At 49.0% G+C, this 61,997-nt stretch overlaps 2 protein-coding genes across 4 annotated transcripts; one reads left to right on the plus strand and one right to left on the minus strand.

Annotated features, from left to right (window-relative positions):
• Positions 1-3,154: 3,154 nt before the first annotated feature.
• LOC140134545 (heat shock cognate 71 kDa protein-like) lies at positions 3,155-19,918 on the minus strand. The gene is made up of 9 exons (XM_072154936.1): positions 19,821-19,918; positions 11,372-11,583; positions 11,092-11,297; positions 10,434-10,586; positions 9,682-10,237; positions 8,153-8,355; positions 7,753-7,951; positions 5,527-5,759; positions 3,155-4,781 (listed from the first exon to the last, which is right to left on the minus strand). Exons 2-9 carry the CDS (start codon positions 11,574-11,576, stop codon positions 4,593-4,595), a joined length of 1,944 nt encoding a protein of 647 aa, XP_072011037.1. The 5' UTR covers positions 11,577-11,583; positions 19,821-19,918; the 3' UTR covers positions 3,155-4,592.
• An 80-nt stretch (positions 19,919-19,998) lies between these two features.
• Positions 19,999-54,098, plus strand: LOC140134546 (interferon-inducible GTPase 5-like). Of its 3 annotated transcripts, none has more exons than XM_072154940.1 (2): positions 19,999-20,194; positions 52,744-54,098. In XM_072154940.1, exon 2 carries the CDS (start codon positions 52,758-52,760, stop codon positions 53,952-53,954), a length of 1,197 nt encoding a protein of 398 aa, XP_072011041.1. In that variant the 5' UTR covers positions 19,999-20,194; positions 52,744-52,757; the 3' UTR covers positions 53,955-54,098. The 3 variants fall into 3 exon arrangements, with proteins under 3 accessions (XP_072011041.1, XP_072011039.1, XP_072011040.1); XM_072154938.1 differs by lacking the exon at positions 19,999-20,194 and adding an exon at positions 26,316-26,503; XM_072154939.1 differs by lacking the exon at positions 19,999-20,194 and adding an exon at positions 46,194-46,984.
• The last annotated feature ends 7,899 nt before the right edge of the window (positions 54,099-61,997 follow it).

Raw genomic sequence — 61,997 nt, forward strand, 5'->3', positions numbered from 1 at the left:
CTTTTTCTTCTTGGTGCTTGTAAGTGCGTGTTTTGCGAAACAATTCAAAATGTTACATCATGCGCGTTGTTCGAATCCATTGACGGCCCGCCCCGCCATTTGTGTCGTGTGCAAGCCAAAATACGATTGCGTGGTCCAAAATCCAAACCTTGCAAATTGTTTATTGTTTTTGGATTAGTAAATATATTGGACTTTCCCTTTAATTTCTGTGCACAGGAGGCCGCAGCTGATGTGTCACCCTGTATATATGTGTAACATGCAGTGTACATGGAGATGTGTGATTATCGCTGCCGTGAATCACTGGGAGAAAATATTTGTCTTTGCTCCAATCCTCGTAAAGATCTGCAGAGCCGAAACCAGGTCAACTTCAGTGTAGCTCATCTGCGAGGACACCCCTGGGGTTTCATGGTGACTGATCCATTAAATACATTATTACCACTGTAACCTCATTCCAGGCGGAGGATTTGGGATCAGTCCCTCCTTCTGCAGTGACATCATTCTTTGCCTTCTGCAACTAAATCAGACTTTTTGTTTGGAAAATTCGTCCCATCGCTCAGAACACCACAGGTGAAGGAGATTGACCCTAAGTGAAGGATCCATTTAGATTATATAGTTGCCCCCTTTAAAGGGATATTTGTGTAATTTCACCTTTATGACAGAGGTCATCCATCAGATGATCAGATCCGATGGGTGGAGGTCCATCACATTCTCCAGAACACCAGAACTTCACAGTTGAAGGTCAACTCTGGAGATAACCTCTTTAATACCTTCAAAGCTTCATAACTTTATCCATATCTGATCACCTCCAAAACCTAAAGTGGAGATTTGGAGCCAACTAGGAAAGTTTTTACTACTACATCTCATGCTGGCTTTAAAGAGGTCAGGATTAGTCTGCAGCTATTGCTAATCCTGGAAAATCTTGGGCAATCGTCAGACATTGGGGCACATTTACTAATGGTCCACGGACCGCGATTCCGTTGCGTTTTCCCGAATATTTCAGTTTTGTGCCGTTTTGCGGCAAATTGCCCCGTATTTTTGGGCATGCAATCGGATTGTGGCGCAACGGCTTGCGCGTGACAGAACTCGGGGCTGTGGCCGTCAGAAAACTCAACGGATTCGGACAAACCGCGGAATTTAAAAAACTAAATGTGTTGCAAGATCAAGCACTCACATGCACCGGGAAGAAGCAGGTGAACTCCGGCAGACCTCGGCGCAGCGAGGAACACAGACGCACGATGTTAGTGAATCGCGCTGGACCCGAATCCTCGTCGGACAATGCACCACGGGATCACGACGGGACAGGGTAAGAAAAATCTGCCCCATTGACTTTAATAGAAAGATCCAAGTATGAGAAGCACAACTACAGAGAAAGTCCATACGGATGCAATGAACACCTTGGTTGGAACACCCCAGATTGGGGTGACCATTGGTTCACTCAAGTGAAAATAGTTACCGTGTAATTTGGCCTTGTTACATTTCTGCTCATTCTAGGTTTAGGAGTCCAGTGGACGGTCCAACTCAGTTATTGAAAACTTTCTCTATATATAACTATACAATCAGAAGTTTCTAGATACTTTTCAATATTCCTGTTGTTCGTAGTCCCGTGATACATTCTGTAAAATAGATTTGGCTTGTGGGACTATGGCAATGGCCTCCTCGATACAGATCAAGTCTTGTGACTAGGGATTAGGGGATCCTAACCGCAATTAATTTAAGCCAGAAGTTTAGTTTTTGGGCTTACCCCTGGCTGGGGTCATAAGTAGTGATTGGAGGACCTATTAAGGATTGAATTCACAGAGTTCAGCAGAACTTCAAACAAAAGTTCAAGTTATCAACGATCGCTGGTGCTACAGGCAGGTGTTTGGGTACCCAAACTCAGCTTTTGTTCAAAGTTCAGCCAAACCTGAATGGGTCCACTCATTGGGGCACATTTACTTACCCGGTCCAGTCGCGATCTCGCTGCGCGTTGTCTGACGTGGATTCGGGTCTGCCGGGATTCACTAAGATCGTGCGCCCGGGTTCCTGCAGGTGTCGCTGCTGCGCCGAGGTCCGCCGGAGTTCACCTTCTTCCCGATGCATGTGAGTGCTTGATCTTGCGACACAAATCGTTTTTTAAATTCTGAGGTTTTTCCGAATCCACCGGGTTGTCCGACGGCCATGCCCCCCGATTACTGTTGCGTGAAAGCCGGCATTGATGCGCCACAATCCTATCTCGTGCAGCAAAAACCCGGGGCAATTCGCCGCAATTCAGAAATATTTGGGAAAACCTGATGGAATCGCGGCCGCAGGACCCTTAGTAAATGTGCCCCATTGTGTTCTACTCATTGACTATTTCAATAAATATTTTCAAAAAAATCTTTGGTCTTCAGTCCAGAAACATTTACACTTTTTGAGACTCCAATGCACAGTATAGACTTCCTATTGAAGCCTCCACGGAACCTGAATCTATTCTAGAGGGGATCTTTTTTAAAAAAAACCCTTCTCAACCATTCAAGTGGTAGCACCATCTTAAACGTATGAAGCTACTTTCACTGTCATCTTCGCTAGAAACGTAGATGCCACTAAGTCTGACTCTAATATTCAATACTTTATTAAACAAAGCTTAAACCATAAAAATAGGGTTGGTTTATGTCTGGGAAGTCTCTTTCTTATGATCTGTTTAAGTTATTCTGGATAAAGGGGTTCAAAGCTTAAGAAGGGCTCAATCGGTTTGGTGCCTCTCCATTGTTACCTTCTAGAAAGATCTTCCATAAATGAGTCAACCTCTAGACTGAGCTTGGGCGATGGAGCTGCTTTCATTCTGGAAAATACAACTGATAGACTCTATGTAAGTCTTAAGATGTTGTTGGCCACAATAAGATTCACCACTGTTAACTTTGATGTAGGGTTAATTGTCAAGAGCAGGAAGTTTAAAAAGTTGATCCTAAAGGAGTGGATGAACCATCTGAGAAATTTATAGTAAGTTAAAAGGTGCTCGATCTGCAGATTTGGAGGCCATGGAGGACTTGGCCAAAGCCAATGATCCACAAATTCTTACCACCTCCTTCTTACTTATTCCTACCCTCATCTTTTTTAAGAATCCTTGTGGTTTCACAGGTATGACCATTTCCATGTTTACAATACAAGAAGGAGAGAAAGGACACAACCTGCCCAGTATTTATACATCATTTTTATTACTACTGTGGCTGATGATTAATTTGGCACAGTGATTACGATCCGACTGGTAAAAGCATCAGAGAGACACAATACAAATGCTACCAACCAGAGCAGAACAAGGAGGATAGAGAAGAGCTAAGAAAATGAGGTTAAAGATAAGTGACAGGGGTTGGCAGGAGCCATTCTTAGTACAAAATCCTTAAAGGCACCTGTAGGCATCTGAGAAGTGAGAGTCCGGGGATTGGTTAGGTAGATGGTACAGTGCAAGTGTGCAAGTAGATCTTCAGGGGTGTGACACTAGTGTAAGGAGAAGATGACTCTAATCAGTGAAAACTTGTGTAAGAAGAAACTAGCAACCAATGATTCTACGAGGTGGCTTTCCAATGGTTCCATGTTTACAACTCTAGTGATTCTCCCCTTTAAATAGGGGGGGGGATGTTCAAAAATTCCAGAATCTTGTTGTTTCTAAGCTGTGGATGTCACGACATGTCCAGGGTTGTAGTCTTACAGCAGTTGGAAAACTTTTGAGGCATTCTAATGAGTAAGCTAAGAAAACACATTGCTTGAATGGAAACCTTGGAAGACGCGTCCTTCTAAAAACTAGAATCTATGGTTCATTTATGTATGAACCAAACGACTTTCCATGGTGTAAAATCAACAATAGGCAAAGATTATGGTGGAACAACAATTAAGCAGGATGCAAAATGGTACCTAGATATTGCATATAGAAGCTTTGTCATCTCCAATGGTACACAGAGACATCTTGAGCGACTCTAAGAGTCAAGAGTTCTCTAAGGAGCGAACTAAGATCAGGTAGCCTTTGAGGAGGTAAACAAGACCAAGAGTTTCAGAAAAACAGAACAAAAAAACCAGAAGATCTCCAAGTAGGTCAACATTTAGTACTTTCTTCGTAAGAAACCTAATTAAAGAATTTGCATTTGCCGTTCCAATTCACCCAAGGAGCTCCGTCTGGGTGAAGTGGAGTAGATCAAGGTCCATGTTTTGGTTTACCCTAGTCTGTATGACCAATTGTAGCTGCATCTTTGAGATTTTATGAATAGTATCTTTGGCTAAAAAAAATCTGGAACCTTCTTAAAATATGTATAAGAGAAGTTCTACAGGGCTGAGCTTCTCTTTGATGCCCAATCAAATATTGCAACATCCAAAATGCAAGGAATGGAAAAGGCTTGTATCATCAGACACCAGACAATTGGATCAGGGACCATAACACATTGGAAGGTGCTGGGTATAAAAGAGATTTGAGTGTAGACAGTACAAACACTGCGTTAAATGGAGGGTGGCTGAAGGCTACACCGGCCATACAAAAGATCTAATAGTCTCCATGGCTATAAGATAAAGCAGAATCTAGATTATGATGACTAATTACTCAGGACTGTGCCATGAAACTTGCTTTACAATGGATTGGGTGGTGGAATTTAATCTACTTCTTCAATGGTGGGTCCAGAAGAGCCACCTGCTCCACTGCCACCAGCTCCGGGAAAACCACCAGGCATCCCACCAGGCATTCCAGCTCCACCAGCTCCTTGGTATAACTTAGTGATGATCGGGTTGCAGAGGTTCTGGAGCTCCTTCTGTTGATGTTCATATTCTTCTTTTTCTGCCATCTAAAAACATATGGATACAAATGGAAAAACCCATCAATTGGTAATAGATGTCTATTGGTCTCCTTAAGGTGGATGTTACCCATGAGCTCTAGGCCAGGAGGAAGGAGAGGTGGGTCATGAGTGTATGTCACCTTTTCCATTGACTTCTATGGCAATCACACAATTATGTCTTTCAGAGAGGAGACCTGAACCTATCCTATGGACAGAGGTGGATTTGGCCTTTCTAGGTCTTCAAGAAAAGTGATGTCTTGAAGAAGAAGTCTATTGCATCTAAGTGACATCATTGTAAAGCCCCCCTCGTGTTCTGGGCCCCAAATAATTGGTGGGTTGCTTTATGGGTTATCCATACCCATCTATGGACATGCCAGATATTCCCTTCAATACATCTAGATCTTCATATATGAATAGTGAAGACCTCCATGAAGAAGTTTACATGGTTCACAGACCAAGACTTGATTGCACTTAATTAATGCCCTTAATTTTCTTAAAATGTTACTGATTGAATATTTTACGCCCTAGAACATGTTAAGATCACTTGGCCTTCTATGATTTCGGTGTCATATGGATATTAGGCAGACCGGGCAGATGCCCAATAAGATCTTGGCAGATATAGGCAATAAAATATTAATTGACTCATAAATGATATTAATAGTTTCATAGGGGATTTTTTTTAGCTTCACTTTGGCAATGCCCTATAAAAAATGCTCCAGTCACTTAGAATCCGATTACAAGGAGGAATGCTTACCTGGTTCCTATCCAACCAGGCGATGACCTCATTGCACTTGTCGAGGATCTTCTGTTTGTCCTCTGGGCTTAGTTTGTCTTTCAGCTTCTCATCTTCAGCCGTGCTCTTCATGTTAAAGGCCAGAGACTCCAGGGAATTTTTGGCAGTAATCTTTTCTCTTTGAGCTTCATCTTCGGCTTTATATCTGTCAGCCTCTTGTACCATGCGCTCTATCTCCTCCTTGCTCAGACGGCCTATGATACAAATTGTCATTGGTGTCAAATACCTGAACAGGCAGTACAAGGATCTCTCCAAAGATCTTTTTATACCTAGGCCTGTGACCAGGACAAGGAGGCATCCTCTACGCCAGGAGGAGAGGTGGTTCTACCATCACCATATACTGTGAGCATCCTCTACACCTAGAGGAGATGCGGGTGGCTCTACCATCACCATAGACAGGGGACATCCTCTACACCTAGAGGCAATATGGCCGGCTCTACCATCACCACAGACAGGGGACATCCTCTACACCTAGAGGCAATGCGGCCGGCTCTACCATCACCATAGACAGGGGGCGTCCTCTACACCTAGAGGAGAGGAGGTTCTACCATCACTATGGGCAAGGGGCATCCTCTACACCTAGAGGAGAGGAGGTTCTACCATTGCCATAGAAAGGGGGCATCCTCTACACCTAGAGGAGGTTCTACCATCACCATAGACAAGGGGCATCCTCTACACCTAAAGGAGAGGTGGCTCTACCATCACCATAGACAGGGGGCATCCTCTACACCTAGAGGGGGGAGGTTCTACCATCACCATGGGCAAGGGGCATCCTCTACTCCTAGAGGAGAGGAGGTTCTACCATTGCCATAGAAAGGGGGCATCCTCTACACCTAGAGGAGAGGAGGTTCTACCATCACCATAGACAGGGGGCATTCTCTACACCTAGAGGAGAGGAGGTTCTACCATCACCATAGACAGGGGGCATCCTCTACACCTAGAGGAGAGGAGGTTCTGCCATCACCATAGACAGGGGGCATCCTCTACATCTAGAGGAGAGGAGGTTCTACCATCACCATAGACAGGGGACATCCTCTACACCTAGAGGAGAGGAGCTTTTATCATCACCATAAACAGGGGGCATCCTCTACACCTAGAGGAGAGGAGGTTCTACCATCACCATAGACAGGTGGCATCCTCTACACCTAGAGGAGAGGCGATTCTACCATCACCATAGACAGGGGACATCCTCTACACCTAGAGGAGAGGAGGGTTTACCATCACCATAGACAGGGGGCATCCTCTACACCTAGAAGAGAGGAGGTTCTACCATCACCATAGACAGGGGGCATCCCCTACACCTAGAGGAGAGGAGGTTCTACCATCAGCATAGACAGGGGGCATCCTCTACGCCTAGAGGAGAGGCGGCTCTACCATCACCATAGACAAAGGTTCTTTACTGTAAGAGCAGTGAGACTATAGAACTCTCTGCCGCAGGAGGTGGTTATGGAGGACTCTATGTACATGTTCTGGAGAGGCCTGGATGCCTTTCTGGAGAGCTAAATATATCACGGGTTATGGGAAAAAACATTTGTTTAATTCTTAAAGGTTGGACTTGCATCTTTCTCCAGCCTTATATACTATGATACTATGGAATACAAGGACATATAAGAGCTCAGTTTGATCATAGGAGCAGGAAAAGATACATCACTATGTCTTGTGTTGAACAGGGGTTTCAGCAATACCAAAAATAGTCCCAAATATCCCCCCATATTAGGTTGTTTTAAGTTGTTCCTCTGGGATTTTCTAACACAGCCAACCCAAGGATCTTTTGGTGGGCCAGTATAGCACTAAATATGCACAACAATATTCTCAAAGGCATAGTTATCGAAAAGTCTGGTAACCGTCCAAAAAGTTATGGGTAAATATTGCAATTATCATAATAACCTCTAGGTGCCAGATATGACCCTTCTCACTTTACAGCCTGCTGTAAAACAGAAACTTACACTTTCTTTTTCAAACTTTAACCCAAGACAAATTACTGTTTATCAACCAAGTAAACCTTATAGGTAAATGTGAATCCAGAAACAAACATTATTACTAATTTTATGTCTCAAACACCTATATCATGTCAAACACCCAACCCAATTCAAATGGTGCTTTAGCACTAAGGCGTGGTAACAAAGGAAGACCTCAAGACAAGGGATCCAAGAGAAGCTGGCCAAAGTAGTGCTCATCACCACTCACCCTTGTCGTTGGTTATGGTGATCTTATTTTCCTTGCCGGTACTCTTGTCTACAGCAGACACATTCATAATACCATTGGCATCGATATCAAAGGTCACCTCAATTTGGGGAACGCCACGAGGAGCAGGTGGAATTCCAGTTAACTCAAATTTCCCAAGTAGGTTGTTGTCCTTGGTCATCGCTCTTTCCCCCTCAAACACCTGTCGACAAGATACATTATATTAATAGATTTTGTTAAATTAACTTAGTCAATAAGAAGTTGTGTTGGCCGTAGGGGTAACTTTGCAGCAAGAGCGAGTATGAACATTGGATGTTAACAACTTCACAAATGTTCCACCGCTTGAGTCTTATAGCTATACAGTCCTGCAGGCGGCTGCACTAGATAGGTCAGGACTCATTACCTGGATGAGGACACCAGGCTGGTTGTCAGAGTAGGTGGTAAAGGTCTGGGTCTGCTTGGTGGGTATGGTGGTGTTACGTTTGATGAGCACGGTCATGACACCTCCAGCAGTCTCAATGCCAAGGGACAAGGGTGTTACATCCAACAACAGTAGATCTTGAACGTTCTCAGACTTGTCACCGGATAAGATTGCAGCCTGGACAGCTGGGAACAAACAACAGATTCAAGAGTTACTATCATCCTAAATAAATGTAGAAAATATGGTACCTCAAAAAGTTGACACTGAGTAATGGAATTGAACACTTATTTTTAGGTTTCTTATTGAGGTTCTCAATAACCTTCTTGTCGAAGAACAAGTAAGGATTGACTCAATTATTATTGGACGAATCCAGTGCACATGACTATCAACCATGATTCCTCCGAGGCTTGACGTTCTTATAAGGAAGCTATATCATCCTCTCACGTGAGCTACCCTCGTGCTCTTTTTCTACTCTTTGCTCTGGGCCACATTCCTTTTACAATTTGGCTGTTGCCATAACAAACCCTTTGCACATAATTGTTCCTGTGATTTTGCCTTTATTAAACCATAACCAAAACAAGTCAACATAAAACCTTGAACAACCTTGAAAACTCATGTTGGGTACTAATTCTGAGCTAAACTATGTCTATGTCTTCACTGATTACATTCAGGATTGGACTGTTCTGCTTGGCCTTCAAGGTTCCAGTAAGCCTTCAATGTGTCCTCCAGGTCCTGTAGAAGACATCAACAAATTGACAGGATGTTCTTCATGGTGAACATGTCCATTATGGATAGAGGGTAGGCCATTATTACACAATATGTCAGTCCAGTGCTTGCTCCTACCCTTATAATTGGTCACAAATGAACCGGTACCAATCCATTGATCTCTTGCTTACTATGTTATCACTCTGGCTTTATATCTCACAGCAAAGCGGACAAAATCCCAGTCCAAATTAAACAGTATTTGCACCTACAAGGCCCCTTCATCATTTTCTTGCTCCGTCCAGATGAATAAGATGTTACTGGTAAGTGATTGCCTACAAAACTACCTCCAAATTTGGTTCTCTTTTTGTGGTCCTTATTATTGGGATTACTGGAGAATTCCCCGTTGGAAAAGAACAACCCTGATACATTGGGAAAAAAAATTCTGAATGCTTATTGGTGCGAATGCTAAGACAAGTAACAAAGGCACCCAACTAAAGTACTTATCTTCTAATCAGAACAGTAATCAGAACCCTTTGGTCAGAAGAACAGGAGAGTGAAAGACCTCAGGACTCCACTTTAAATGTAAAGTCAGTGGCATTCATGACCAGTGTTTAAGTTATTTTTTTAGGTATGGACAAAATAATACTCTCACTGCCCCGTAGAGGTTGAAGGATTGATGGTCACGTAAATACACAAGGGGGGCTAGTCCTGGGAGTTCCAAAGTGTCAACAATATAACACTTAAGGTGGGCTACAGTTGAGTTGAATAGACTGTATAAGTCATGCCATCTAGAGTGTACATCTCACCTGCTCCATAGGCCACAGCCTCATCCGGGTTAATGCTCTTGTTTAGTTCTCTTCCATTGAAGAAGTCCTGCAGAAGTTTTTGGATTTTCGGAATGCGTGTAGATCCTCCAACAAGAACAATATCATGAATCTGGGCCTTGTCCAGCTTGGCATCCCTCAGAGCTTTCTCAACCGGCTCCAGAGTACCACGGAAGAGGTCAGCATTCAGTTCTTCAAATCGAGCACGAGTTAGAGAAGTGTAAAAGTCAATTCCCTCAAACAGAGAGTCAATCTCAATACTGGCCTGGGTGCTGGAGGACAGGGTGCGCTTGGCACGTTCACAGGCAGTACGCAGGCGACGTATGGCGCGCTTATTCTCTATGATGTCTTTCTTGTGTTTACGCTTGAATTCTCCTACAAAGTGGTTCACCATACGGTTGTCAAAGTCCTCACCACCCAAGTGGGTGTCACCAGCTGTAGACTTAACTTCAAAAATGCCATCTTCAATGGTAAGTATAGATACATCAAAGGTTCCACCACCCAGGTCAAAGATGAGGACGTTTCTCTCACCACCGACCTAAAAAAAAAGTAGAAATCACTTAATTCTATCTAAACGTAGAAAAGAAAGGGGGTATTTAGATTTAGTATAGTATTTAGCCTCCTGTGAAAAAAGGGGCAATTGAGGCAGGTAAGATGTTGACATTTTTAATGATATTTTTCAGTAGTTCAAAATTTTGGAAACAATTTGTTAAAATTCTTTAGTTATCTGTTACCTTTTTGTCTAAGCCGTAAGCAATGGCAGCCGCGGTCGGTTCATTGATGATTCGTAAGACGTTGAGTCCAGAGATGGTTCCGGCATCTTTGGTGGCCTGTCTCTGGGAATCATTGAAGTAGGCCGGTACGGTAACTACTGCGTTATTAATTGTCTATGAATTACAGAAGATGTTAATAGATGTATGCGATACAATGCAAAGACACAACTCAAAATCTCAAATTGGCAGAGTCGGAATGGAAAAAGTTGGACCCCACAAAACCTTGCTAATAATAATGGGGCTCATTACAAAAGTGCAGGTCAACCCTCGATATCTCCCTCAAGTCTTTCTCCTTTTCACTCCTTCGTTGTTAGTAAAGAGATCACTCACGTTATAGCTACCTACAAGATATGATGATGGGCTCCAAAATAGAGACAATTTTTGCCTCTAGAAGCATTGTTACACCCATGCTCAATACTGAGAACCTTACTCATGCTCCTCGATCATTAACTAGGCATCATACATTTTTTGTACAATTATTTGAAAACCATGATGGTCAACGTCATTAAATCTCAGATTCTCAACCTTCAGCACCACCTACTCTATCTTTGATGACCAACTCTACAGATATTGACAGTATAGGCCCATCCATTGGTCACCCAAGGTCAGAAGGCCTCACCTTTCCAAGGTAGGCTTCAGAGATCTCCTTCATCTTGGTCAGGACCATGGAGGATATCTCCTCAGCATAAAAAGACTTGGTCTCTCCTTTGTATTCCACCTGTACTTTGGGTCTCCCACCATCATTGATCACGGTAAACGGCCAGTGCTTCATGTCGGAGTGTACAATGGGATCATCGAAGCGTCGTCCGATCAGGCGCTTGGCATCTGTAAACATAATTATGATTCAGGTGGCGACCAATGAGCCGATATATAAGATTGATACAAGATGCGCTACTCACCAAACACCGTATTTGTTGGGTTCATGGCCACTTGATTTTTCGCAGCATCTCCGATGAGTCTCTCGCTGTCGGTGAAGGCCACGTAACTGGGAGTAGTGCGGTTACCTTGGTCGTTGGCAATGATCTCCACTTTGCCATGCTGGAAGACACCTACACATGAGTAGGTAGTTCCCAGGTCAATACCAACTGCTGGACCCTTAGACATTTTGACTCTGAAATAAAAACAGTAAAGTGAAGATTTATACATTGGATACATTGGATTTCAAGAGCCCGGACCACAACTGAACAACACGTATGGTCCATCCTTCCGTCAATCACGTTGACTAACCATATAGCATCTGATCCAATTTCATCACCGCTACATCTACTACTAAGCTATAGACTGTATTATATGTAAGGAGTAACTGGCTTTATAGCAGCTGTCTGACACCGGCACAATGGGAATGGGAAGAAGTTATGGGATCTTATAGATTGTTTAGAGGTTTTGATCAGTTTATTTTTCATTAGATTAACTAGGGCAACACATCCTGGCACATGGCAGGAAAAATGCCAACCATGCCGGTCACACCTACTACCCAAACATCCACACACAAGACCAAACCCCCAATAAAAACACTAAGAGTATGAAGAGTATGATACCGACACATCCAGTCACCGCTCACATAGATCAAGGACAACTTTATCTGATTAGAGCACATTCTTCTATAGGGAAATAACATCTAATAAATGTTTTGTGCTCAGATACATCTCCTTTAATTACAGGTGCACAAGAGCCCCACCACATGTCTCACAACATCCCCAACTACAGACATATAGCAAGATCATAAATCAAGATATGACTCAGTACAGGATAAGTAATGTCATGTATGTACACAGTGACTACACCAGCAGCAGAATAGTGAGTGCAGCTCTGGGGTATAATACAGGATGTAACTCAGGATCAGTACAGGATAAGTAATGTCATGTATGTACACAGTGACTGCACCAGCAGCAGAATAGTGAGTGCAGCTCTGGGGTATAATACAGGATGTAACTCAGGATCAGTACAGGATAAGTAATGTCATGTATGTACACAGTGACTGCACCAGCAGCAGAATAGTGAGTGCAGCTCTGGAGTATAATACAGGATGTAACTCAGGATCAGTACAGGATAAGTAATGCCATGTATGTACACAGTGACTGCACCAGCAGCAGAATAGTGAGTGCAGCTCTGGGGTATAATACAGGATGTAACTCAGGATCAGTACAGCATAAGTAATGTCATGTATGTACACAGTGACTGCACCAGCAGCAGAATAGTGAGTGCAGCTCTGGAGTATAATGCAGGATGTAACTCACGATCAGTACAGGATAAGTAATGTCATGTATGTACACAGTGACTGCACCAGCAGCAGAATAGTGAGTGCAGCTCTGGAGTATAATACAGGAGGTAACTCAGGATCAGTACAGGATAAGTAATGTCATGTATGTACACAGTGACTGCACCAGCAGCAGAATAGTGAGTGCAGCTCTGGGGTATAATACAGGATGTAACTCAGGATCAGCACAGGATAAGTAATGTCATGTATGTACACAGTGACTGCACCAGCAGCAGAATAGTGAGGGCAGCTCTGGGGTATAATACAGGATGTAACTCAGGATCAGTACAGGATAAGTAATGTCATGTATGTACACAGTGACTGCACCAGCAGCAGAATAGTGAGGGCAGCTCTGGGGTATAATACAGGATGTAACTCAGGATCAGTACAGGATAAGTAATGTCATGTATGTACACAGTGACTGCATCAGCAGCAGAATAGTGAGTGCAGCTCTGGAGTATAATGCAGGATGTAACTCACGATCAGTACAGGATAAGTAATGTCATGTATGTACACAGTGACTGCAACAGCAGCAGAATAGTGAGTGCAGCTCTGGGGTATAATACAGGATGTAACTCAGGATCAGTACAGGATAAGTAATGTCATGTATGTACACAGTGACTGCACCAGCAGCAGAATAGTGAGTGCAGCTCTGGGGTATAATACAGGATGTAACTCAGGATCAGCACAGGATAAGTAATGTCATGTATGTACACAGTGACTGCAACAGCAGCAGAATAGTGAGGGCAGCTCTGGGGTATAATACAGGATGTAACTCAGGATCAGTACAGGATAAGTAATGTCATGTATGTACACAGTGACTGCACCAGCAGCAGAATAGTGAGTGCAGCTCTGGGGTATAATACAGGATGTAACTCAGGATCAGTACAGGATAAGTAATGTCATGTATGTACACAGTGACTGCACCAGCAGCAGAATAGTGAGTGCAGCTCTGGAGTATAATACAGGATGTAACTCAGGATCAGTACAGGATAAGTAATGTCATGTATGTACACAGTGACTGCACCAGCAGCAGAATAGTGAGTGCAGCTCTGGGGTATAATACAGGATGTAACTCAGGATCAGTACAGGATAAGTAATGTCATGTATGTACACAGTGACTGCACCAGTAGCAGAATAGTGAGTGCAGCTCTGGGGTATAATACAGGATGTAACTCAGGATCAGTACAGGATAAGCAATGTCATGTATGTACAGTGACTGCACCAGCAGCAGAATAGTGAGTGCAGCTCTGGGGTATAATACAGGATGTAACTCAGGATCAGTACAGGATAAGCAATGTCATGTATGTACAGTGACTGCACCAGCAGCAGAATAGTGAGTGCAGCTCTGGGGTATAATACAGGATGTAACTCAGGATCAGTACAGGATAAGTAATGTCATGTATGTACACAGTGACTGCACCAGCAGCAGAATAGTGAGTGCAGCTCTGGAGTATAATACAGGATGTAACTCAGGATCAGTACAGGATAAGTAATGTCATGTATGTACACAGTGACTGCACCAGCAGCAGAATAGTGAGTGCAGCTCTGGGGTATATATTAGAACAATAATGTGCTCAGTAGATAATGCTGCCTGTAGTTGTCCTATTCTTCCTGCAGGGGTCAGTATATCCCGGGTGTGTTCGGCAGCCGTGGGGCTTTGTGCACTGATCAAACATTAGCGATTAGTGTATAATTGTGGCCCAAAATAAGTCTGGAGCAGAATGTGGGGGGCCGCAGAGAGAATACAGGGGTGCAGAAATGACTATAATGTCACCAAAACTTTGCCAATTACTGATGTCACATAATACAACACCAGCAAAAAGTCTCCAGAGAGACCCACTAACTGATCAGTGACCAATGAGAGGCTAAAATGAAATGTATTGGCAGCTTATCAACATGAACAGAGGAAGCAAAGTCATAACCAGGCGACGCAGACTACAAGAGATAAAACCGGAGCGACACCTACAGGAAGAGTACAGCACTGCACATGCTAAGAAGTCAGTAAGGGGCAGTATTATAGTAGTTATATTCCTGTACATAGGGGGCAGTATTATAGTAGTTATATTCCTGTACATAGGGGGCAGTATTATAGTAGTTATATTCTTGTACATAGGGGGCAGTATTATAGTAGTTATATTCCTGTACATAGGGGGCAGTATTATAGTAGTTATATTCTTGTACATAGGGGGCAGTATTATAGTAGTTATATTCTTGTACATAGGGGGCAGTATTATAGTAGTTATATTCCTGTACATAGGGGGCAGTATTATAGTAGTTATATTCTTGTACATAGGGGCAGTATTATAGTAGTTATATTCTTGTACATAGGGGGCAGTATTATAGTAGTTATATTCTTGTACATAGGGAGCAGTATTATAGTAGTTATATTCTTGTACATAGGGGGCAGTATTATAGTAGTTATATTCCTGTACATAGGGGGCAGTATTATAGTAGTTATATTCCTGTACATAGGGGGCAGTATTATAGTAGTTATATTCCTGTACATAGGGGGCAGTATTATAGTAGTTATATTCTTGTACATAGGGGACAGTATTATAGTAGTTATATTCTTGTACATAGGGAGCAGTATTATAGTAGTTATATTCCTGTACATAGGGGGCAGTATTATAGTAGTTATATTCTTGTACATAGGGGGCAGTATTATAGTAGTTATATTCTTGTACATAGGGGGCAGTATTATAGTAGTTATATTCTTGTACATAGGGGGCAGTATTATAGTAGTTATATTCCTGTACATAGGGGGCAGTATTATAGTAGTTATATTCCTGTACATAGGGGGCAGTATTATAGTAGTTATATTCCTGTACATAGGGGGCAGTATTATAGTAGTTATATTCCTGTACATAGGGGGCAGTATTAAAGTAGTTATATTCTTGTACATAGGGGGCAGTATTATAGTAGTTATATTCCTGTACATAGGGGGCAGTATTATAGTAGTTATATTCCTGTACATAGGGGGCAGTATTATAGTAGTTATATTCCTGTACATAGGGGGCAGTATTATAGTAGTTATATTCTTGTACATAGGGGGCAGTATTATAGTAGTTATATTCCTGTACATAGGGGGCAGTATTATAGTAGTTATATTCCTGTACATAGGGGGCAGTATTATAGTAGATATATTCTTGTACATAGGGGCAGTATTATAGTAGTTATATTCTTGTACATAGGGGGCAGTATTATAGTAGTTATATTCTTGTACATAGGAGGCAGTATTATAGCAGTTATATTATTGTACATAGGGGGCAGTATTATAGTAGTTATATTCCTGTACATAGGGGGCAGTATTATAGTAGTTATATTCTTGTACATAGGGGTCTGTATTATAGTAGTTATATTCTTGTACATAGGGGCAGTATTATAGTAGTTATATTCTTGTACATAGGGGGCAGTATTATAGTAGTTATATTCTTGTACATAGGGGGCAGTATTATAGTAGTTATATTCCTGTACATAGGGGGCAGTATTATAGTAGTTATATTCCTGTACATAGGGGGCAGTATTATAGTAGTTATGTTCCTGTACATAGGGGGCAGTATTATAGTAGTTATATTCTTGTACATAGGGGGCAGTATTATAGTAGTTATATTCCTGTACATAGAGGCAGTATTATAGTAGTTATATACCTGTAAATAGGGGGCAGTATTATAGTAGTTATATTCTTGTACATAGGGGCAGTATTATAGTAGTTATATTCTTGTACATAGGGGGCAGTATTATAATAGTTATATTCTTGTACATAGGGGGCAGTATTATAGTAGTTATATTCTTGTACATAGGGGGCAGTATTATAGTAGTTATATTCCTGTACATAGGGGGCAGTATTATAGTAGTTATATTCCTGTACATAGGGGCAGTATTATAGTAGTTATATTCCTGTACATAGGGGGCAGTATTATAGTAGTTATATTCTTGTACATAGGGGACAGTATTATAGTAGTTATATTCTTGTACATAGGGGGCAGTATTATAGTAGTTATATTCTTGTACATAGGGGGCAGTATTATAGTAGTTATATTCCTGTACATAGGGGGCAGTATTATAGTAGTTATATTCCTGTACATAGGGGCAGTATTATAGTAGTTATATTCCTGTACACAGGGGGCAGTATTATAGTAGTTATATTCTTGTACATAGGGGCAGTATTATAATAGTTATATTCTTGTACATAGGGGGCAGTATTATATTAGTTATATTCTTGTACATAGGGGGCAGTATTATAGCAGTTATATTCTTGTACATAGGGGGCAGTATTATAGTAGTTATATTCTTGTACATAGGGGCAGTATTATAGTAGTTATATTCCTGTACATAGGGGGCAGTATTATAGTAGTTATATTCCTGTACATAGGGGGCAGTATTATAGTAGTTATATACTTGTACATAGGGGGCAGTATTATAGTAGTTATATTCCTGTACATAGGGGGCAGTATTATAGTAGTTATATTCTTGTAAACAGGGGGCAGTATTATAGTAGTTATATTCTTGTACATAGGGGGCAGTATTATAGTAGTTATATTCTTGTACATAGGGGGCAGTATTATAGTAGTTATATTCCTGTACATAGGGGGCAGTATTATAGTAGTTATATTCCTGTACATAGGGGACAGTATTATAGTAGTTATATTCCTGTACATAGGGGGCAGAATTATAGTAGTTATATTCTTGTACATAGGGGGCAGTATTATAGTAGTTATATTCTTGTACACCGGGGGCAGTATTATAGTAGTTATATTCCTGTACATAGGGGGCAGTATTATAGTAGTTATATACTTGTACATAGGGGGCAGTATTATAGTAGTTATATTCTTGTACACAGGGGGCAGTATTATAGTAGTTATATTCTTGTACATAGGGGGCAGTATTATAGTAGTTATATTCCTGTACATAGGGGCAGTATTATAGTAGTTATATTCTTGTACATAGGGAGCAGTATTATAGTAGTTATATTCTTGTACATAGGGGGCAGTATTATAGTAGTTATATTCTTGTACATAGGGGACAGTATTATAGTAGTTACATTCCTGTACATAGGGGGCAGTATTATAGTAGATATATTCCTGTACATAGGGGGCAGTATTATAGTAGTTATATTCTTGTACATAGGGGGCAGTATTATAGTAGTTATATTCCTGTACATAGGGGGGCAGTATTTTAGTAGTTATATTCCTGTACATAGGGGGCAGTATTATAGTAGTTATATTCCTGTACATAGGGGGCAGTATTATAGTAGTTATATTCTTGTACATAGGGGGCAGTATTATAGTAGTTACATTCCTGTATATAGGGGGCAGTATTATAGTAGTTATATTCCTGTACATAGGGGGCAGTATTATAGTAGTTATATTCTTATACATAGGGGGCAGTATTATAGTAGTTATATTCTTGTACATAGGGAACAGTATTATAGTAGTTATATTCTTGTACATAGGGAACAGTATTATAGTAGTTATATTCTTGTACATAGGGGGCAGTATTATAGTAGTTATATTCCTGTACATAGGGGGCAGTATTATAGTAGTTATATTCTTGTACATAGGGGGCAGTATTATAGTAGTTATATTCTTGTACATAGGGGGCAGTATTATAGTAGTTATATTCTTGTACATAGGGGACAGTATTATAGTAGTTATATCCCTGTACATAGGGGGCTGTATTATAGTAGTTATATTCTTGTACATAGGGGGCAGTATTATAGTAGTTATATTCCGGTACATAGGGGGCAGTATTATAGTAGTTATATTCTTATACATAGGGGGCAGTATTATAGTAGGTATATTCCTGTACATAGGGGGCAGTATTATAGTAGTTATATTCCAGTACATAGGGGGCAGTATTATAGTAGTTATATTCTTGTACATAGGGAACAGTATTATAGTAGGTATATTCTTGTACATAGGGGGCAGTATTATAGTAGTTATATTCTTATACATAGGGGGCAGTATTATAGTAGGTATATTCCTGTACATAGGGGGCAGTATTATAGTAGTTATATACCTGTACATAGGGGGCAGTATTATAGTAGTTATATTCCTGTACATAGGGGGCAGTATTATAGTAGTTATATTCCAGTACATAGGGGGCAGTATTATAGTAGTTATATTCCTGTACATAGGGGGCAGTATTATAGTAGTTATATTCCTGGACATAGGGGGCAGTATTATAGTAGTTATCTTCTTGTACATAGGGGGCAGTATTATAGTAGTTATCTTCTTGTACATAGGGGGCAGTATTATAGTAGTTATATTCTTGTACATAGGCGGCAGTATTATATTAAATTACTGTCTATATTATAGATCAAATATTTTGCCCTTCCTTTAAGCCTATAATAAACTTGTGCAAATCTCTTTTATTGAAGGTCTTAGTTCTCCGCTGACCTTACATGATGTTCCAGATTATTTGTCTGGAGCACAGGACGTCCCAGTCTGGATAATGAAACCTCCAGGATATGTCGTCCCCCTCACAGCAGGATAAAGACTGATATCATGATGTATGATATGTGGCCTTACATGGGACTGCAGATAGAGCCACTAAGCTGCATCAGATACAATGTACAATATTTCACAAGCTTTAATCCCCATTCTGCTACATCTGCTATCACATAAAGTATCCCACATCACTGTTCCTTGTAGCAGAGCTGACTTTGTAATTTATTGCTTTACCACTAGACGCCGTGACATTTGATAAGATTTGTGTAATCTGCAGTCCTATGTATAACTAAATATAATGCGATCTCATTGGGTGTTGCACCAGGTGACTAACTCATCTCTGCTACCTCGTTTTATTAAAGGGGTTGTCTACACCGTTCTAAACATGTCAGTGCCTTACAAACAAGCAACCACTACATGACAGCACAGCAGCAAGTCAAGGGTTAAGAGCACAGCAGCCCGGGCAGCCCCGCCGCCTTGTTTACAGCACTGGAGGTAGCAGAGCTGGATGTGCTATGTCACTCTATACCCGCAGTCCTATGTAAAAGCACAGATCTCATTATACCAGATGACAAACCCCTGTGTGCTGCACCAGTAGAGGCGCGCCTGCCTGTGATGTGCATGCTCGGTGCGGCTCACCTGTGGTGGTGCCCTCAGATAGTGCTCGCTGCCCTCCCGCAGACTCCCTCTATATACAGCGCACAGCAGAAGCTTCTAGGCGTCCCCGCGCTCCCCCCCGCGCAGCGCCTGGCAGTCACACGCTACAGCCGGAGGGGGGCCAGACACACACAGAATATTCTGGATTTGGCATCGATCTGTCAAAAAGTCGCCACACCCTCCGCCGGCTTCATACGTCTATGGATTGTGTAACCACGGGCCGGACGCCAGACACTACGATGTGCAGATGTAGCAGAGCTCAATCTGTCATCCACAGATATCACAGGGGTAGAGAACCAGATAAACCCTCTGCAATACCAGAACAGAGAGACAGCTGACACTGTGCACACAGCGAGGTATGGCAGTCAGCGCTGCTACAGATTTTGTACAGATATTGTACAGATATTGTACAGATATTAATAAGACTACAAGTCCTGAACAAGTATTCTCCGTCCAGGATGCCAGGTGCTTCCACAACATTCACTTACATTACTGGGTTGTGATGAATAGCAACTTCAACAACTTTAACTCTGCTACATTAGTTTTGGGAGGAGGGAGGTTTTCCAAAACTTCTAAAAGCCATATACAGCCCATGGGTATCTGGATATAGTGGGCTCCCCCTAGTGGTGGTGTATATACAGTATGTAGTAATCTCCTGAGCTCCCCCTAGTGGTGGCTGTATATACAGTATGTAGTAATCTCCTGAGCTCCCCCTAGTGGTGGTGTATATACAGTATGTAGTAATCTCCTGAGCTCCTTCTAGTGGTGGCTGTATATACAGTATGTAATAATCTCCTGAGCTCCCTCTAATGGTGGTGTATATACAGTATGTAGTAATCTCCTGAGCTCCTCCTAGTGGTGGCTGTATATACAGTATGTAGTAATCTCCTGTGCTGCCCCTAGTGGTGGCTGTATATACAGTATGTAGTAATCTCCTGAGCTCCTCCTAGTGGTGGCTGTATATACAGTATGTAGTAATCTCCTGTGCTCCCCCTAGTGGTGGTGTATATACAGTATGTAGTAATCTCCTGAGCTCCCCCTAGTGGTGGCTGTATATACAGTATGTAGTAATCTCCTGAGCTCCTCCTAGTGGTGACTGTGTATACAGTATGTAGTAATCTCCTGCGCTCCGCCTAGTGGTGGCTGTATATACAGTATGTAGTAATCTCCTGAGCTCCCCCTAGTGGTGGTGTATATACAGTATGTAGTAATCTCCTGAGCTCCCCCTAGTGGTGACTGTATACACAGTATGTAGTAATCTCCTGAGCTCCCCCTTGTGGTGATGTATATACAGTATGTAGTAATCTCCTGAGCTCCTCCTAGTGGTGGCTGTATATACAGTATGTAGTAATCTCCTGAGCTCCTCCTAGTGGTGGCTGTATATACAGTATGTAGTAATCTCCTGAGCTCCTCCTAGTGGTGGCTGTATATACAGTATGTACTAATCTCCTGAGCTCCTCCTAGTGGTGACTGTATATACAGTATGTACTAATCTCCTGAGCTCCTCCTAGTGGTGACTGTATATACAGTATGTAGTAATTTCCTGAGCTCCTCCTAGAGGTGGCTGTATATACAGTATGTAGTAATCTCCTGAGCTCCTCCTAGTGGTGGCTGTATATACAGTATGTAGTAATCTCCTGAGCTCCTCCTAGTGGTGACTGTATATACAGTATGTAGTGATCTCATGAGCTGCCCCTAGTGGTGGCTGTATATACAGTATATAGTAATCTCCTGAGTTCCTCCTTGTGGTGACTGTATATACAGTATGTAGTAATCTCCTGAGCTCCCCCTAGTGTTGGTGTATATACAGTATGTAGTAATCTCCTGAGCTCCCCCTAGTGGTGGCTGTATATACAGTATGTAGTAATCTCCTGAGCTCCTCCTAGTGGTGGCTGTATATACAGTATGTAGTAATCTCCTGAGCTCCTCCTAGTGGCGGTGTATATACAGTATGTAGTAATCTCCTGAGCTCCTCCTAGTGGTGGCTGTATATACAGTATGTAGTAATCTCCTGAGCTCCTCCTAGTGGTGGCTGTATATACAGTATGTAGTAATCTCCTGAGCTCCTCCTAGTGGTGGTTGTATATACAGTATGTAGTAATCTCCTGAGCTCCTCCTAGTGGCGGTGTATATACAGTATGTAGTTATCTCCTGAGCTCCCTCTCGTGGTGGCTGTATATACAGTATGTAGTAATCTCCTGCGATCCCCCTAGTGGTGGTGTATATACAGTATGTAGTTATCTCCTGAGCTCCCCCTGGTGGTAGCTGTATATACAGTATGTAGTGATCTCCTGAGCTCCCCCTGGTGGTGGCTGTATATACAGTATGTAGTGATCTCCTGAGCTCCCCCTAGTGTTGGTGTATATACAGTATGTAGTAATCTCCTGAGCTCCTCCTAGTGGTGGCTGTATATACAGTATGTACTAATCTCCTGAGCTCCTCCTAGTGGTGGTTGTATATACAGTATGTAGTAATCTCCTGAGCTCCTCCTAGTGGCGGTGTATATACAGTATGTAGTTATCTCCTGAGCTCCCTCTAGTGGTGGCGTATATACAGTATGTAGTTATCTCCCGAGCTCCCCCTGGTGGTGGCTGTATATACAGTATGAAGTAATCTCCTGAGCTCCTCCTAGTGGTGGCTGTATATACAGTATGTAGCTATCTCCTGAGCTCCCCCTAGTGGTGGCTGTATATACAGTATATAGCTATCTCCTGAGCTCATCTAGTGGTGGCTGTATATACAGTATGTAGTTATCTCCTGAGCTCCCCCTAGTGGTGGCTGTATATACAGTATGTAGTGATCTCCTGAGCTCCCCCTAGTGGTGGTGTATAATCTGTATGTGAGGATCTAACACTAGTGGTGGCTGTGAGCTTCCCATAGTCGTGGTGTATAATCAGTATGTGAGAATGATTGAGCTTTTAGTATGAAGATTTGAAGATTATCGTATACATATATTTATTTGCCCTATGATATTGGTTTATTCATCATTTCTCAGATACTGTTGTAGCAGAAGAGTTACTTTAATGTGGGCATTTTAATGACTTAGGAGGTCATATGAGAGGGGGTAACAGGGCACATCTCATATTTTGGGTCTGGCAGTGTGTGTTGCCCCTCTCTCTGGGGTCAGTGTGATGTGGGGGGTTATTTATAGGAGGTGACAGGAGCCGGGTGCTGGAGGTGTTGAATGTCAGAGTTCAGATGCGCAGGTGGTGCCGGGGGTCCGGGGGGACTAGTCTATGGATCTTTATATACTCGGAGCAGTCAGTTCTTGGCCTCGTTCCATGTGAAAAGTGTCTTGAGCACAAACGCAGCTTAGATACCGAGCAGAATCTGAAAGTGATACGAGGAGGCTGGGTGTCACTTCACATCTTGGACACATTTAGATCTCAGTACAAGGGGTGACGGCAGAGACGTAGTAGCTTTGTCACTTCTTCACCTCCTAATACAAGTTTTGTCTATTGGTTGCCATGGGAAGCCTGGGGCCTAATGAAGGTCGGCCATCTTTGTACACGTGAAGCCCTGCAGGGGGCATAATACACTGCATTACAGAGGTAGAATAGTAATGACAAGGTTAAGAACCGTAAAGAAGTTTAATAATCTGCTAAATAACATGGACAACCCAAAATAATCAGTTTTGTGGTAAAAAATGTTTTAAAATGTACATAACAATGACGAAAATAATCATAAAGGTTTATCAGGAGTGTCTGAGAGCAGAACCATTCTAGTTGCCCATGGCAACCAATCAGAGCTCAGCTTCCATTTTCCCACAGCTGTTTATAAAATGAAAGCTGAGCTCTAATTGGTTTCCATGGGCAACTAGAACAATTTTACCTCAGACATTTCTGATAAATCTGATGTTTTTTCTCGTCTGGTGAACAGATGTTTTGCGTGTGAGGGGTAGATAATGTAGATTGTGTAGATAATGTAGATTGTGTAGATTTTGTAGATTAGATTATTTTGTATTGTTGTTACAGGATACATATTCACGCTTCCCACTGAATTTTTGGTGGTTTCCAGAGCTGTTGTCCATTTCCAGAAAGGTTGGAAAATCTCTCTCCTTTCTATGAATGTTGGGCACATTATATGGCAGAAACCTCCCAAAAAGTAGCCTGACCAACATGATGACTTAAAGGGGCGTTTCACATCCTGAAAATTGTGAAAAAGTTCTCACCCTACATTATCACATTACCCCTCCCCCTCTATGTATAGGGGGGGCTACATTATCACATTGCCCCCCTCCATGTATTGGGGGGCTACATTATCACATTACCCCTCCCCCTCCATGTATTGGGGGGCTACATTATCACATTGCCCTCCCTCCATGTATTGGGGGGGCTACATTATCACATTGCCCCCCTCCATGTATTGGGGGGGCTACATTATCACATTACCCCTCCCCCTCCATGTATTGGGGGGCTACATTATCACATTGCCCTCCCTCCATGTATTGGGGGGGCTACATTATCACATTGTCCTCCCTCCATGTATTGGGGGGCTACATTATCACATTACCCCTCCCCCTCCATGTATTGGGGGGCTACATTATCACATTGCCCTCCCTCCATGTATTGGGGGGGCTACATTATCACATTGTCCTCCCTCCATGTATTGGGGGGCTACATTATCACATTACCCTTCTCATTCCATGTATTGGGGCTACATTATCACATTACCCCTCCCCCTCCATGTATTGGGGGCTACATTATCACATTACCCCTCCCCCTCCATGTATTGGGGGCTACATTATCACATTACCCCTCCCCCTCCATGTATTGGGGGGCTACATTATCACATTACCCCCTCCCCCTCTATGTATTGGGGGGCTACATTATCACATTACCCCTCCCCCTCCATGTATTGGGGGCTACATTATCACATTACCCCTCCCCCTCCATGTATTGGGGGGCTACATTATCACATTACCCCCTCCCCCTCTATGTATTGGGGGGCTACATTATCACATTACCCCTCCCCCTCCATGTATTGGGGGGCTACATTATCACATTACCCCTCCCCCTCCATGTATTGGGGGGCTACATTATCACATTACCCCCTCCCCCTCTATGTATTGGGGGCTACATTATCACATTACCCCTCCCCCTCCATGTATTAGGGTGCTATATTATCACATTGCCCTCCCTCCATTTATTGGGGGCTACATTATCACATTGCCCCCCCCCCTCCATGTATTGGGGGGGCTACATTATCAAATTGCCCTCCCTCCATGTATTGGGGGGCTACATTATCACATTACCCTTCTCATTCCATGTATTGGGGGGCTACATTATCACATTACCCTTCTCATTCCATGTATTGGGGGGGTACATTTTCACATTACCCCTCCCCCTCCATGTATTGGGGGGCTACATTATCACATTGTCCCCCCTCCATGTATTGGGGGGCTACATTATTACATTGTCCCCCCTCCATGTATAGGGGGGGCTACATTATCACATTGCCCCCTGCCCCTGTATTGGGGGGCTACATTATCACATTGCCCCCTGCCCATGTATTGGGGGGCTATATTATCACATTGTCCCCCCCCTCCATGTATTGGGAGGCTACATTACCACATTGCCCCCCCTCCATATATGGGGGGCTACATTTGCAGCTCAAGTATAGAGGCCACCAGACGGGGCATTTTAGGAAGCTCCTTAATTCTGCAGTTTTGCAGCCAAGTAAAAATTCTGCCTGAATTAGTTCCGGTTAAAAAAAATTCTGTAATGAACGTGCAGAATATTCTTATGTGTTAGTATTTTATCCTGTCTTTGTTGTGTCTTAGTTATAACTTCCACTGCCGTGGTAAAGAAGACATGCTGATACTTGTAGTCCACCAGCAGAGGATGTACTATAATGTCTCACTATAGGACGTCCTGATATGCAGATATGGAGAGTAGGGAGCGGAGGTCCCTACATGCACACTTACATCGGTCTCACTCCTCCGGCACCGGCAGATCCATCCGGATCTGGGCAGAACATCTCTCTCCGGCGGGTTCTGCGATGCAATGTGATGTAACGTCAATTTGACATTTTTTTTTCCAGATTCACAAATTTATAACACGGACTAATAGGGGCGTTAGCCAAGAAAACCGCCCACCAAATTTTATACTGAGAAGGACCTTTACCCATGAAATCCTTAGATATCTGTTCCTGATCTCAATACACAAGAGCCAAATCAGGACCTCCGAAGGTCCTCCAAAGGTCCTGAAACCTCAGATTGATAAGCAGTTAGAAGGGACACATCCTCCTTTCCCCAAGAAGATGATTCTAGCACCAGATGTAGGAGGTGACTCCAGACTTTCAGGGGCCACAATATTCATACAGCCCCGGGCCCACGGTGGTCTTATCCGCTGTAAATGGAATAATAAAACCTTTACAGCTTTTGGAAGGTGACGTGCGACAAGCAAAAATACAAAATAGAAAAAAGTTGCATTCTTTAAGGGTTAAAGAAATGCTGCTGACTGTACCCCTGAGATGTTTAGGATGACTCCCCCTGCAGTACCCATAACCGTCCAGCAGATGGGGGAAGAGCCAGTAACAGATCAGAGGGAAGCGGAAACTTCTGAACTTTCACTTTCACTTCTCAAGAACAAGAACTGAAATCTCTTCTATTCCAGATAAAAGGAGAGATAATCCGGAGAGGACGAGGCGTCCGCGCTGAGCAGGTAACTACGTGTATATCACATAATGACTGAGCGCAGGGGGACGCAGAGAAGACGCACTGCGCCCCATAGCGGAGCCAACACCGACCCCATCTACACCCACCCGACACAGAGCAGGGATAATAACAACTCCTCTATGTGTAGTATGTATGTAAGTATATATGGTAGTACTACTACTCCTATCCTGTATATATGGGCACTGCACAGTACTACTGCTCCTATCCTGTATATATGGGCACAGCACAGTACTACTACTCCTATCCTGTATATATGGGCACAGCACAGTACTACTACTCCTATCCTGTATATATGGACACAGCTTAGTACTACTACTCCTATCCTGTATATATGGGCACAGCACAGTACTACTACTCCTATCCTGTATATATGGGCACAGCACAGTACTACTACTCCTATCCTGTATATATGGGCACAGCACAGTACTACTACTCCTATCCTGTATATATGGACACAGCACAGTACTACTACTCCTATCCGGTTTATATGAGCACAGTACTACTACTCCTATCCTGTATATATGGACACAGCACAGTACTACTACTCCCATCCTGTATATATGGGCACAGCACAGTACTACTACTCCTATCCTGTATATAGGGGCACAGCACAGTACTACTACTCCTATCCTGTATATATAAGCACAGCACAGTACTACTACTCCTATCCTGTATATATGGCACAGCACAGTACTACTACTCCTATCCTGTATATATAAGCACAGCACAGTACTACTACTCCTATCCTGTATATATAAGCACAGCACAGTACTACTACTCCTATCCTGTATATATGAGCACAGCACAGTTCTACTACTCCTATCCTGTATATATGGACAAAGCACAGTACTACTACTCCTATCCTGTATATATGGGCACAGCACAGTACTACTACTCCTATCCTGTATATATGGGCACAGCACAGTACTACTACTCATATCCTGTATATATGGGCACAGCACAGTACTACTACTCCTATCCTGTATATATGGCACAGCACAGTACTACTACTCTTATCCTGTATATATGGACAAAGCACAGTACTACTACTCCTATCCTGTATATACGGGCACAGCACAGTACTACTACTCCTATCCTGTATATACGGGCACAGCACAGTACTACTACTCCTATCCTGTATATATAAGCACAGCACAGTACTACTACTCCTATCCTGTATATATAAGCACAGCACAGTACTACTACTCCTATCTTGTATATATGGGCACAGCACAGTACTACTACTCCTATCCTGTATATATGGGCACAGCACAGTTCTACTACTCCTATCCTGTATATATGGACAAAGCACAGTACTACTACTCCTATCCTGTATATATAAGCACAGCACAGTACTACTACTCCTATCCTGTATATATGGCACAGCACAGTACTACTACTCTTATCCTGTATATATGAGGACAGCACAGTACTACTACTCCTATCCTGTATATACGGGCACAGCACAGTACTACTACTCCTATCCTGTATATACGGGCACAGCACAGTACTACTACTCCTATCCTGTATATATGAGCACAGCACAGTTCTACTACTCCTATCCTGTATATATGGACAAAGCACAGTACTACTACTCCTATCCTGTATATATGGGCACAGCACAGTACTACTACTCATATCCTGTATATATGGGCACAGCACAGTACTACTACTCCTATCCTGTATATATGAGCACAGCACAGTACTACTACTCCTATCCTGTATATATGGCACAGCACAGTACTACTACTCTTATCCTGTATATATGGACAAAGCACAGTACTACTACTCCTATCCTGTATATACGGGCACAGCACAGTACTACTACTCCTATCCTGTATATACGGGCACAGCACAGTACTACTACTCCTATCCTGTATATATAAGCACAGCACAGTACTACTACTCCTATCCTGTATATATAAGCACAGCACAGTACTACTACTCCTATCCTGTATATATGGGCACAGCACAGTACTACTACTCCTATCCTGTATATATGGGCACAGCACAGTTCTACTACTCCTATCCTGTATATATGGACAAAGCACAGTACTACTACTCCTATCCTGTATATATAAGCACAGCACAGTACTACTACTCCTATCCTGTATATATGGCACAGCACAGTACTACTACTCTTATCCTGTATATATGGGGACAGCACAGTACTACTACTCCTATCCTGTATATACGGGCACAGCACAGTACTACTACTCCTATCCTGTATATACGGGCACAGCACAGTACTACTACTCCTATCCTGTATATATAAGCACAGCACAGTACTACTACTCCTATCCTGTATATATGGCACAGCACAGTACTACTACTCCTATCCTGTATATATAAGCACAGCACAGTACTACTACTCCTATCCTGTATATATGGCACAGCACAGAACTACTACTCCTATCCTGTATATATAAGCACAGCACAGTACTACTACTCCTAACCTGTATATACGGGCACAGCACAGTACTACTACTCCTATCCTGTATATATAAGCACAGTACTACTACTCCTATCCTGTATATATGGACACAGCACAGTACTACTACTCCTATCCTGTATATATGGCACAGCACAGTACTACTACTCCTATCCTGTATATATGGGCACAGCACAGTACTACTACTCCTATCCTGTATATATGGACACAGCACAGTACTATTACTCCTATCCTGTATATATGAGCACAGCACAGTACTACTACTCCTATCCTGTATATATGGCACAGCACAGTACTACTACTCCTATCCTGTATATATAAGCACAGCACAGTACTACTACTCCTATCCTGTATATACGGGCACAGCACAGTACTACTACTCCTATCCTGTATATATAAGCACAATACTACTACTCCTATCCTGTATATATGGACACAGCACAGTACTACTACTCCTATCCTGTATATATGGCACAGCACAGTACTACTACTCCTATCCTGTATATATACGGACACAGCACAGTACTACTACTCCTATCCTGTATATACGGCACAGCACATTACTACTACTCCTATCCTGTATATATAAGCACAGCACAGTACTACTACTCCTATCCTGTATATACGGGCATAGCACAGTACTACTACTATCCTGTATATATAAGCACAGCACAGTACTACTACTCCTATCCTGTATATATAAGCACAGCACAGTACTACTACTCCTATCCTGTATATATAAGCACAGCACAGTACTACTACTCCTATCCTGTATATATGAGCACAGCACAGTACTACTACTCCTATCCTGTATATATGGGCACAGCACAGTACTACTACTCCTATCCTGTATATATGAGCACAGCACAGTACTACTACTCCTATCCTGTATATTTGGGTGCAGCAAAGTACTACTTCTCCTATCCTGTATATATGTGCACAGCACAGTACTACTACTCCTATCCTGTATATATGTGCACAGCACAGTACTACTACTCCTATCCTGTATATATGGGCACAGCACAGTACTACTACTCCTATCCTGTATATATGAGCACAGCACAGTACTACTACTCCTATCCTGTATATATAAGCACAGCACAGTACTACTACTCCTATCCTGTATATACGGGCACAGCACAGTACTACTACTCCTATCCTGTATATATAAGCACAGCACAGTACTACTACTCCTATCCTGTATATATGTGCACAGCACAGTACTTCTTATCCTATCCTGTATATATGAGCACAGCACAGTACTACTACTCCTATCCTGTATATATAAGCACAGCACAGTACTACTACTCCTATCCTGTATATATAAGCACAGCACAGTACTACTACTCCTATCCTGTATATACGGGCACAGCACAGTACTACTACTCCTATCCTGTATATATAAGCACAGTACTACTACTCCTATCCTGTATATATGGACACAGCACAGTACTACTACTCCTATCCTGTATATATAAGCACAGCACAGTACTACTACTCCTATCCTGTATATATGGACACAGCACAGTACTACTACTCCTATCCTGTATATATAAGCACAGCACAGTACTACTACTCTTATCCTGTATATATGGGCACAGCACAGTACTACTACTCCTATCCTGTATATACGGGCACAGCACAGTACTACTACTCCTATCCTGTATATATAAGCACAGTACTACTACTCCTATCCTGTATATATGGACACAGCACAGTACTACTACTCATATCCTGCATATATAAGCACAGCACAGTACTACTACTCCTATCCTGTATATATAAGCACAGCACAGTACTACTACTCCTATCCTGTATATACGGGCACAGCACAGTACTACTACTCCTATCCTGTATATATAAGCACAGTACTACTACTCCTATCCTGTATATATGGACACAGCACAGTACTACTACTCCTATCCTGTATATATGGCACAGCACAGTACTACTACTCCTATCCTGTATATATAAGCACAGCACAGTACTACTACTCCTATCCTGTATATATAAGCACAGCACAGTACTACTACTCCTATCCTGTGTATATAAGCACAGCACAGTACTACTACTCCTATCCTGTGTATATAAGCACAGCACAGTACTACTACTCCTATCCTGTGTATATAAGCACAGCACAGTACTACTACTCCTATCCTGTATATATAAGCACAGCACAGTACTACTACTCCTATCCTGTATATACGGGCATAGCACAGTACTACTACTATCCTGTATATTTGGGTGCAGCACAGTACTACTTCTCCTATCCTGTATATATGTGCACAGTACAGTACTACTACTCCTATCCTGTATATATGTGCACAGCACAGTACTACTACTCCTATCCTGTATATATGAGCACAGCACAGTACTACTACTCATATCCTGTATATATAAGCACAGCACAGTACTACTACACCTATCCTGTATATTTGGGTGCAGCACAGTACTACTTCTCCTATCCTGTATATATGTGCACAGCACAGTACTACTACTCCTATCCTGTATATATAAGCACAGCACAGTACTACTACTCCTATCCTGTATATTTGGGTGCAGCACAGTACTACTTCTCCTATCCTGTATATATGTGCACAGCACAGTACTACTACTCCTATCCTGTATATATGTGCACAGCACAGTACTACTACTCCTATCCTGTATATATGAGCACAGCACAGTACTACTACTCATATCCTGTATATATAAGCACAGCACAGTACTACTACACCTATCCTGTATATATGGCACAGCACAGTACTACTACTCCTATCCTGTATATACGGGCATAGCACAGTACTACTACTCCTATCCTGTATATATAAGCACAGCACAGTACTACTCCTCCTATCCTGTATATACGGGCACAGCACAGTACTACTACTCCTATACTGTATATATGGGCACAGCACAGTACTACTACTCCTATCCTGTATATACAGGCATAGCACAGTACTACTACTCCTATCCTGTATATATAAGCACAGCACAGTACTACTACTCCTATCCTGTATATATAAGCACAGCACAGTACTACTGCTCCTATCCTGTATATATAAGCACAGCACAGTACTACTACTCCTATCCTGTATATATAAGCACAGTACTACTACTCCTATCCTGTATATACAGGCATAGCACAGTACTACTACTCCTATCCTGTATATATGAGCACAGCACAGTACTACTACCCCTAACCTGTATACATGGACACAGCACAGTACTACTACTCCTATCCTGTATATATGAGCACAGCACAGTACTACTACTACTATCCTGTATACATGGACACAGCACAGTACTACTACTCCTATCCTGTATATATGAGCACAGCACATTACTACTACTCCTATCCTGTATATATGGGCACAGCACAGTACTACTCCTCCTATCCTGTGTATATAAGCACAGCACAGTACTACTACTCCTATCCTGTATATATGGGTACAGCACAGTACTACTCCTCCTATCCTGTATATATGAGCATAGCACAGTACTACTACTCCTATCCTGTGTATATAAGCACAGCACAGTACTACTACTCCTATCCTGTGTATATAAGCACAGCACAGTACTACTACTCCTATCCTGTGTATATAAGCACAGCACAGTACTACTACTCCTATCCTGTGTATGTAAGCACAGCACAGTACTACTACTCCTATCCTGTGTATATAAGCACAGCACAGTACTACTACTCCTATCCTGTATATATAAGCACAGCACAGTACTACTACTCCTATCCTGTATATATAAGCACAGCACAGTACTACTACTCCTATCCTGTGTATATAAGCACAGCACAGTACTACTACTCCTATCCTGTGTATATAAGCACAGCACAGTACTACTACTCCTATCCTGTGTATATAAGCACAGCACAGCACTACTACTCCTATCCTGTGTAAATAAGCACAGTACAGCACTACTACTCCTATCCTGTGTATGTAAGCACAGCACAGTACTACTACTCCTATCCTGTATATATAAGCACAGCACAGTACTACTACTCCTATCCTGTATATATAAGCACAGCACAGTACTACTACTCCTATCCTGTATATATAAGCACAGCACAGTACTCAGAGATCGCATTAACGCCTCACCAAGCGTCATAGACGTATGATGAGGCGCCATTACTCCCCAGAATAATTGGCAGGCGTACAAGTAGGCTTGGCAATTATCCCTGGCTGTAGTGTGTGGCTGAGCGGTCCAGAGTGCACAGCAGTCCTGTGCAGGACATTACAATGGCAGCGCGCGGGCCGGCACTGCTCAGCACACACTACAGCTGCGCCGGGTAGCCGTGATGTCACGGGAGGGGTGGAGCCTCCGGGAAAGGGGCGTGGCTTACTACACAGTCTCCTCACGGGAAGTAGAGCTGTAATGGCTGCCTGCAAGTGTACAGGTACTGTGTGCATACATGTGTATGGAGGGGAGGGGGCTTCACAGGAGTGGATGTGATAAGGTCAGAGAAGACCTGTATGTTACATGGGACTGCATGTCTTGCAGGTGCTGAGTTGGCATGAGGTGTATTTTACATGGGACTGCATGTTTGACAGGTGCTGAGGTGGCATGAGGTATATGTTACATGGGACTGCGTGTCTGGGGAGTGCTGAGGTGGCATGAGGTGTATGCGACTTGGGACTGCATGTCTGGCTAGTACTGAGGTGGCAGGTGTATGTTACGTGGGACTGCATGTCTGGCTAGTTCTGAGGTGGCATGAGGTGTATGTTACATAGGACTGCATGTCTGGCGAGTGCTGAGGTGGCAGGTGTATGTTACATGGGACTGCATGTCTGGGGAGTGCTGAGGTGGCTTGAGGTGTATGTTACATAGGACTGCATGTCTGGCGAGTGCTGATGTGGCAGGTGTATGTTACATAGGACTGCATGTCTGGCGAGTGCTGAGGTGGCATGAGGTGTATGTTACATGGGACTGCATGTCTGGGGAGTGCTGAGGTGGCTTGAGGTGTATGTTACATAGGACTGCATGTCTGGCGAGTGCTGAGGTGGCATGAGGTGTATGTTACATAGGACTGCATGTCTGCCAGGTGCTGAGGTGGCATTAGGTTTATGTTACGTGGGACTGCATGTTTGACAGGTGCTGAGGTGGCATGAGGTAAATGTTACATGGGACTGCGTGTCTGGGGAGTGCTGAGGTGGCATGAGGTGTATGCGACTTGGGACTGCATGTCTGGCTAGTACTGAGGTGGCAGGTGTATGTTACATAGGACTGCATGTCTGGCGAGTGCTGAGGTGGCATGAGGTGTATGTTACATAGGACTGCATGTCTGGCGAGTGCTGATGTGGCAGATGTATGTTACATAGGACTGCATGTCTGGCAAGTGCTGAGGTGGCATGAGATGTATGTTACATAGGACTGCATGTCTGTCAGGTGCTGAGGTGGCATGAGGTTTATGTTACGTAGGACTGCGTGTCTGGCGGGTGCTGAGGTGGCATGAGGTTTATGTTACGTGGGACTGCGTGTCTGGCGGGTGCTGAGGTGGCATGAGGTTTATGTTACGTGGGACTGCGTGTCTGGCGGGTGCTGAGTTGGCAGGTGTGTGTTACTTGGGACTGCATGTCTGGTGCTGAGGTGGCATGAGGTGTGTGTTACGTGGGACTGCATGTCTGGTGCTGAGGTGGCATGAGGTATATGTTACGTGGGACTGCGTGTCTGGTGCTGAGGTGGCATGAGGTATATGTTACGTGGGACTGCGTGTCTGGTGCTGAGGTGGCATGAGGTATATGTTACGTGGGACTGCGTGTCTGGCGGGTGCTGAGTTGGCAGGTGTGTGTTACGTGGGACTGCATGTCTGGTGCTGAGGTGGCATGAGGTATATGTTACGTGGGACTGCGTGTCTGGTGCTGAGGTGGCATGAGGTATATGTTACGTGGGACTGCGTGTCTGGTGCTGAGGTGGCATGAGGTATATGTTACGTGGGACTGCGTGTCTGGCGCTGAGGTGGCATGAGGTATATGTTACGTGGGACTGCGTGTCTGGCGAGTGCTGAGGTGGCATGAGGTGTATGTTACGTGGGACTGCGTGTCTGGCGAGTGCTGAGGTGACATGAGGTATAGGTTACGTGGGACTGCATGTCTGGCGGGTGCTGAGGTGGCAGGTGTGTGTTACGTGGGACTGCATGTCTGGTGCTGAGGTGACATGAGGTATATGTTACGTGGGACTGCATGTCTGGTGCTGAGGTGGCATGAGGTATATGTTACGTGGGACTGCGTGTCTGGCAAGTGCTGAGGTGGCAGGTGTGTGTTACGTGGGACTGCATGTCTGGTGCTGAGGTGACATGAGGTATATGTTACGTGGGACTGCATGTCTGGTGCTGAGGTGGCATGAGGTATATGTTACGTGGGACTGCGTGTCTGGCAAGTGCTGAGGTGGCATGAGGTGTATGTGAAACAGGACTGCATAAACAGTAAAAACACGTAAAAAGTGACAAAGACGCAAATTCAATTAATAAAAAACCTAAAAAAAAATGCCTCCCCCCAACACAGACACCAAAAAAAATAAACCAAAATTTCTTTTAAAAAAAAGCATTTTACAAAGCAACTATCATGGATTTGCAGTATCAGCTGCAGTCTGGTCACATGGGGAGGGGGATACATTGTGCATTAGCCGCAGTCTGGACGTTTGGTGTCAGCGGCGTTAGCCACACGGGCCGCAGTGTGGTGGTGGGAGGACTTGGCGGCCGCAGTGTGGTGGTGGGAGGACTCGGCGGCCGCAGTGTGGTGGTGGGAGGTCTCGGCGGCCGCAGTGTGGTGGTGGGAGGACTCGGCGGCCGCAGTGTGGTGGTGGGAGGACTCGGCGGCCGCAGTGTGGTGGTGGGAGGACTTGGCGGCCGCAGTGTGGTGGTGGGAGGACTCGGCGGCCGCAGTGTGGTGGTGGGAGGACTCGGCGGCCGCAGTGTGGTGGTGGGAGGACTCGGCGGCCGCAGTGTGGTGGTGGGAGGACTCGGCGGCCGCAGTGTGGTGGTGGGAGGACTCGGCGGCCGCAGTGTGGTGGTGGGAGGACTCGGCGGGCCGCAGTGTGGTGGAGGGAGGACTCGGCGGGCCGCAGTGTGGTGGAGGGAGGACTCGGCGGCCGCAGTGTGGTGGTGGGAGGACTCGGCGGCCGCAGTGTGGTGGTGGGAGGACTCGGCGGCCGCAGTGTGGTGGTGGGAGGACTCGGCGGCCGCAGTGTGGTGGTGGGAGGACTCGGCGGCCGCAGTGTGGTGGTGGGAGGACTCGGCGGGCCGCAGTGTGGTGGTGGGAGGACTCGGCGGCCGCAGTGTGGTGGTGGGAGGACTCGGCGGCCGCAGTGTAGTGGTGGGAGGACTCGGCGGCCGCAGTGTAGTGGTGGGAGGACTCGGCGGCCGCAGTGTGGTGGTGGGAGGACTCGGCGGCCGCAGTGTGGTGGTGGGAGGACTCGGCGGCCGCAGTGTGGTGGTGGGAGGACTCGGCGGCCGCAGTGTGGTGGTGGGAGGACTCGGCGGGCCGCAGTGTGGTGGAGGGAGGACTCGGCGGCCGCAGTGTGGTGGTGGGAGGACTCGGCGGCCGCAGTGTGGTGGTGGGAGGACTCGGCGGGCCGCAGTGTGGTGGTGGGAGGACTCGGCGGCCGCAGTGTGGTGGTGGGAGGACTCGGCGGGCCGCAGTGTGGTGGTGGGAGGACTCGGCGGCCGCAGTGTGGTGGTGGGAGGACTCGGCCGGCTGCAGTGTGGTGGTGGGAGGACTCGGCGGCCGCAGTGTGGTGGTGGGAGGACTCAGCCGGCCGCAGTGCGCTGGTGGGAGGTTTCGGCGGCCGCAGTGTGGTGGTAGGAGGACTCGTCGGGCCGCAGTGTGGTGGTGGGAGGACTCGGCGGGCCGCAGTGTGGCGGTGGGAGGACTCGGCAGGCCGCAGTGTGGTGGTGGGAGGACTTGTCGGGCCGCAGTGTGGTGGTGGGAGGTCTTAGCAGACGCAGTGTGGTGGTGGGAGGTTTCGGCGGCCGCAGTGTGGTGGTGGGAGGTCTTAGCGGCCGCAGTGTGGTGGTGGGAGGTTTCGGCGGCCGCAGTGCGGTGGTGGAAGGTTTCGGCGGCCGCAGTGTGGTGGAGGGAGGTCTTAGCGGCCACAGTGTGGTGGTGGGAGGTTTCGGCGGCCGCAGTGTGGTGGTGGAAGGTTTCGGCGGCCGCAGTGTGGTGGTGGGAGGTTTCGGCGGCCGCAGTGTGGTGGTGGGAGGTTTCGGCGGCCGCAGTGTGGTGGTGGGAGGTTTCGGCGGCCGCAGTGTGGTGGTGGGAGGTTTCGGCGGCCGCAGTGTGGTGGTGGGAGGTTTCGGCGGCCGCAGTGTGGTGGTGGGAGGACTCGGCGGCCGCAGTGTGGTGGTGGGAGGACTCGGCAGGCCGCAGTGTGGTGGTGGGAGGACTCGGCGGCCGCAGTGTGGTGGTGGGAGGACTCGGCGGCCGCAGTGTGGTGGTGGGAGGACTCGGCGGCCGCAGTGTGGTGGTGGGAGGACTCGGCGGGCCGCAGTGTGGTGGAGGGAGGACTCGGCGGGCCGCAGTGTGGTGGAGGGAGGACCCGGCGGCCGCAGTGTGGTGGTGGGAGGACTCGGCGGCCGCAGTGTGGTGGTGGGAGGACTCGGCGGCCGCAGTGTGGTGGTGGGAGGACTCGGCGGCCGCAGTGTGGTGGTGGGAGGACTCGGCGGCCGCAGTGTGGTGGTGGGAGGACTCGGCGGGCCGCAGTGTGGTGGTGGGAGGACTCGGCGGCCGCAGTGTGGTGGTGGGAGGACTCGGCGGCCGGAGTGTAGTGGTGGGAGGACTCGGCGGCCGCAGTGTAGTGGTGGGAGGACTCGGCGGCCGCAGTGTGGTGGTGGGAGGACTCGGCGGCCGCAGTGTGGTGGTGGGAGGACTCGGCGGCCGCAGTGTGGTGGTGGGAGGACTCGGCGGCCGCAGTGTGGTGGTGGGAGGACTCGGCGGGCCGCAGTGTGGTGGAGGGAGGACTCGGCGGCCGCAGTGTGGTGGTGGGAGGACTCGGCGGCCGCAGTGTGGTGGTGGGAGGACTCGGCGGGCCGCAGTGTGGTGGAGGGAGGACTCGGCGGCCGCAGTGTGGTGGTGGGAGGACTCGGCCGGCTGCAGTGTGGTGGTGGGAGGACTCGGCGGCCGCAGTGTGGTGGTGGGAGGACTCAGCCGGCCGCAGTGTGTGGTGGGAGGTCTTAGCGGCCGCAGTGCGCTGGTGGGAGGTTTCGGCGGCCGCAGTGTGGTGGTAGGAGGACTCGTCGGGCCGCAGTGTGGTGGTGGGAGGACTCGGCGGGCCGCAGTGTGGCGGTGGGAGGACTCGGCAGGCCGCAGTGTGGTGGTGGGAGGACTTGTCGGGCCGCAGTGTGGTGGTGGGAGGTCTTAGCAGACGCAGTGTGGTGGTGGGAGGTTTCGGCGGCCGCAGTGTGGTGGTGGGAGGTCTTAGCGGCCGCAGTGTGGTGGTGGGAGGACTCGTCAGGCCGCAGTGTGGTGGTGGGAGGTCTTAGCGGCCGCAGTGTGGTGGTGGGAGGACTCGTCGGGCCGCAGTGTGGTGGTGGGAGGTCTTAGTGGCCACAGTGTGGTGGTGGGAGGTTTCGGCGGCCGCAGTGTGGTGGTGGGAGGTCTTAGTGGCCGCAGTGTGGTGGTGGGAGGTTTCGGCGGCCGCAGTGTGGTGGTGGCAGGTCTTAGTGGCCGCAGTGTGGTGGTGGGAGGTCTTAGCGGCCACAGTGTGGTGGTGGGAGGTTTCGGCGGCCGCAGTGTGGTGGTGGAAGGTTTCGGCGGCCGCAGTGCGGTGGTGGGAGGTTTCGGCGGCCGCAGTGCGGTGGTGGAAGGTTTCGGCGGCCGCAGTGTGGTGGAGGGAGGTCTTAGCGGCCACAGTGTGGTGGTGGGAGGTTTCGGCGGCCGCAGTGTGGTGGTGGAAGGTTTCGGCGGCCGCAGTGTGGTGGTGGGAGGTTTCGGCGGCCGCAGTGTGGTGGTGGGAGGTTTCGGCGGCCGCAGTGTGGTGGTGGGAGGTTTCGGCGGCCGCAGTGTGGTGGTGGGAGGTTTCGGCGGCCGCAGTGTGGTGGTGGGAGGTTTCGGCGGCCGCAGTGTGGTGGTGGGAGGACTCGGCGGCCGCAGTGTGGTGGTGGGAGGACTCGGCAGGCCGCAGTGTGGTGGTGGGAGGACTCGTCGGGCCGCAGTGTGGTGGTGGGAGGTCTTAGTGGCCGCAGTGTGGTGGTGGGAGGTTTCGGCGGCCGCAGTGTGGTGGTGGGAGGACTCGTCGGGCCGCAGTGTGGTGGTGGGAGGACTCGTCGGGCCGCAGTGTGGTGGTGGGAGGACTCGGCAGGCCGCAGTGTGGTGGTGGGAGGACTCGGCAGGCCGCAGTGTGCTGGTGGGAGGACTCGGCAGGCCGCAGTGTGGTGGTGGGAGGACTCGTCGGGCCGCAGTGTGGTGGTGGGAGGTCTTAGTGGCCGCAGTGTGGTGGTGGGAGGTTTCGGCGGCCGCAGTGTGGTGGTGGGAGGTTTCGGCGGCCGCAGTGTGGTGGTGGGAGGTCTTAGCGGCCGCAGTGTGGTGGTGGGAGGTCTTAGCGGCCGCAGTGTGGTGGTGGGAGGACTCGTCGGGCCGCAGTGTGGTGGTGGGAGGTCTTAGTGGCCACAGTGTGGTGGTGGGAGGTTTCGGCGGCCGCAGTGTGGTGGTGGGAGGTCTTAGTGGCCGCAGTGTGGTGGTGGGAGGTTTCGGCGGCCGCAGTGTGGTGGTGGAAGGTTTCGGCGGCCGCAGTGTGGTGGTGGGAGGTTTCGCCGGCTGCAGTGTGGTGGTGGGAGGTTTCGGCGGCCGCAGTGTGGTGGTGGGAGGTTTCGGCGGCTGCAGTGTGGTGGTGGGAGGACTCGGCAGGCCGCAGTGTGCTGGTGGGAGGACTCGGCAGGCCGCAGTGTGGTGGTGGGAGGACTCGTCGGGCCGCAGTGTGGTGGTGGGAGGTCTTAGTGGCCGCAGTGTGGTGGTGGGAGGTTTCGGCGGCCGCAGTGTGGTGGTGGGAGGTCTTAGCGGCCGCAGTGTGGTGGTGGGAGGTCTTAGCGGCCGCAGTTTGGTGGTGGGAGGACTCGTCGGGCCGCAGTGTGGTGGTGGGAGGTCTTAGTGGCCACAGTGTGGTGGTGGGAGGTTTCGGCGGCCGCAGTGTGGTGGTGGGAGGTCTTAGTGGCCGCAGTGTGGTGGTGGGAGGTTTCGGCGGCCGCAGTGTGGTGGTGGAAGGTTTCGGCGGCCGCAGTGTGGTGGTGGGAGGTTTCGCCGGCTGCAGTGTGGTGGTGGGAGGTTTCGGCGGCCGCAGTGTGGTGGTGGGAGGTTTCGGCGGCCGCAGTGTGGTGGTGGGAGGTTTCGGCGGCCGCAGTGTGGTGGTGGGAGGTTTCGGCGGCTGCAGTGTGGTGGTGGGAGGACTCGGCGGCCGCAGTGTGGTGGTGGGAGGACTCAGCCGGCCGCAGTGTGTGGTGGGAGGTCTTAGCGGCCGCAGTGCGCTGGTGGGAGGTTTCGGCGGCCGCAGTGTGGTGGTAGGAGGACTCGTCGGGCCGCAGTGTGGTGGTGGGAGGACTCGGCGGCCGCAGTGTGGTGGTGGGAGGACTCGGCGGCCGAAGTGTGGTGGTGGGAGGATTCGTCGGGCCACAGTGTGGTGGTGGGAGGACTCGGCGGCCGCAGTGTGGTGGCGGGAGGACTCGGCAGGCCGCAGTGTGGTGGTGGGAGGACTCGGCAGGCCGCAATGTGGTGGTGGGAGGACTCGGCAGGCCGCAGTGTGGTGGTGGGAGGACTCGGCAGGCCGCAGTGTGGTGGTGGGAGGACTTGTCGGGCCGCAGTGTGGTGGTGGGAGGTCTTAGCAGCCGCAGTGCGGTGGTGGGAGGTTTCGGCGGCCGCAGTGTGGTGGTGGGAGGACTCGTTGGGGCCGCAGTGTGGTGGTGGGAGGACTCGGCAGGCCGCAGTGTGGTGGTGGGAGGACTTGTCGGGCCGCAGTGTGGTGGTGGGAGGTCTTAGCAGCCGCAGTGTGGTGGTGGGAGGTTTCGGCGGCCGCAGTGTGGTGGTGGGAGGTCTTAGCGGCCGCAGTGTGGTGGTGGGAGGACTCGTCAGGCCGCAGTGTGGTGGTGGGAGGTCTTAGCGGCCGCAGTGTGGTGGTGGGAGGACTCGTCGGGCCGCAGTGTGGTGGTGGGAGGACTCGGCAGGCCGCAGTGTGGTGGTGGGAGGACTTGTCGGGCCGCAGTGTGGTGGTGGGAGGTCTTAGCAGCCGCAGTGCGGTGGTGGGAGGTCTTAGTGGCCGCAGTGTGGTGGTGGGAGGTTTCGGCGGCCGCAGTGTGGTGGTGGGAGGACTCGGCGGCCGCAGTGTGGTGGTGGGAGGACTCGGCGGGCCGCAGTGTGGTGGAGGGAGGACTCGGCGGCCGCAGTGTGGTGGTGGGAGGACTCGGCGGCCGCAGTGTGGTGGTGGGAGGACTCGGCGGGCCGCAGTGTGGTGGAGGGAGGACTCGGCGGCCGCAGTGTGGTGGTGGGAGGACTCGGCCGGCTGCAGTGTGGTGGTGGGAGGACTCGGCGGCCGCAGTGTGGTGGTGGGAGGACTCAGCCGGCCGCAGTGTGTGGTGGGAGGTCTTAGCGGCCGCAGTGCGCTGGTGGGAGGTTTCGGCGGCCGCAGTGTGGTGGTAGGAGGACTCGTCGGGCCGCAGTGTGGTGGTGGGAGGACTCGGCGGGCCGCAGTGTGGCGGTGGGAGGACTCGGCAGGCCGCAGTGTGGTGGTGGGAGGACTTGTCGGGCCACAGTGTGGTGGTGGGAGGTCTTAGCAGACGCAGTGTGGTGGTGGGAGGTTTCGGCGGCCGCAGTGTGGTGGTGGGAGGTCTTAGCGGCCGCAGTGTGGTGGTGGGAGGACTCGTCAGGCCGCAGTGTGGTGGTGGGAGGTCTTAGCGGCCGCAGTGTGGTGGTGGGAGGACTCGTCGGGCCGCAGTGTGGTGGTGGGAGGTCTTAGTGGCCACAGTGTGGTGGTGGGAGGTTTCGGCGGCCGCAGTGTGGTGGTGGGAGGTCTTAGTGGCCGCAGTGTGGTGGTGGGAGGTTTCGGCGGCCGCAGTGTGGTGGTGGGAGGTCTTAGTGGCCGCAGTGTGGTGGTGGGAGGTCTTAGCGGCCACAGTGTGGTGGTGGGAGGTTTCGGCGGCCGCAGTGTGGTGGTGGAAGGTTTCGGCGGCCGCAGTGCGGTGGTGGGAGGTTTCGGCGGCCGCAGTGCGGTGGTGGAAGGTTTCGGCGGCCGCAGTGTGGTGGAGGGAGGTCTTAGCGGCCACAGTGTGGTGGTGGGAGGTTTCGGCGGCCGCAGTGTGGTGGTGGAAGGTTTCGGCGGCCGCAGTGTGGTGGTGGGAGGTTTCGGCGGCCGCAGTGTGGTGGTGGGAGGTTTCGGCGGCCGCAGTGTGGTGGTGGGAGGTTTCGGCGGCCGCAGTGTGGTGGTGGGAGGTTTCGGCGGCCGCAGTGTGGTGGTGGGAGGTTTCGGCGGCCGCAGTGTGGTGGTGGGAGGACTCGGCGGCCGCAGTGTGGTGGTGGGAGGACTCGGCAGGCCGCAGTGTGGTGGTGGGAGGACTCGTCGGGCCGCAGTGTGGTGGTGGGAGGTCTTAGTGGCCGCAGTGTGGTGGTGGGAGGTTTCGGCGGCCGCAGTGTGGTGGTGGGAGGACTCGTCGGGCCGCAGTGTGGTGGTGGGAGGACTCGTCGGGCCGCAGTGTGGTGGTGGGAGGACTCGGCAGGCCGCAGTGTGGTGGTGGGAGGACTCGGCAGGCCGCAGTGTGCTGGTGGGAGGACTCGGCAGGCCGCAGTGTGGTGGTGGGAGGACTCGTCGGGCCGCAGTGTGGTGGTGGGAGGTCTTAGTGGCCGCAGTGTGGTGGTGGGAGGTTTCGGCGGCCGCAGTGTGGTGGTGGGAGGTTTCGGCGGCCGCAGTGTGGTGGTGGGAGGTCTTAGCGGCCGCAGTGTGGTGGTGGGAGGTCTTAGCGGCCGCAGTGTGGTGGTGGGAGGACTCGTCGGGCCGCAGTGTGGTGGTGGGAGGTCTTAGTGGCCACAGTGTGGTGGTGGGAGGTTTCGGCGGCCGCAGTGTGGTGGTGGGAGGTCTTAGTGGCCGCAGTGTGGTGGTGGGAGGTTTCGGCGGCCGCAGTGTGGTGGTGGAAGGTTTCGGCGGCCGCAGTGTGGTGGTGGGAGGTTTCGCCGGCTGCAGTGTGGTGGTGGGAGGTTTCGGCGGCCGCAGTGTGGTGGTGGGAGGTTTCGGCGGCTGCAGTGTGGTGGTGGGAGGACTCGGCAGGCCGCAGTGTGCTGGTGGGAGGACTCGGCAGGCCGCAGTGTGGTGGTGGGAGGACTCGTCGGGCCGCAGTGTGGTGGTGGGAGGTCTTAGTGGCCGCAGTGTGGTGGTGGGAGGTTTCGGCGGCCGCAGTGTGGTGGTGGGAGGTCTTAGCGGCCGCAGTGTGGTGGTGGGAGGTCTTAGCGGCCGCAGTTTGGTGGTGGGAGGACTCGTCGGGCCGCAGTGTGGTGGTGGGAGGTCTTAGTGGCCACAGTGTGGTGGTGGGAGGTTTCGGCGGCCGCAGTGTGGTGGTGGGAGGTCTTAGTGGCCGCAGTGTGGTGGTGGGAGGTTTCGGCGGCCGCAGTGTGGTGGTGGAAGGTTTCGGCGGCCGCAGTGTGGTGGTGGGAGGTTTCGCCGGCTGCAGTGTGGTGGTGGGAGGTTTCGGCGGCCGCAGTGTGGTGGTGGGAGGTTTCGGCGGCCGCAGTGTGGTGGTGGGAGGTTTCGGCGGCCGCAGTGTGGTGGTGGGAGGTTTCGGCGGCTGCAGTGTGGTGGTGGGAGGACTCGGCGGCCGCAGTGTGGTGGTGGGAGGACTCAGCCGGCCGCAGTGTGTGGTGGGAGGTCTTAGCGGCCGCAGTGCGCTGGTGGGAGGTTTCGGCGGCCGCAGTGTGGTGGTAGGAGGACTCGTCGGGCCGCAGTGTGGTGGTGGGAGGACTCGGCGGCCGCAGTGTGGTGGTGGGAGGACTCGGCGGCCGAAGTGTGGTGGTGGGAGGATTCGTCGGGCCGCAGTGTGGTGGTGGGAGGACTCGGCGGCCGCAGTGTGGTGGCGGGAGGACTCGGCAGGCCGCAGTGTGGTGGTGGGAGGACTCGGCAGGCCGCAATGTGGTGGTGGGAGGACTCGGCAGGCCGCAGTGTGGTGGTGGGAGGACTCGGCAGGCCGCAGTGTGGTGGTGGGAGGACTTGTCGGGCCGCAGTGTGGTGGTGGGAGGTCTTAGCAGCCGCAGTGCGGTGGTGGGAGGTTTCGGCGGCCGCAGTGTGGTGGTGGGAGGACTCGTTGGGGCTGCAGTGTGGTGGTGGGAGGACTCGGCAGGCCGCAGTGTGGTGGTGGGAGGACTTGTCGGGCCGCAGTGTGGTGGTGGGAGGTCTTAGCAGCCGCAGTGTGGTGGTGGGAGGTTTCGGCGGCCGCAGTGTGGTGGTGGGAGGTCTTAGCGGCCGCAGTGTGGTGGTGGGAGGACTCGTCAGGCCGCAGTGTGGTGGTGGGAGGTCTTAGCGGCCGCAGTGTGGTGGTGGGAGGACTCGTCGGGCCGCAGTGTGGTGGTGGGAGGACTCGGCAGGCCGCAGTGTGGTGGTGGGAGGTTTCGGCGGCCGCAGTGTGGTGGTGGGAGGTCTTAGCGGCCGCAGTGTGGTGGTGGGAGGACTCGTCAGGCCGCAGTGTGGTGGTGGGAGGTCTTAGCGGCCGCAGTGTGGTGGTGGGAGGACTCGTCGGGCCGCAGTGTGGTGGTGGGAGGACTCGGCAGGCCGCAGTGTGGTGGTGGGAGGACTTGTCGGGCCGCAGTGTGGTGGTGGGAGGTCTTAGCAGCCGCAGTGCGGTGGTGGGAGGTTTCGGCGGCCGCAGTGTGGTGGTGGGAGGACTCGTCGGGCCGCAGTGTGGTGTTGGGAGGACTCGTCTGGCCGCAGTGTGGTGGTGGGAGGACTCGGCAGGCCGCAGTGTGGTGGTGGGAGGACTCGGCAGGCCGCAGTGTGGTGGTGGGAGGACTCGGCAGGCCGCAGTGTGGTGGTGGGAGGACTCGGCAGGCCGCAGTGTGGTGGTGGGAGGACTCGTCGGGCCGCAGTGTGGTGGTGGGAGGTCTTAGTGGCCGCAGTGTGGTGGTGGGAGGTTTCGGCGGCCGCAGTGTGGTGGTGGGAGGTTTCTGCGGCCGCAGTGTGGTGGTGGGAGGTCTTAGTGGCCGCAGTGTGGTGGTGGGAGGTTTCGGCGGCCGCAGTGTGGTGGTGGGAGGTTTCGGCGGCCGCAGTGTGGTGGTGGGAGGTTTCGGCGGCCGCAGCGTGGTGGTTGGGGCGGTTTTGGCGGCCGCAGTGTGGTGGTGGGAGGTTTCGGTGGCCGCAGTGTGGTGGTGGGAGGTTTCGGCGGCCGCAGTGTGGTGGTGGGAGGTTTCGGCGGCCGCAGTGTGGTGGTGGGAGGTCTCGGCGGCTGCAGTGTGGTGGTGGGAGGTTTCGGCGGCCGCAGTGTGGTGGTGGGAGGTTTCGGCGGCCGCAGCGTGGTGGTTGGGGCGGTTTCGGCGGCCGCAGTGTGGTGGTGGGAGGTTTCGGTGGCCGCAGTGTGGTGGTGGGAGGTTTCGGCGGCCGCAGTGTGGTGGTGGAAGGTTTCGGCGGCCGCAGTGTGGTGGTGGGAGGTTTCGGCGGCCGCAGTGTGGTGGTGGGAGGTTTCGGCGGCCGCAGCGTGGTGGTTGGGGCGGTTTCGGCGGCCGCAGTGTGGTGGTGGGAGGTTTCGGTGGCCGCAGTGTGGTGGTGGGAGGTTTCGGCGGCCGCAGTGTGGTGGTGGGAGGTTTCGGCGGCCGCAGTGTGGTGGTGGGAGGTCTCGGCGGCTGCAGTGTGGTGGTTGGGGCGGTTTTGGCGGCCGCAGTGTGGTGGTTGGGGCGGTTGGTGGCGTCAGCTCCAGTCTGGTCAGTGCATGATGTAACATCACTATATCTGCCTCAATTTGCACTACACAGAAGATACTGACACATGATTTTCTTATTTAATTAACGTCTATCACCAGTATATACAGCTAGGAGTTATTTACTTGTATTCCTGAAAATGTCATACTCCTCCCCGGCTAAAAATACTCCTCAAAAATAGTAAGCGGAGTATTATTACCCTTCTGGAAAAATGTTAGTGCGACCTCTGCTCTGGAGTATAATACAGGATGTAACTCGGGGTCAGTGACTGTACTATAAGTGTATGATGTAACCCAGTGCCATTAATACATAATCACATTGAACCTCATTTTCTCTCCTAAGTCTTACACAATTATGTACAGCGATGAGATATTCTGTGCTCTCTGTGAAGATGAAGTGGAAGACCTCATCAGGGCATTACATGCGAGCGCCATGTGTGACACAGTAGATGAAGCAGCAGAGGTTCTACAGGGATGTTCCTCTTATGACCCAAATGGATTGGACTCCATAATAAATATTGCAGTGATGGGACATTCGGGCTCTGGAAAGTCCACCTTTGTCAACTCCATCCGTGGTCTCCACAGTGATGAAGAAGAGACTGCCGCTAAAACCGGTGTAGTGGAAACCACTCGGGAACCCAAGGCCTATCCTCATCCTAAGCTGAGGAACCTGCTCTTCTGGGACTTTCCCGGGACCGGCACTCCTAACAGTACTGTCAAATCAGTCAACTTTCATCAATATGACTTGTTCATTATCATATCTTCAGAAAGGTTACGGCAATCCGACACAGAACTGGCCAAGAAGATCTGGTCTGCGAAAAAGAAGTTCTACTTTGTAAGGAACAAAATAGACAACGACTTGAGAGCCAGCGAGGTTCGTAGAAGGAAAACGTACGACGAGCAGAGGATTTTAAATGAGATACGAGACAATTGTATGAGAGGTCTCATTGATGGTGGTGTAGAGGAACCCAGCGTCTTCCTCTTGTCTTGCTTAGATTTGAACAAGTACGACTTTCAACTTTTGATAAAGACCCTGGAGAAAGAACGAGATGGTCGTCCGTAAGACTCGACCTAAGACCTAAGGTGATGATCCCGAACTCGTGGGTTCCCGACTGCTGTGAAACTACAACTCCAAGCAGGTCAGGAGTTATGGATCTACGACAAATGAAGCTTTCCAGGGTGGAGATGGCTGAGATAACGTAGATAACGGAAGAGGTCTCTAAGGAAACCCTACCAAGACTATCCTATCCTATGTTCTTTACGGCTTATCATAAGGGCTTCCATTGGCCACCATAATCAAGTAGAAGTCTGTTATCTTCCTCATGGGAAGCCAATGGGGCAGATTTACTTACCCGGTCCGTTCGCGATCCAGCGGCGCGTTCTCTGCGGTGGATTCGGGTCCGGCCGGGATTCATCAATGCAGTTCCTCCGACGTCCACCAGGTGGCGCTGCTGCGCTGAAGTCCGCTGGAATGCCTCGAAATACAGCGGCCTACCCAGGATGAAGGTGAGTGAAATTTTCGCGACACAATTTTTTTTTTAAATGCGGCGGTTTTTCCGAATACGTCGGGTTTTCGTTCGGCCACGCCCCCCGATTTCCGTCGCGCACATGCAACCCGGGGCAATTCAGGTACAATCGGCGCAAATCGGAAATATTCGGGTAACACGTTGGGAAAACGCGAATCGGGCCCTTAGTAAATGACCCCCAATGTGTGTTTCTCCCTGTCTTAACATCGAATAGAGACATACTGGGGGTCATTTACTAAGGGCCCGATTCGCGTTTTCCCGACGTGTTACCCGAATATTTCCGATGTGCGCCGATTGTACCTGAATTGCCCCGGGTTTTTGGCACACGCGATCGGATTGTGGCGCATCGGTGCCGGCATGCGCGCGACGCAAATCGGGGGGCGTGGACGAACGAAAACCCGACGTATTCGGAAAAACCGCCGCATTTAAAAACCGAAAATGTGTCGCTTGGGAAGCGTTTACCTTCACCTGGTCCAGCTCGGTGCATTCCGGCGCGTTCAGATGATTTTCAGCGCAGCAGCGCCACCTGGTGGACATCGGAGGAACTACCTTCATAAATCCCGGCCGGACCCGAATCCAGAGCAGAGAACGCGCCGCTGGATCGCGAATGGGCCGGGTAAGTAAATGTGCCCCACTGTATCTTTAAGCTCTTGGTACCCAATGCCTGGGCCTACTACATACCATGACCAGTTTATAATGTCACGTGGTCAAGGAGTCTTCTGGGAGCCTTAAGCTTTAAGGCCTAGGTTGAGTGCCAGCTCTGCGCCCTCCATAGTTAATTCTTCTCTTGTCAGGTCATATTCATCTATATCAGATTAACATTGGTAATTTGGGGCGAGATGGTGACAACCTGCTACTCGGATACTGTAGTTTGTACACAAGATATTGTTAGAGAATGTAAAATGCCAATAAAATATTTTTCAAGTTGTTGAAGCTAGCACAGCTCCGGTGGTGCGTGTGGACTGTGATGTAGAGTAGAGATGAGTGGACGTGTGAAGTGTTTGGGTTTGGTTGCCTGACCTAGACATATTGGGGGTCATTTACTAAGGGCCCGATTCGCGTTTTCCCGACGTGTTGCCCGAATATTTCCGATTTGCGCCGATTTTCTCTGAATTGCCCCGGGATTTTGGCGCACGTGATCGGTTTGTGGCGCATCGGCGCTGGCATGCACGCGATGGAAATCGGGGGGTGTGGCCGAACGGTAACCCGACGGATTCGGAAAAACCACCGCATTTAAAAAAAAAAAATTGGTCGCACGGGCCATACTTGCATGCACCACGATGAAGACGATGAACTTCGGGGCTTCTCGGCGGACCTCGGCGCAGCAGCGACACCTGGTGGACATCGGGCGCAGGACCTTCATGAATCGCCGGAAGACCCGAACGCTTGTCAGAGAAGCCGCCGCTGGAACGCAAATGGAACGGGTAAGTAAATGTGCCCCATTGGGGCAGATTTACTTACCCGGTCCATTCGCGATCCAGCGGCGTGTTCTCCGACGCTGATTTGTGTCTTCCGGCGATTGACTAAGGTAGTGCGCCCGATGTCCACCAGGTGTCGCTGCTGCTCTGAAGTCCGCCGGAGTTCACTGAAGTTCACCGTCCTACCCTGGGTGGCGTTAAGAGCGTGTCAACCCGAATCCGTCGGGTTTTGCAACGCCCCCCCCCGATTTCCGTCGCGTGCATGTCAGCGCCGATGCGCCACAATCCAATCGCGTGCGCCAAAAACCCAGGGCTATTCGGCGCAAAACGGTAATATTCGGGAAACACGCCGGAAAAACACGATTCGGGTCCTTAGTAAATGACCCCCATTGCGTCCCCCTGGCCAATCATAGCCATATCTAGCTGCTAAGGGGGGAGAATTTGCCGGATTGGCTGTTCAACTTCCAATCTGGCAATATGTCCGGGTCAGGTGGTCAAACCTAAATATCATCATCGGGTCTTCTCATTGCTAGCGGAGAGAAACTGAAACCAATGTGCTCAGCAGAGCGATGAGAGCAGGTAAGAGGCACAGGTGTACACCTGCAGCCTTCTGGGGGTCTGTCCTCTACCCAACCCACCTTTACATAAGCTCCATTGCAGGTTCTAGCTCAGGGCAAAGCTGTGAGAAGGCGCTTTGCTGTGTCCGGTCTAGTCATGGTCGATGATCTGTGTTTACATCAATTGTAAGCAAAAGTAAAATCTTACACCAAAAATAGCCGACACATATAGATTTCCGTCGCGTGCATGCCGGCGCCGATGCGCCACAATCCAATTGCGTGCGCCAAAATCCCGGGGCAATTCAGGGGAAATCGGCGCAAAACGGAAATATTCGGGTAACAGGTCAGGAAAACGCGAATCGGGCCCTTAGTAAATGACCCCCAATATTCTATTACCAGGAGGCTAAACTTATACAAATAAACTTTAGGTTCCTAGTTACATTTTTACCAAGTTGCATAGGCCCACAACGTTTTAGTGGATCCCTATGCTAACGTGTACAGCAAAGTTCCCCCCAGGACTCATACTGATAGGCCGAGCCCCCAATGCTCTAGGCCCTAATACCATGCAGGACCACACCGTGTGAACAGGTCTCGAACGTCCACCACTCTTTGTCATCTCAAAAACTAACTGAGAATGAGATGGGAGACACCATATGCAGTGTCCTGCAAAATAAAAAAAAATTAGACCCAATGGGGCAGATTTACTTAACCGGTCCATTCGCGATCCAGCGGCGCGTTCTCTGCGGTGGATTTGGGTCCGGCCGGGATTCACTAAGGTAGTTCCTCCGACGTCCACCTGGTGGCGCTGCTGCGCTGAAGTTCCCCTAAGCCCGCTGGAATGCACTGAAGTTCACCGGCCTATTCCTAGTGAAGTTAAGTGCAAGTCTTGCGACATTTTTTTTTTCTTTTAATGCGGCGGTTTTTCCGAATTCCTTGGGTTTCCGTTCGGCCACGCCCCCGATTTCCGTCATGTGCATGCCAGCGCCGATGCGCCACAATCCGATCGCGTGCGCCAAAATCCAGGGGCAATTCAGGGAAAATTGGCGCAAATTGGAAATATTCGGGTAACACGTCGGGAAAACGCGAATCGGGCCCTTAGTAAATGACCCCTGTCACGAACCCGACTCACCGGAGTTCACACACTGGGATAACTACTCTATGGAGTCCCAGAATTTAGCCCTTAAGCTCCGCCCACTTCCACAAAATGGCGTCCTTACGCTAAATTTACTCCACAGAATCTCAGCCCCAGCCAATCCACTGCCACCACCCACGAGTTACTTATGCAAAGAAGGCCGTAGGCACCTCAACCACACAGACAATGCACCCTGATTATTACACAGCACATGCACTCACTACTTACACTATATTACAATTATAAACTCACACAGAACATGCAATCACTTACTACATGGACTATGCTAATAATGACCTCTGGTAACGTGATTCCCTTTAGAGACTCAGATTCTTTAAGGCTACAAGCAGAGGCTTATTAAAAAGTTTTAATTTACATAAAAATGCAGTACACTCAAAGAATAAAATTGTCAGATAAAATGAAAAAAGGATTAAAACAATACACATACAATACTTACAAACAGTTAGGGAAGAAGAAACAAAAAAATTCTTGCTAGTGGAATAGGAAGAAATTCTTTGGCCCGAGGACAGGGCATAAGCATCGATCCAGCCTTCTATTGTCATAGAGTCACTCAGTCTGAACACTACTATGTGGCTGCTTCATTAATTTAAGCCCAGGTGATTTTTTGACCCCCACCCCTGGCTGTGATGTCACTGTGAGGGGGATTTTTCTATCCCCCTCCCATCAGTGAGATACTTTTTGGGTCTGGGTTTTTATCAGAACCCCATAACTTTTGATTGGGAGATGGCACAATTGTGCCATGGCTTCCAACCAAACGGGCATGTTATTCCCATTAACCCCATACCAAACTCGGGGTGTCTTAGCCTAATATCAGGGGTGTTCTGCTATTGGCTGCCTTCCATTGCAGCTAATGTTCTGATTTTCGGTCCAGGAGTGTCTAGACCCCATAACTGTCCTGTGTAACTTGGGACCTATAATTATGAATTATGTCCCAGTTATGGGCAGCTATGATATTCCCCTTTGTCTGAATTTGGAGGGAAAAACATGCAGTCTGTGGCTTCTTTTCATCCCCCACTAACTAGACTACTCTGGCCGAGAGGTGTTAATTTTACCACTTAGAAGACCATGCTTCTCTGATCAAACATAGACTCCCTGGGGTTTTATAACCACCCTGGCTCCCCTTCCTGGCTGATCTTAAACAAATGGAGCCTAATGATTTATAACAGGCAGAATGAAACCACACAAAGAAAGAATAAAAAAAAATATATATATATATACAACAAACAAACTGTGGAGGAGTAATATTATTATCACAACCCCCATTGTATAGAAATGCTGGTCCCCTGGAAAAAAAAATTAATTGATGGGGGGAAATAATTCCAAACTTTACCAACTTTAAGAGAAAAAAAAAACACCTAGTTCACCTAATCCACCCATTGGTCCAGATATATTTTTGTGTCTGCACCAGTTTTTGACACTAAACCAAAGTGTATTTGGATCTTGCACATGTATTTAGGAAGTGTTTGCGCCACTTTTGTGTCGTGTCCGACACTTTAATAAACTGTGCACTTAAAGGGGGTGCAGAGGTGATTAGTCAGCCGCGTTTATTACTGAGCTCCGCTGCAATTGTGCTGCAACAGCATGAAGCAAAGTACAAAGGAAAAAAAGGTAGCAACTGCGTCACATCCTGAAAACGGACCAGAAGAGCCTGCGACACTACTGAATTATCTGCCGCAAACTGCACATTAGTGAGGAAACTGCACTAAGGAAGTTTACACCGGTTTTCATATATTTGGGCAATTGTATCTTTTGCCGCTAGGAAACTTTAATAAATGTGAACTTCAGGTTCTTATTTACATTTTGATCAAATTGCACAAGACCACTGACCGCTTCACAGTGACCTTGTGTTAGTGGTCCCTACGTTAATGGGTGCAGCATCACATGGCATCCGCTTCCACAACACAGCACCTTCACGAGCGGGAGTGGAGAGTCGGCAACCTAGCAGCACCCGTAAAGACAGGCGTCCTGGGAACATGGTGAGGTACTGCATGGTGTCTGCTACTGCTGTGGTGCACGAAGGTGGGTACTCGGGGGTCATTCTGGGCTTAGCCTATTAGTAGTGGTACTGCTGGGGCTTGCACTAAGCTTGTGCTGATTTGTGGTCGTCTAGGATAGTGTAGTGTAGCCTAGTCCAGCCCTGTCTTAGCACGTGTCCTCCAAGCTATGTAAGAATGCAAAAACATTTCCATATGGGGCAACGTTAAAGTTTTGCTCTCAATTATTTTTGTTTTATTTTTCATTCAGGTCAAGAAATAAATATGGATTCTGCTTTTGAAATTATCACCGAAGAGGAAGTGCAGAAAGTGAAATCTGCTTTAGAAGACGGTAACCTCTGCGAAGCAACTGAAAGACTCAGCAAGTCCCTAAAGGAAATAGAGAATGCCCCACTAAACATCGCCATCACGGGAGAATCGGGGACAGGAAAGTCTACTTTTGTTAATGCCATCCGGGGTATGGATGATGAAGAAGAAGGCTCTGCCAAAACTGGTGTGGTGGAGACAACGATGGAGCCAACACCCTACACACATCCAAATTATCCCAATGTGACTGTCTGGGATCTTCCAGGAATAGGAACTCCGAGTTTTGCTGCCAATGATTACCTTAAGTCTGTTGAGTTCAGTCGATACGACTTTTTCATCATTCTGTCATCGGAACGCTTCAAACTAAATGACATTGACCTGGCGAAGGCGATTCAGGCTATGGACAAGAAATTCTACTTTGTAAGATCCAAAGTTGACTCTGACTTACAGGCCTCCGAGAAACGAAGGAAGAAGACGCACAACGAAGAGAATGTGCTCAACGAAATCCGAGAGAACTGTGTTACAAATCTCATTAAAGGAGGAATCACGGAGCCCAAAGTCTTTCTTCTCTCATGTCTGGAGTTGGACAAGTTCGACTTCCAAGAAATGCAGGAGACTCTAGCGAAGGAGCTTCCAGAACACAAGAGACACATATTCCTCATCTCTCTACCCAACATTTCTCTGCCGATTCTTGAGAAGAAGCGTCAGGCTCTGAAGAAGGAAATCTGGAAGTTGGCTACTCTGTCTTGTGCAGTGGCTACAGTCCCGGTCCCTGGCCTGTCTGTGGCTTGTGATATAGGAATCCTGGTGAAAGCCATGAACAACTACCGGAAGGCTTTTGGCTTGGATGAACAATCTCTAGAAAAGTTGGCCGACAAGTTTGGCAAAGATGTCAGTGATCTGAGATCCGTGATCAAGTCCCCTCTGGTCATACAAGAGATAAACAAAGAGCTTGTTGCCACATTATTAAGCAAAGGGGCCGCGGGGGCTCTCATGGTAGTTGAGTATGCGGCTAGCAATATCCCATTGTTAGGGAGCTTGGCTGCCGGTGGGATCTCTTTTGGTACCACGTATTGGATGCTATGTAACTTTCTGAGTGAGATTGCTGAGGATGCAGTCCGTGTTCTTACCAAGGCGCTAGAGTCAAACGTTTAGGTGTAGGAACCTCTGATATGAAGCACAGCAAGATCAAAGATTTATATATGTGAGACCATAAGTAATCTCCTTGCAGAGGCCTCTTTACTATAACCAAAATACTGATAGTATGAGTGCACCGCTCACTTACCAAGAGTAGTCCCTGGATACCACACAAAGTCCCTGTATACCACACAAAGAGTGCACCCCTCACTTACCAAGAGTACACCCCACATATATAGAGAGTATACCCCATGCTGAGTGCACATCCCAAACACCGGGAGTACACCCCTTATAGAGCTCACACCCCACATATATAGAGAGTACACCCCACATATATAGAGAGTATACCCCACATATATAGAGAGTACACCCCACATACATAGAGTACACCCCACATATATAGAGAGTACACCCCACATATATAGAGAGTACACCCCACATATATAGAGAGTACACCCCACATACATAGAGAGTACACCCCTCATATATAGAGAGTACACCCCTCATATATAGAGAGTACACCCCACATATATAGAGAGTACACCCCACATACATAGAGAGTACACCCCACATATATAGAGAGCACACCCCACATATATAGAGAGTACACCCCACATACATAGAGAGTACACCCCACATACATAGAGAGCACACCCCACATATATAGAGAGCACACCCCACATATATAGAGAGTACACCCCACATATATAGAGAGCACACCCCACATACATAGAGAGCACACCCCACATATATAGAGAGCACACCCCACATATATAGAGAGCACACCCCTCATATATAGAGAGTACACCCCACATACATAGAGAGCACACCCCACATATATAGAGAGTATACCCCACATATATAGAGAGTATACCCCACATATATAGAGAGTACACCCCACATATATAGAGAGTACACCCCTCATATATAGAGAGTACACCCCTCATATATAGAGAGTACACCCCTCATATATAGAGAGTACACCCCTCATATATAGAGAGTATACCCCACATCCCTTGTCTGTGTCTTCTTGTAACTTCATTGTCATTTTCTTAATTTCTTTCATTTTTGTAATAAACCCCTATTTTTATGGTTGGTAGTAGTGTGGGCGCTGTCCTCTGATATCCTCTGGGGCCTACACTTTATTATTCTGGTGACAAGGATGTACATTCACCTCCTGGGTGGAGGACCTGTGACCCGCAGGACCCCCACTAATCGTCAGATTGAGGCTGACAGGAAGAATTGTTGGGCATAACTTGGTAAATTTGTGATGTTAATGTCATGTGCTGTCAGTCCCACTCCCTACTGAGGAATCTCTCTGTCAACTATATCAGGGGGAGGTCTGTGGTATAATATCAGGGGGGAGGCCTGTGGAGTAATATCAGGGGGGAGGCCTGTGGTGTAATATCAGGGCGAGGCCTGTGGAGTAATATCAGGGGGGAGGCCTGTGGTGTAATATCAGGGGGGAGGCCTGTGGAGTAATATCAGGGGGAGGCCTGTGGTGTAATATCAGGGGGAGGCCTGTGGTGTAATATCAGGGGGGAGGCCTGTGGTGTAATATCAGGGGGGAGGCCTGTGGTGTAATATCAGGGGGGAGGCCTGTGGAGTAATATCAGGGGGAGGTCTGTGGTGTAATATCAGGGGGAGGCCTGTGGTGTAATATCAGGGGGGAGGCCTGTGGTGTAATATCAGGGGGGAGGCCTGTGGAGTAATATCAGGGGGAGGTCTGTGGTGTAATATCAGGGGGAGGCCTGGGGAGTAATATCAGGGGGGAGGTCTGTGGTGTAATATCAGGGGGGAGGCCTGTGGAGTAATATCAGGGGGGAGGCATGTGGTGTAATATCAGGGGGGAGGCCTGTGGTGTAATATCCGGGGGGAGGTCTGTGGTGTAATATCAGGGGGGAGGTCTGTGGTGTAATATCAGGGGGGAGGCCTGTGGTGTAATATCAGGGGGGAGGCCTGTGGTGTAATATCAGGGGGGAGGCCTGTGGTGTAATATCAGGAGGGAGGCCTGTGGTGTAATATCAGGGCGAGGCCTGTGGTGTAATATCAGGGCGAGGCCTGTGGTGTAATATCAGGGAGAGGCCTGTGGTGTAATATCAGGGGTGAGGCCTGTGGTGTAATATCAGGGCGAGGCCTGTGGTGTAATATCAGGGCGAGGCCTGTGGTGTAATATCAGGGCGAGGCCTGTGGTGTAATATCAGGGGGGAGGCCTGTGGTGTAATATCAGGGGGGAGGCCTGGGGTGTAATATCAGGGGGGAGGCCTGTGGTGTAATATCAGGGGGGAGGCCTGTGGTGTAATATCAGGGGGGAGGCCTGTGGTGTAATATCAGGGGGGAGGCCTGTGGTGTAATATCAGGGGGGAGGTCTGTGGTGTAATATCAGGGGGGAGGCCTGTGGTGTAATATCAGGGGGGAGGTCTGTGGTGTAGTATCAGGGGGGAGGCCTGTGGTGTAATATCAGGGGGGAGGCCTGTGGAGTAATATCAGGGGGGAGGCCTGTGGTGTAATATCAGGGGGGAGGCCTGTGGTGTAATATCAGGGGGGAGGCCTGTGGTGTAATATCAGGGGGGAGGCCTGTGGTGTAATATCAGGGGGGAGGCCTGTGGTGTAATATCAGGGGGGAGGCCTGTGGAGTAATATCAGGGGGGAGGTCTGTGGAGTAATATCAGGGGGGAGGCCTGTGGTGTAATATCAGGGGGGAGGCCTGTGGTGTAATATCAGGGGGGAGGTCTGTGGAGTAATATCAGGGGGAGGTCTGTGGTGTAATATCAGGGGAGAGGTCTGTGGAGTAATATCAGGGGGGAGGCCTGTGATGTAATATCAGGGGGGAGGCCTGTGGTGTAATATCAGGGGGGAGGTCTGTGGTGTAATATCAGGGGGGAGGCCTGTGGTGTAATATCAGGGGGGAGGTCTGTGGTGTAATATCAGTGGGGAGGTCTGTGGGGTAATATCAGGAGGGAGGTCTGTGGTGTAATATCAGGGGGGAGGTCTGTGGTGTAATATCAGGAGGGAGGTCTGTGGGGTAGTATCAGGGGGGAGGCCTGTGGTGTAGTATCAGGGGGGAGGTCTGTGGTGTAATATCAGGGGGGAGGTCTGTGGTGTAATATCAGGGGGGAGGCCTGTGGTGTAATATCAGGGGGGAGGCCTGTGGGGTAGTATCAGGGGGGAGGCCTGTGGTGTAATATCAGGGGGGAGGCCTGTGGTGTAATATCAGGGGGGAGGCCTGTGGTGTAATATCAGGGGGGAGGCCTGTGGTGTAATATCAGGGGGGAGGCCTGTGGTGTAATATCAGGGGGGAGGCCTGTGGTGTAATATCAGGGGGGAGGCCTGTGGTGTAATATCAGGGGGGAGGCCTGTGGTGTAATATCAGGGGGGAGGCCTGTGGTGTAATATCAGGGGGGAGGCCTGTGGTGTAATATCAGGGGGGAGGCCTGTGGTGTAATATCAGGGGGGAGGCCTGTGGTGTAATACCAGGGGGGAGGCCTGTGGTGTAATACCAGGGGGGAGGCCTGTGGTGTAATACCAGGGGGGAGGCCTGTGGTGTAATACCAGGGGGGAGGCCTGTGGTGTAATATCAGGGGGGAGGCCTGTGGTGTAATATCAGGGGGGAGGCCTGTGGTGTAATATCAGGGGGGAGGCCTCATATATAGAGAGTATACCCCTCATATATAGAGAGTATACCCCATGCTGAGTGCACATCCCAAACACCGGGAGTACACCCTTTATAGAGCTCACACCCCACATATATAGAGAGTACACCCCACATATATAGAGAGTTCACCCCTCATATATAGAGAGTACACTCCTCATATATAGAGAGTACACCCCTCATATATAGAGAGTACACCCCTCATATATAGAGAGTACACCCCTCATATATAGAGAGTACACCCCACATATATAGAGGTCACACCCCACATATATAGAGATTACACCCCTCATATATAGAGATTACACCCCTCATATATAGAGAGTACACCCCTCATATATAGAGAGTACACCCCTCATATATAGAGAGTACACCCCACATATATAGAGAGTACACCCCACATATATAGAGGTCACACCCCACATACATAGAGAGTACACCCCTCATATATAGAGAGTACACCCCTCATATATAGAGAGTACACCCCTCATATATAGAGAGTACACCCCACATATATAGAGAGTACACCCCACATATATAGAGGTCACACCCCACATATATAGAGTATACCCCACATATATAGAGAGTACACCCCACATATATAGAGGTCACACCCCACATATATAGAGATTACACCCCACATACATAGAGAGTACACCCCTCATATATAGAGAGTACACCCCACATATATAGAGAGTATACCCCTCATATATAGAGAGTACACCCCTCATATATAGAGAGTACACCCCTCATATATAGAGAGTACACCCCACATATATAGAGAGTACACCCCACATATATAGAGAGTACACCCCACATATATAGAGAGTACACCCCACATATATAGAGAGTACACCCCTCATATATAGAGAGTACACCCCTCATATATAGAGAGTACACCCCTCATATATAGAGAGTACACCCCACATATATAGAGGTCACACCCCACATATATAGAGAGTACACCCCACATATATAGAGAGTACACCCCACATATATAGAGAGTACACCCCACATATATAGAGAGCACACCCCACATATATAGAGAGTACACCCCACATATATAGAGAGTACACCCCACATATATAGAGAGTACACCCCTCATATATAGAGAGTACACCCCACATATATAGAGAGTACACCCCACATATATAGAGAGTACACCCCTCATATATAGAGAGTACACCCCTCATATATAGAGAGTACACCCCTCATATATAGAGAGTACACCCCACATATATAGAGAGTACACCCCACATATATAGAGAGTATACCCCACATATATAGAGAGTACACCCCACATATATAGAGTATACCCCACATATATAGAGAGTACACCCCACATATATAGAGAGTATACCCCACATATATAGAGAGTATACCCCACATATATAGAGAGTACACCCCACATATATAGAGAGTATACCCCACATATATAGAGAGTATACCCCTCATATATAGAGAGTACACCCCTCATATATAGAGAGTACACCCCTCATATATAGAGAGTACACCCCTCATATATAGAGAGTACACCCCACATATATAGAGAGTACACCCCACATATATAGAGAGTATACCCCACATATATAGAGAGTACACCCCACATATATAGAGAGTATACCCCACATATATAGAGAGTACACCCCACATATATAGAGAGTATACCCCACATATATAGAGAGTACACCCCACATATATAGAGAGTATACCCCACATATATAGAGAGTACACCCCACATATATAGAGAGTATACCCCTCATATATAGAGAGTATACCCCACATCCCTTGTCTGTGTCTTCTTGTAACTTCATTGTCATTTTCTTAATTTCTTTCATTTTTGTAATAAACCCCTATTTTTGTGGTTGGTAGTAGTGTGGGCGCTGTCCTCTGATATCCTCTGGGGCCTACACTTTATTATTCTGGTGACAAGGATGTACATTCACCTCCTGGGTGGAGGACCTGTGACCCGCAGGACCCCCACTAATCGTCAGATTGAGGCTGACAGGAAGAATTGTTGGGCATAACTTGGTAAATTTGTGATGTTAATGTCATGTGCTGTCAGTCCCACTCCCTACTGAGGAATCTCTCTGTCAACTATATCAGGGGGAGGTCTGTGGTATAATATCAGGGGGGAGGCCTGTGGTGTAATATCAGGGGGGAGGCCTGTGGAGTAATATCAGGGGGGAGGCCTGAGGAGTAATATCAGGGGGGAGGCCTGTGGTGTAATATCAGGGGGGAGGCCTGTGGTGTAATATCAGGGGGGAGGCCTGTGGTGTAATATCAGGGGGGAGGCCTGTGGTGTAATATCAGGGGGGAGGTCTGTGGAGTAATATCAGGGGGGAGGCCTGTGGAGTAATATCAGGGGGGAGGCCTGTGGTGTAATATCAGGGGGGAGGCCTGTGGTGTAATATCAGGGGGGAGGTCTGTGGAGTAATATCAGGGGGGAGGCCTGTGGAGTAATATCAGGGGGGAGGCCTGTGGTGTAATATCAGGGGGGAGGCCTGTGGTGTAATATCAGGGGGGAGGCCTGTGGTGTAATATCAGGGGGGAGGCCTGTGGTGTAATATCAGGGGGGAGGTCTGTGGAGTAATATCAGGGGGGAGGCCTGTGGTGTAATATCAGGGGGGAGGCCTGTGGTGTAATATCAGGGGGGAGGCCTGTGGTGTAATATCAGGGGGGAGGTCTGTGGAGTAATATCAGGGGGGAGGCCTGTGGGGTAATATCAGGGGGGAGGCCTGGGGTGTAATATCAGGGGGGAGGCCTGTGGTGTAATATCAGGGGGGAGGCCTGTGGTGTAATATCAGGGGGAGGCCTGTGGTGTAATATCAGGGGGGAGGCCTGTGGTGTAATATCAGGGGGGAGGCCTGTGGTGTAATATCAGGGGGGAGGTCTGTGGTGTAATATCAGGGGGGAGGTCTGTGGAGTAATATCAGGGGGGAGGCCTGTGGTGTAATATCAGGGGGGAGGCCTGTGGAGTAATATCAGGGGTGAGGCCTGTGGAGTAATATCAGGGGTGAGGCCTGTGGAGTAATATCAGGGGTGAGGCCTGAGGAGTAATATCAGGGGGGAGGCCTGTGGTGTAATATCAGGGGGGAGGTCTGTGGAGTAATACCAGGAGGGAGGCCTGTGGTGTAATACCAGGAGGGAGGCCTGTGGTGTAATATCAGGGGGGAGGCCTGTGGGGTAGTATCAGGGGGGAGGCCTGTGGTGTAATATCAGGGGGAGGCCTGTGGTGTAATATCAGGGGGGAGGCCTGTGGTGTAATATCAGGGGGGAGGCCTGTGGTGTAATATCAGTGGGGAGGCCTGTGGAGTAATATCAGGGGGGAGGCCTGTGGGGTAGTATCAGGGGGGAGGCCTGTGGGGTAGTATCAGGGGGGAGGCCTGTGGTGTAATATCAGGGGGGAGGCCTGTGGTGTAATATCAGGGGGGAGGCCTGTGGTGTAATATCAGGGGGGAGGCCTGGGGAGTAATATCAGGGGGGAGGTCTGTGGTGTAATATCAGGGGGGAGGTCTGTGGAGTAATATCAGGGGGGAGGCCTGTGGAGTAATATCAGGGGGGAGGCCTGTGGTGTAATATCAGGGGGGAGGTCTGTGGTGTAATATCAGGGGGGAGGCCTGGGGAGTAATATCAGGGGGGAGGCCTGTGGTGTAATATCAGGGGGGAGGCCTGTGGTGTAATATCAGGGGGGAGGCCTGTGGTGTAATATCAGGGGGGAGGCCTGTGGTGTAATATCCGGGGGGAGGTCTGTGGTGTAATATCAGGGGGGAGGCCTGTGGTGTAATATCAGGGGGGAGGCCTGTGGAGTAATATCAGGGGGGAGGCCTGTGGGGTAGTATCAGGGGGGAGGCCTGTGGAGTAATATCAGGGGGGAGGCCTGTGGAGTAATATCAGGGGGGAGGCCTGTGGTGTAATATCAGGGGGGAGGCCTGTGGTGTAATATCAGGGGGGAGGTCTGTGGTGTAATATCAGGGGGGAGGTCTGTGGAGTAATATCAGGGGGGAGGCCTGGGGAGTAATATCAGGGGGGAGGCCTGTGGTGTAATATCAGGGGGGAGGTCTGTGGAGTAATATCAGGGGGGAGGCCTGTGGAGTAATATCAGGGGGGAGGCCTGTGGTGTAATATCAGGGGGGAGGCCTGTGTGGTAATATCAGGGGGGAGGCCTGTGGGGTAGTATCAGGGGGGAGGCCTGTGTGGTAATATCAGGGGGGAGGCCTGTGGGGTAGTATCAGGGGGGAGGCCTGTGGTGTAGTATCAGGGGGGAGGCCTGTGGTGTAGTATCAGGGGGGAGGCCTGTGATGTAATATCAGGGGGGAGGTCTGTGGTGTAATATCAGGGGGAGGCCTGTGGTGTAATATCAGGGGGAGGTCTGTGGTGTAATATCAGGGGGCGGTCTGTGGAGTAAT

Source organism: Engystomops pustulosus, chromosome 6 (genome assembly GCF_040894005.1).
Source record: "Engystomops pustulosus chromosome 6, aEngPut4.maternal, whole genome shotgun sequence".
In the NCBI taxonomy this organism is placed as follows: Eukaryota; Metazoa; Chordata; class Amphibia; order Anura; family Leptodactylidae; genus Engystomops; species Engystomops pustulosus.

Bases quoted from the DNA above. Each gene is read 5' to 3' on its own strand.
- LOC140134545 (XM_072154936.1), bottom strand. From the start codon at position 11,576: ATGTCTAAGGGTCCAGCAGTTGGTATTGACCTGGGAACTACCTACTCA. The intron at 10,238-10,433 runs GTAACAGATAAC...CTTTTTTTTTAG, and splicing joins CTTACGGCTTAGACAAAAAG to GTCGGTGGTGAGAGAAACGT. The intron at 7,952-8,152 runs GTAATGAGTCCT...TCTTGTCGACAG, and splicing joins AGCCTGGTGTCCTCATCCAG to GTGTTTGAGGGGGAAAGAGC.
- LOC140134546 (XM_072154940.1), top strand. From the start codon at position 52,758: ATGGATTCTGCTTTTGAAATTATCACCGAAGAGGAAGTGCAGAAAGTG.